Consider the following 72,089-nt stretch of genomic DNA (forward strand, 5'->3'; position numbering starts at 1 on the left):
ATCTGAGACTTTGATATTTTCTTTGTGCTTTGAATGTTATGGGGTTGGTTTAACGTTGACCAGTTTAGGTTGTTACCAGAGGCTCGGGGTTGTGAATGTGATGTCATGATGATTTGGTTTCGATCTTTCTTAACCTGACCATGGTAATGTGATGAAGTGCTCTATGACATGATTGTGTTTACTGTTTGTTATTGCTTTCCAGTTTCCTTGTGTGAAGCTGAGGTGTATGTATTTGAGATACCTAACTTAACCATTTTTGAGTCTCGATCAGTTATATTTGATAACCATTTCTGAGTCTCGATCAGTTATACTTGTAGTACTTTCTGGTTGCTCATTGGAGAACCATTGGATTTTGTGACTTATCATTGATGCCTTCAGTTGCTGATAGAGAACTGTCGTGATCATATGATTACTATTTGATAGTATCTGTTGCTCATGAAGAACTGATGAAATTTTTGTGGATTATCTTTTATGATGTTTTTCAGTTGCTTGTATAGGACTGAGGTGATTTTATTATGATTCTTTGATTTATGATTTCATGAGCCTAGGGTAGGTTATCTATGTGTAGAGTCGGGAAGTGGCTTGCAATGGGGGTCGGAGCCCTAAGAGGTTGCCTTGAGAAACCCATTGTAAGTCATTTTTAATAAGTGAAAACATTTACACTAAATGAGAGAAAATGAACCTAACAAGATAATTGTATGTTCTCTCCCATGCCTTGAGTGCTAGTACAGACTAGGATGGGGTAGAGAGAACGCTTGGTTACGACCTTGCATTCCATAGTAGGCCTCGTCAGTACGAGAGGATACTAGTGGCCGCAGGATCAGTAGGGACCCAGGATTCCTAAGGGATTGCTCGGGTAACTTCTACGTGACTTTTGCGATGACACTTTCCCGCTTGCATATTAGGTTTCCTACGTGTCTTGTGGTACCTCTGGGATTTAGATGTCGATCTTTTTAGGAACCCTTGAGTTAGCATACTTATAGGATTTCCTGGACTTAGAGAGTATTTATGATTATAGGTTTCATTATCCTATTTGGGACTTGAGACTATCTCCTCAGCGCGGTGGGAGTGGACCATTTAGGTTCCACGCAGTCGGGTGGTAGTGCTTTTACTCTTACCATTGAGATCTGTTTCGTGGTCACCGTGGCTAGAGATTTCGTGATTGGCATTTACCTTCACTATGTTCTTGGATTATTATGATGGATGGTTAGATTTTATGATAGATGTTTTATCATTATGGATGTATCATGTATGGTGAATAGTTTCATATATTTTACTTTACTTTGTATCATGGATTTGAGGATGTTGTATCTTGATCTTTACATATGTATATTCTTTTAAGCCTTTCATACCCTGTGACTTGTACAGTGGATGATTGAGCATTCCGAATTAATTTGCCAAGAGGCATTCGGAACAAATGTATAATATGGACATGGGACTTCTGATTATTCTTTCATATTTATGTGATATTTGTTAGACTTAGAATTAATTAAGTTTAAACGTGACTCAACGTCTTGGGATCTTTAAGAAATGTAACTTGTAATGTATGTTTGTCAATGATTACATGTTATTGCTTCCGCTACTATGTGTTTGATGTGTATGTTATACTTTCTTACTTTAAAAAAAAAAAATGTTTAGCAAACTTAGTGAAACTTTAGGTTAATTCTTTTGGATCCCTTGGTGGGGCGTTACATCTGGTATCAGAGCCTAACTTTCTACATTGGGAGCTCTGGGTATATTGGAATGCCACTAGTGTTAACTAGTTGAATAAAAATGCAAACCTTAAACTGAAACTTGAAACTAGTTGAACTGAAACAATATGAAAACTGTGATGTGAATATCAGGATTTAACTGTGTGATTTTTGAATCAAACTCGATGACCCATGTTTCATGAGTAGTGATTCAACATGAATCCATCTCTCATGAGAATAAATGGAACATTTAACACTCATTGGATCTAGGTGATGCTCACAGGGGTGAGAGATATTCACACTACCTAGATCCAATGAGTGTTAAATGTTCCATTTATTCTCATGAGAGATGGATTCATGTTGAATCACTACTCATGAAACATGGGTCATCGAGTTTGACTCAAAAATCACACAGTTAAATCCTGATATTCACATCACAATTTGACTAGCTGTGGAAATCATCTCCTACTTATCAATATGAAAACTATTAGTTACCTATTTTTTTTCATACTTCAACACTTAAGTCTTCAAAAAAACTGAAATTATACTTAAACTGAGATTATAGGTAAACTGAAAATTGAAAATATCTTGTTTGCAAATCATGTGTCTTCTATCTATGTGTTTCAGTAGTATGTTTCATGGTTATTTTAGCATCTTGTGTCTTGGATATTATTGTAGGATGGTATCTGGGATGAGATCTTCCGTTAGGGGTTGTAGCCTTGGTCGTGGCAAAGGTCGTGGACGAGGCAGAAATGTTAGTGTTCATAAGTCTATCCACGAGAGCCCCATTCAGGAAGAGAATAGGGAAGAGCGTGTCAGTGAACATCAGGAAGAGAACCACGAAGAGGGACATGCCGACTCTAAGGAGGTTGATCTGAGGCAAATGATGCGAACCCTTATTGATCACTTACCTCCTGTTCTTGAGCAGGATAGAGCACACCAGGTTGGGCATGAGCATAGACACAGATCTAGGAGTCCTTAGAGGGATCGACATAGAGCCATAGTATCTTCTCAGATGAAGGATCTTCAGAGGTCCAAGATCAAGCCCTTTAATGGGCAAGGTTCTAGGTATGTAGCTGAGCAGTGGCTTATTGCCCTTGATAGGATTTTTGCTATGCAGGACTTTGACAGTAATGTCAAAGCGAGGTTTGCCATTACCAATCTAGAGTTATTCGGGGCCACCTGGTGAACTATTGAGGAGAAGAAGTTGGGCATTAGCATGGGTAGTGTCACTTGGGAGATTTTCTTGGAGAGTTTTCATGAGCAATTCCTACCAGAGGAATGGAAGCAGCATAGAGCAGATGAGTTCCATAACCTGAGACAGTTCACTATGACCGTTGTAGAGTATGAGCGCAAATTCTATGAGCTCATGCCTTTTTCGAGATTCAGTGACAACCCAGCACAGTTGGCACAACATTTCATTCGAGGCTTGAACAACCGTTTTATTGGGGGTGTTAAGGTATTTGAGCCTAAGACCCTCAAGGATGCGGTACATCAAGCTATCCTGGTAGAGCAGAGTGTCAACTTTGGGCAAGGGGGTTTTGTGGGAGCGCCTACTATAGCAGGATCTAAGGGCAACCACAATTTTGGTGGAATCAGGAAGCATCCCTTCCCTAGGAGGAATCAGCATTCTCAGCAACTTTCTCAGCAGCATAAGGGATTTTACCCTCAGGCACAGAGTGGTGGCGGTGGATCCAACTCTAGGATCAATCGCAATGCTCAACGTAATAGATAGAATCAGTAATCTCGGCCTGCACAGAGCAGCCAGTCTTTTGCTAGCAGGGGTAGCCACCAGCGGTCGAATGCACCACCTATAGGGAGAGGATTTGGTAGAGGCATGGGATTTTATTCGTGTGGACAGATTGGTCATATTGCAGCATACTGCCCACAGCGAGCATCTCAGTATTCAGGACCTAGGCCAGCAGCATCTGAGCCTACAGTCAGAAATGCAGGTGGATCTCATAGAGTATTTGCAGCGGTGGATCACCGTCAGGTAGACCATCAGGGGATAGTAGTTGAGACTACAGGAGCTATCCGAGGTACACCTCTCTCTGTATTATTTGATTCAGGTGCTACAGATTCTTTCATTTCTCCATCTCTAGTTGATAAGTGTAAGCTGGAGTCGGTTAAGCAAGATCATGGTTGGCAAGTGGAACTAGCCTCAGGCGCTAAAGTTTCCACAGATTCTGTAGTTCATAAATGTGGACTTAGCATAGGAGGGTTTGAGACTTCAGTCAATTTTTGAGTTATTCCTCTTGGCTCCTACGATGTGGTCTTAGGTATGGATTGGCTTGGCTCTCATAGGGCTAGTATAGACTGCAGAAAGAAGACCATTATGTGTCAGGATGACCAAGGGAAGGATGTTGAGATTGTGGGGATACCGAGGCCTATATCCCTACGGATGATCTCTGCTATGCAACTAAAGCAAAGCTTTTGTAAGGGATGTCAGGTATTTGTCATTATGGTAAACGAGCTAGATGAGGAAGAATCTACGAGGAAGACCCTAGATCACCCTATTTTACAGGAGTATGCTGATGTCTTTCCGAGTGAGATTCCAGGCATGCCTCCAAAGAGAGACATTGATTTTAGCATTGAGCTCACTCCAGGAGCGAAACCTATCTCTAGAGCTCCTTACCGTATGACCACTCAAGAGCTAAGTGAGTTACGTTTGCAGTTAGAGGAACTTTTGGCCAAGGGTAGTATTCGACCTAGTGTATCACCATGGGGAGCTCCAGTGCTCTTTGTGAAGAAGAAGGATGGTTCTTTACGCCTTTGCATTGATTACAGACAGCTGAATAAGGTGACAATAAAGAATAGGTATCCTTTACCAAGGATTGATGATTTATTTGATCAGATCAAGGGGGCTACAGTGTTCTCTAAAATTGATCTTAAGTTAGGATACCATCAACTTCGCATCAAGGAGGCTGATATTCATAAGACTGCCTTCCGAACTCGCTACGGGCATTATGAGTTCACAGTGGTACCCTTTGGGTTGACGAACGCTCCATCAGTTTTCATGTGCTTAATGAATGGGGTGTTCCGTTCCTATCTTGATAGATCTGTTCTTGTGTTCCTCGATGATATTCTAATATATTCTAGGTCCCAAAAGGAACATGAGGAACATTTGAGTTTAGTTTTGCAGTGCTTGAGAGATAATCAACTTTATGCCAATGCAGAAAAGTGTGATTTCTTTCAATCAGAGATACAGTATTTGGGACACGTTATTTGAGGTGAAGGTATCTCTGTAGACCCTGCGAAGATCCAGGCAATAGTAGATTGGCCTGCACCCACTACTGTGTCGGAGATTCGTAGTTTTATGGGTCTAGCTGGGTATTATCGCAGATTTGTTCAAAACTTCTCTAGAATAGCACACCCTATTACCTCCCTTTAGAGGAAAGGAAAGAAGTTTCTTTGGATAGAAAAGTGTGTAGAGGCATTTCAGAAACTCAAAGAGCTTCTGACCAGTGCACCGATCTTAGCAGTACCTGATCCAGAAGGTGATTTCATGGTGTGTATGGATGCTTCCCTTGAGGGTATTGGAGCAGTTCTAATGCAGAATGGTCGAGTGATTGCATATGAATCACGCAAACTCAAGGATCGTGAGTTGAACTATCCTACACATGACCTTGAGTTAGCCGCAGTAGTTCATGCCTTAGTGAGATGGAGACATTTCTTGTTGGGACACAGATTTGAACTACATAGTGATCACCATAGTCTTCAGTACATATTCACGCAGCCTAATCTGAATGCTAGGCAAAGGCGTTGGATGGAGTTTTTGTGTGAGTATGACTTTGAGGTAAATTATATCCAGGGGAAGGAGAATGTTGTAGTTGATGCTTTGAGTCGCAGGAAACATGTGATATCATCTATGACTCTTAGTGTCAATTTGAGGTGTCAGATACTTCAGGCACTCCCCACTGATTCATGGTATCTGGAGGTGTGCAGTGAGATCAACTCAGGGAGACCCTTGGAGGGTAAGTTTTCAGGCTATGTCCTAGAGTCGGATGGCCTTTTGAGACATTCAGGAAGGATCTATGTGCCGCTACTGGATGAGCTTCGCATATTGATCCTATCAGAGGCCCATCGTGCACCTTACTCGGCACATCCTGGTGTCAAGAAGATGCATGCAGATTTGCGACGTTTATTCTATTGGTCCGAGATGAAGTGCGACATTGCTGATTTTGTGGCTAGATGTCTTGAGTGTCAGAGAGTCAAGGCAGAACACCAGCATCCGGCAAGACTTTTACAACCGAATCTCGTTCCTTCATGGAAGTGGGACATCATCTCTATGGATTTCATAGTAGGATTACCTATGACTCTTCGTCGTCATGATGCTATCATGGTCACCGTTGACCGGTTGACCAAGGTGGCACATTTTGCACCAATCAGGTCTTCCTATACTGCAGCTTCAGTAGCTAATGTCTTCATGCGTGACATTGTGAGACTACATGGTATTCCCCGAAAGATCATTTCGGATAGGGATCATGTTTTCACTTCCGCATTTTGGACATTACTATAGCATGATCTTGGAGCGCAGCTGAATTTCAGTTCAGCATATCACCCAGAGACAGATGGGCAGACGGAGAGAGTGAATCAGGTTCTCAAAGATATGTTGAGGATGTACGTGATGGATAGGCAGACTCATTGGGAGGACTATCTCTATCTAGTGGAGTTTGCTTACAACAACGGGTATCACAGTTCTATTGGCATGGCACCTTTCCAAGCCTTATATGGACGCCCTTGTCGTACACCTTTGAGTTGGGATAGTCTTGAGGATTGCATCCTGTTGGTTCCAGAGATGCTTCGTGACATGGAGCAACAGGTGGTGTGTATCCGAGAGCACTTGACAACGACACAGGATAGGTAGAAGAAGTATGCTGATGCACATAGGTCAGATAAGTAGTTTGTTGTGGGAGAGAAGGTTTTCTTGAGAGTGTGTCCGTGGAAGAGTCCGATCCGTTATGGAAAGGGCTCAAAGCTAGCACCTCGCTTTGTGGGACCATTCGATATTCTTGAGAGGATTGGTCCAGTTGCCTATCATCTTGCTTTACCACCCAGCCTTGCTTGCATTCACGATGTTTTCCATGTTTCAGTACTTAGACAGTATATCCCTGATGTTGTACATATTCTTGATTGGAATGCATTGCAGGTAGAGGATGGGCAGCTGGCTTTGGAGCCAATACGTATTCTGGAGCAGCGGGAGTTGACCCTCAGGGGTCGAACCATAGAGCAGGTAAGGGTCCAATGGGACCCTACTGATGAATCTTTAGCTACATGGGAGGATGCATCTAGATTACGAGATTTATATCCCTATTTGTTTATAGGCTTCTAGGAGTAAGCCTAAGTCTAGGGGGGGTGGATGTAGTGCCTGCCCTAGTTTACATTTTCGAACTACATTTCTGATATCATTGCCAAACTCTTTTAGGCCAATTTATGTTTGATGATTAGTATTATTATTTTAGAGATTATCAGATGATGTTTACACTCAGTTTATTATATGATGAGATTACTTGGTACTCTATATTTCATGCATGTATGATGATTAGTTCGATGGTTTATTATTCCATGTGCTTCTTATGGATACTTACCCCATACTGCATGTGTATGGTGTGCGTGTTTTTTTATTTATGTATGGTGTTTCTGATATGGTTAAGGAAGGGAGTCGTAGTCACCTGCTAGTCGGGATCTACACGATGCACCACTTCCTGCCATTGTCTGTTTAGCTTAGAATATTGTGTTTGTACATGCATGGATTTTATGTAGGTTGCAGGTACCGGGTATCGACTTCCCTGAATTGTCAGGATGAGCGTACCCTATCGCACTGTCTCAATGGTAAGAGAGGGGAGATAAACTCTTAAGTCCAAATCCTAAACCCTTTAGCCAATTGTCCTAATTAATAATTAGGACAAGTATCTGAGTTAAGTACCCTCCGAATGCATCAAATGATGTAATTTCGTGATTATAACCCTTTTGTATGATTTGGTATGTATTTTTCTATGATGAGTTTTCGTATGTTGCTTTATGAGTCCTTGGTGTATTTTCTATTAATTAAGTCTAATTAAAAAGATTAATTAATGATTTAATTTAATAGAGAATTATAATGATATCTTTATATTTAATTAATTAATTAATTAATAAAAGAATTAAATTTGGAGATTAAAGTTCAAAGATAAATTTAGAATAGGATAATATTTATTTAATTTAATAATAATATATTTGGAGTTCATTTTTAAATAAATGCTAAATATTATTGTTATTTAAATTAATTAAATATGTTATCAATTAAGTTCTAAAATAAATTAAAAGTTGAAAGATATGAAATTATTAAGAATTCTAGATCGCATGATCTAAACATGAGTTTAAATATGAGAATTAAATTAAAATATTAAATTATAGAAATTAATAATGTTATTTTAATTTCTTAAAAGTGCACATAAGATTAAAGTAATAAATTAATTAAGAATAGAAGTCAAGTGGAATATTAAATAAAGTTATTTAATAATTCAACTTAATGTGCATGAAAGTTGAATGCAAAAAGATAAGAAAAGATAATAAAGGTTAATTTGGAGTTAACTGAGTTGTGCAAAGAGTCTTCTTGGGTAAACGCACAATTAGTGCCTCGAATTGAGGAGAAATTGCTTGTCACAACTTTGGGGGTTCATTTTTGAGATATACGAAGTTGGACGGGAATTTTTGGGAGAGACATCTTTTGGAAGCGATTTTCAGAAGGCGAATACCAAAGAAAGATTTTGGGAAGAAGGTTATTGAGAGGAGCGAATTCTCTTACAGTTCCTGGGGATTTCATAATAGCATCAGGATCAGGTAGGTTCTTGTGTTGTTGATTATCGATTAAATACGCAATTATCCTTTCCTGTCTTCTTCGTGTCTGGGGTTTGTAAATCCGAATTCTCTGTGATGAAAGTTTTAAGCTTTCAATATTGTGAATTTATTAATTGTTCGTCAATAATTTCTGTATCCATGGAGACTGGATGAATTATTAGAACCCTTGTTTTCTTGATTTAGAAATTAAGATTTGATTAGGTAAGGGTTTTGAGTGTAAGATTGAAAGTTCTAAATTTTTTATTTTTTTTAAATATATATATATATATATATATATATATATATATATATTCCTTGGAGGATATTGTCTTAATGAAAATTAAATAAAACTAAATATAAAATAGACATTATTTATTTTATATACATATATATTTATTGTTTTAATAAAATTAAAGAAATCTATATTAAAATAAAATTTATTTTATTTTATACTTTTATTAAAATTGAAATTGGAGATTTGTTTTAAATATATCAAAAAAAAAAAATTTAAAAATATATATATATAATATATTTTGGGTGGGGCGGGGCCACCACTTCCCACGCCCCACACCTTTCCCCACACTGCCGCAGCAGGTGGTACTGTTGCGCTGCAACAGTACGAAGTACTGCTGCCTGCGGCAGCAGTAACACCTGCGGCCACAGGTGGACGGCAGGCCAGCGAGCCTTTAAAAATGCTGTAATTTAATATTACGATTTCTTTTTTTTTTTAATCATTTTTTTTATAATTATTTCATTATATATTATTGTTAGTTAATTTAAAATTTATAAAACTTTAAATTATATTGAAATTATATTATTTATTAATAATTTTATAAATAAATAAATTATTAAATAAACATCATATGATTCTTTATGTATCATTAATTAATCTTATTAAGGTTTGACTTAATTAGGATTAATTAAATTGAAAATTTGTTTAAGCAAATTTAATATTATAACACCGATTTTAATGGAAGCGTAGATTATTATAATCAACAAGGATTATTAATAATTTAATTATTACCTTAGATTGTTTTAGGACATTGACTTAAAATCAATTAAGGGTAATTAGGTGTTTCATTTGGAGTTAGGAACGGGATAAGGTTCTATCTGTTTAAAACTTACGTTCAACTGGAAATGGAAACCTCACATTAACGCAATAGTATATTATCAATCAATTGAACTATAAAAATTTTTACTTGAATATAAACACTGGAAACTGAAACATAAACCTTACCTTAACTCAATAATATACTTTCAAATCCAATATCTGAGACTTTGATGTTTTCTTTGTGCTTTGAATGTTATGGGGTTGGTTTAACGTTGACCAGTTTAGGTTGTTACCAGAGGCTCGGTGTTGTGAATGTGATGTCATGATGATTTGGTTTCGATCTTTCCTAACCTGACCATGGTAATGTGATGAAGTGCTCTATGACATGATTGTGTTTACTGTTTGTTATTGCTTTCCAGTTTCCTTGTGTGAAGCTGAGGTGTATGTATTTGAGATACCTAACTTAACCATTTTTGAGTCTCGATCAGTTATATTTGATAACCATTTCTGAGTCTCGATCAGTTATACTTGTAGTACTTTCTGGTTGCTCATTGGAGAACCATTGAATTTTGTGACTTATCATTGATGCCTTCAGTTGCTGATAGAGAACTGTCGTGATCATATGATTACTATTTGATAGTATCTGTTGCTCATGAAGAACTGATGAAATTTTTGTGGATTATCTTTTATGATGTTTTTCAGTTGCTTGTATAGGACTGAGGTGGTTTTATTATGATTCTTTGATTTATGATTTCATGAGCCTAGGGTAGGTTATCTATGTGTAGAGTTGGGAAGTGGCTTGCAATGGGGGTCAGAGCCCTAAGAGGCTGCCTTGAGAAACCCATTGTAAGTCATTTTTAATAAGTGAAAACATTTACACTAAATGAGAGAAAATGAACCTAACAAGATAATTGTATGTTCTCTCCCATGCCTTGAGTGCTAGTACAGACTAGGATGGGGTAGAGAGAACGCTTGGTTACAACCTTGCATTCCATAGTAGGCCTCGTCATTACGAGAGGATACTAGTGGCCGCAGGATTAGTAGGGACCCGAGATTCCTAAGCGATTGCTCGAGTAACTTCTACGTGACTTTTGCAATGACACTTTCCCGCTTGCATATTAGGTTTCCTACGTGTCTTGTGGTACCTCTGGGATTTAGATGTCAATCTTTTTAGGAACCCTTGAGTTAGCATACTTATAGGATTTCCTGGACTTAGAGAGTATTTATGATTATAGGTTTCATTATCCTATTTGGGACTTGAGACTATCTCCTCAACGCGATGGGAGTGGATCATTTAGGTTCCACGCGGTCGGGTGGTAGTGCTTTTACTCTTACCATTGAGATCCATTCTGTGGTCACCGTGGCTGGAGATTTCGTGATTGGCATTTACCTTCACTATGTTCTTGGATTATTATGATGGATGGTTAGATTTTATGATAGATGTTTTATCATTATGGATATATCATGTATGGTGAATAGTTTCATATATTTTACTTTACTTTGTATCATGGATTTGAGGATGTTGTATCTTGATCTTTACATATGTATATTCTTTTAAGCCTTTCATACCCTGTGACTTGTACAGTGGATGATTGAGCATTCTGAATTAATTTGCCAAGAGGCATTCGGAACAAATGTATAATATGGACATGGGACTTCTAATTATTCTTTCATATTTATGTGATATTTGTTAGACTTAGAATTAATTAAATTTAAACGTGACTCAACGTCTTGGGATCTTTAAGAAATGTAACTTGCAATGTATGTTTGTCGATGATTACATGTTATTGCTTCCGCTACTATGTGTTTGATGTGTATGTTATACTTTCTTACTTTTTTTTTAAAAAAAATGTTTAGCAAACTTAGTGAAACTTTAGGTTAATTCTTTTGGATCCCTTGGCGGGGCGTTACAAGAGTGAACTGAACATACAAGGATTCTTCTTTTAAGTTCTTATACTCTCCATACTTTTTTGAACTAAATCAGCATCAACTCGGCAAGGTCAAGTGACATGTTATATTTTACCACTTTGTATGTGAGATCCATAGCTTCACATGATATGTTGTTGAGTCTACTCAAGCTATATATTTTGTGCATGGTGACATGTATCCTGAACTTCAATTCTATATTCATTAAATAGTTTATCCTCATTCCCCTTCCATCCCACTTGGCAAGGGTTTTATTTTCTAGTTTGATCCAACATAGGGTTTTAATCATTTTTGCCTTTACTGGCATAGGGAGACTAGTTATCCTATGGATCATTTTATTTGTTATAATAATGGGTTTCTCTAACCATAGTTGACCATTATGCACATGGCTAAGGATAAATCTTATCTATCTAATCTAAAAATCTTGTGGCATGTGCAGAATGTGCATCAAACCTTTGGCTTCAAGGTGTTAATGTTCTGGTTTTAGTAGGCCATTCACACTTAGCTTCTCCAGGGTTTCATCCATTTCCATGGTTCCAATATCTTGGATAGCACATCAAAAATGCATACAAATATCATTTATCAATAGCACCTTTTATGGAATTTGAAATTGTACCTTGCTCAGATCTAGGGTTTCTACGATAGTCAGACTTAGCTCGAAGTATGGTGTCTTCCATTCCATGCCTTAAACCAACACATCAGATCCTTTCTTTGATTTGCTTCTAGTAGATACCATTTTTCTTGGTAGGGTTTGAGAGAACACAAAAATATTTAATAGTAATTTGCATAGATCGCTCAGATGCACTAAGAATGCTCTGCACAAATAGCTCTCAAAAATTTACGGTGAGAAATGAATTTCATTTAACCCTTTTTATCAAATTTGGCCTTCTAATCACCATAAATGCTTGGTATGGTCACTTTTCTAATGACAAAATGTCTTACACTCAGCTTGAATTAAATTCTCGATAGAGCCATCCATGATTTAGTGTCCACACAACAATCTTAGTAACTCCTGACTATGCTTGGTAGGGTCTGCAACTCAACCTTGCTCGATAAAGACTAGCATTTTCTTGAACACTCAATGATCCCTTTGCATCTTTAATGCTGATATGGATCTTTTCATTCTAGTGACTAGAACTAATGTAAGATGTCTTCTTCAGAATCTTGGTTCTAGTTCTCCTCGTGGGAGATCAAACCAAAATGTTTGAGTCACCCAATTCTTGAGTGACATGTTCTTCATTGCTCAGACTAGCATTCTCAGAAGATTTTCGAATCCATTGTTGTTTCATCTACTTTCTGATGTTATCAACTATTTCCCTTTTTCATCTTCAATTCTTCTAGTATTCATATAGTTTTTGGCAAGATGACCAAGTTTTGTACAAATGAAACATCTTTTGGTGGTGTCTCTTGTCCTCATATGATGTTTTACACAATTCATTCCAATGTATCCAAATTCTCCATAGTAATGACATCTACACCAAGTGTTATATTCCCAACCAAATATAGCATTTACAATCTGTTCTACTGGGATAAATATCTTAGTTTTGCATTCAAAGTATTTGTGCCCATGTTTCTTACATTTGTGACAACTGTCTTCAAACTTAGGTTTCTCTTTGCATTCATTAGCTCTATGACCATGCTGATTACCATTGCTCGAACATTTTTTTGATGTATGACCTAACTTACCATAGTAATTGCAAGTAGGTATTTGATTCTTTTGATCTCCTTTCTTGGATGATTCTCCTTCTTCTTTATATCCAATTGGTTCTTTCCCTTTTTGTCTGTATTGGATTTACTCATTTAGTTGATTCATGTCTTCTTGAGATTTCGTTATCCTCTCATTGGTTTTCATTTCAATGATCAGGTCATTCTACAATCTTTCATTTTCTCATCTTAGATTCATGATTTCTTCATTTGCTTTGGTGAGTTGATCAATGAAATCTACCTACTGAAGGGATAAGTGTTGAATTTCATTGTTCTTTCCTTCTATCTCTTATTTTATCTTATTTTTCTCTTCCATGACTTCACACAATCTTACTAACTGAATTTCTTGTTCTCTTTTCAACTTTATTACTTCTTTAAGTGTACCATTCTTTTCCAATAGTTCTTTGATTGCTTCATTAGCCTCAACTGAATTGCTTTCTGAATGGATGTCTTCAATTCTTTCTTCAATGTAGAGTGTGTCATTCATCTGGATTGCAAGATATTTTCTTCTTTTCAAGGATTGAGAGAGTTTCTCCTTTTCTTTCTTGAGTTTTCCAATAGCCAATTCCAAATCTAGCTTTTCATTGTCAAAACCCTTCTCAAGTCTAAAATCTCCATGGCCTCTAATCTTCGCTCAAGCTATTAAACTTCTTTCTTGAGAACCAATAAAGCTCTTATACCAATTGTTAAAAATGTATATATATGATAGGCTAAGTTACTAAGAGTGGAGGGGTGAATCAATAACCAATAATTCTTTATCTTTTATCTCATCAATTTATTTCTTCATGTGAATTTTGATCTAATTGTATGCATGAAAAACTAAAAGTATTAAAATATTCATATTACTTTGACATGCAATATGGTGACCTAGAAACCTTCCAAATAGAAAGTAAAACTTGGGTGGGGATGATACCCACAAGCTTTAGTATTATAGTATAAAGTTGGCCTATTAAGGCTTACAATGATCACTTCTAATGATCTTCCCTGTTAGGAGCAATAAGGACTGCTAGGTCCACCTTGCAAGATGATTTACAAACATACAATAAAGTATGCACTCAATAAAGAGATTTATAAAAGATGTTAAGTCTACCTTGTGAAAGGATTTAACTAATTCACCTATTAGGATAAAATAGTGAGTGATCTTTAATCTACAACTTGGTTTGCTAGATGAGATTCCTTTGAGTGTAATGATCACCTTGCTATGATAGATTAATCTTTGTTGCTCCTTATACTATTGTAGCCTTTGTATTTTGCACTTCTACTCTTCTCTACTTGTTATATTCAATATATTCCACTTTTTAGATGTGATACAATACATTACATATATACCAATGCAATTTACAAATTAACAAAGTTGGCTACAATACAAGTTTTACACAAAATACACAAAGTCGGCTCAACTACAGGAACTTGGGTTTTAAAGACTAACTCGGTGAGGTTTTGATACTTGTCATCCACTGTCAGTGCCTAATATCATCATGCATTTGGTAGACATAGAAACTTGGTCCATACTGATCACTTCCAAGTAGTCTAAACTCGGTTTACACTGGTGACTTGGTGAATACTATGAAACTTGGCATATAAACTAAGTTACTTGATTCACACTATATAGCTTGGTTAATGCTATCACAATGAGCTTGGTATAAATTGAATCTCTTGGTTGACACCATGTGGCTTAGTCAACACTAGATTCTCATCATTGTAACTATGAACTCGGCAAGTACTGAGAAAATCGGTAAACACTAAGAGACTTGATTTACACTACTGATCACCATCAAGGTAGAAACTACTTAGTGTAAACTGAATATTATTCTTTGAACTTAGTAGCAACTGTAGATCTCAGTAGAGTCTAAAATGCTTGGTTAATAATGTATAATATGCTCGGTAGATACTTACAATCTAAATAAGTGTGTCACTAATAACAAACTTGACTACAATGTTAACATTTATAACTATCAGAAGTATGGGCATAGAGCATATGAATGTAGATCAGAGACAAAACCTTATTGGAAAAATCAGAGGAAGAATTATATGCCTAACAATGCATGTTCCAAATGTCAAAGGTTTTGACATCTAAGCAAGAAAGTACATTCAAATTATCAAACAAAAGACAAAGGTAAAGACAAAGTAGACATTAAGTAAATAAGGAAGGAAATGAATCAAAAATGGAAAAAGAGAGCAAAAAATGGAAATAGTGGAGCAAATGGAGTTGAAGTCCCCCAATCCAATGGAGAAGGTGATCACGTCATCTAAAACTAAGAAAGAAAGGTCTGTATGGAACTGTATATTTAATTAATATATCATACATCAGTTATGTTGGGTCCTGATTTAACAGTTTTGAAAATGACTAAGAAACCAGACCAATGCATCTAAGGCTAGCAAATTCCTATGATAGATACACTTGACTGTAGTCTTGGGCCAACTATAAGGCATAACTCCTTCTTCACTTTAGGCTCTATAAGACCTAGGCGGGTTAACGTTGAGGTTCTGAGATATGGTACCAGTACAATTAAACATAAATCTAAACCTAATAATAGCAGATGCAACCCCTTTTATCTTATAGTACTTATGCAATGACATAGGAATGAAGTAGCTACATATCATAACCTATGAAACCATAAGCTAAGTGAGGGTTAATTCTTTTCATCCCACTACAAAATGTGAAAATTGAATTGATTTTGATTAAAAGATTTTGTACAAATAACCTTCATATCAGCTTGCATCTGATTTAGCGATCAGTGCCTTGTCCATTGAAATATAGATTCATTACCAACAGGATGACCTAACTTATTTGCCTTACAATTAAGTTTGTCAACTAAAATCCCCAAATCTCATTCTTACAAAATATCCCCTTCATACACCTAGAAACCCTATCAGAACACTGAAGCATTTACTTAACTCCTTGAGTCAAAAGCAACAATAGATCTAACATACAAGTCATCCAAGCTGCCTTAAATTGAATAAACCTTATTCATTCAATCACAAAGTCAATAGCATATAAAAAATCAGGAGACAAAATAAGAAAACTCAGATAATTCATTGTAAATCTCCTTGTATTCATCCTTGGAAAGACTGAATACACAAACTAGTAACACTAAATGAAACTCTAAATAATTCACATGATCTAGCATCAAATTCCATTTATCCCAGAATAACAAGACATGAAAATAAACTGAAAATCTGCACATAACTGGAAGTGTGGCCTTCACTACTAGAGCTCAACTCAATAGACAGGAAGCAAAACCATCAACAACCATGGTTTCACAGTAGAACACTGGAACCTTGTTGGTATCACAGAGAAAACTACCAACCCCTACAATGAAAGAGAGAAAGAATGATATAGGAAAGAAATAATTCCTGAACCTAATCTCAGAGTGACATGTGTCCACTTGAAATTCAATCTCTTGCAACTAAATAACCTCTCTCTACCTTCTACCCATCTAATCTAATATGGCTTTCATCATCATCCTATAACTGATTTGATAATATATCCTGTTGAATGATGAAAACCTTTTGAGTCACCAAAATCTGAAACTGCCTCATGAAATGTTTGTAGAAATTTGGGTTTAAACTGATTGAATGTGACCAAAATTAACCCTACCTACATTTTTGTCATCTTTTACCCACATTTTACTCATTACCATGCCAAAAATCAGTTTTGAACTTCAAAACCATAATACAGTTGCAAGTTAAGAATCCAAGAGAAAACCTTTGATAACTTGAACATACTACTTCCTATCCAAAAACAAACTTCATAAATAGAAAGTTTGTCCTCTCCAAATTCTGGTGATATATAATATCGCTATACTAGCCTTTTGGAAACCCCCTAAAAGTCAATTCGAAAAAATGTTCCCCTAGCAAAAGTTTTGGTCTGCAACTGAATATTTTCAAAAATTTAAAAATCTTAAAGTTTTCAACTATAGGATAATAAACTTTTGAATTTAAAACTTTGCACATGCACCCATTTGAAAAACAATTTTAAAATAAAAATTTTTAAATTATTTTATTTTTCCCTATCCTTCCAATTTGGGGTCAAACTAGGTTTGACCAGGCACCACATGGTGATCTCGGATTAGTTAACCCCTACCATTGTCACTTCATCACCACATGGCATTCACCCGCATGCCAGCATTGCTTAACTGGTGAGCACTTTCGTAGTGTGGGGATGCGCCAACTATTCGATCTTGCCACATGGTGCCATTCGGATGCATCTAGTCTTAACCTGCACATCTCCACCATGTCACCATGTACGAGACCCACTACCATGTGTCATCTTCCCACACACCCACATTATTAGCCACATGGTGCCATTCGGATGCATCTAGTCTTAACCTGCACATCTCCACCATGTCACCATGTACGAGACCCACTACCACGTGTCATCTTCCCACACACCCACATTATTTATCCAGTGAGCACTTTCGTCTTGTGGCCATGCGCCAGCCCTCGATGCGGACACATGTTGCGATCTGAGCGCTTCCCTCCACATTAGCACATGCGTATCTTTGTTCAAAATATTTATTATGGCAACTAGCCAACCATAGGCCCCACCTCGAATCATGCAGCTTCCAAAAGCCGTCATCCTTGGAGACTAATGATGTTGAGATGATTAGTATTTAAAGAGTTTAAAAGGCCCTCCCACAGCCAATGTGGGATAAAACACACCTCGGCCATGTTCTATACAAATGTCTATGTGTTTCAAACGTTGTTACATCTGTACACCTGCACCTCCAGAAACAAGCAGCATAGTTAGAGGATCAAGCGCCAGCTGACCAGCGATATAAAGAATTTCCTTATGTAATGTTGCCTAGCTGTATGGACCAATACATAGAGGTGCCCAGCATGAGATACTCTGAACATGTAGCACCTTTTTTATCTTGTCTTTCACAGCCAAAACTTCAATAAATGCCTTTCATAAGTCACCTTCTACCAAAGGAATTTCTATTGTAGATCACAAAAGAACACCATGAGGGAAATTTTCTTCAGTTATATATTTCACATAAGTATCATTTACCATTGTAAATCGACTCATGTTAGAAAGATAAAAATGAACGTACAGAACATCCTCCCATGCCTACGTGAACACCTTTTGCTATGGGCTAAGGACACGAAATAGAGCATTGTCTACACTAGAGGACAGACAAAAATTGGCATTATGGACTCATCAAAACCCATTTCCAATGAAGGCAATGGAACTGCATTGTAGACATCATCATCGATATTAGTCTCTGATGTTTATGGGGATCTATCTTCCACCATATGCTGACGCAAAATCAGATCTCCTTTTAAATCATTGCCTCTTTAATGTGGGCTTCCTTGTCCCTTTGTTTGCGCAGGGTTCGCTACTTCCACTTGACGTGGATTCTTATCTCTATATGTGGGTTTTTTCTGTTTTAAAGTCAATTGCCCCTTTCTTCTATGTCTCCTGCCACTTCCTTTCTTCTTTTCTTACGGCTTGGGCATCTTCTTCATTGATTTTGCATTTAAAAATTCATAAATCTCAGTCTCTTTGACTGCATGGGCCATTACCTATGGTTTTAGAAGCTTTGACTGAGCCAAACTCTCTCCTCTCAAGTCACCTTGTGCCTTTGTTGCTATGGGCTTGAGTTGTGTTGACTTTGGCATTTCATATGGCGTCCATGTCTTCCCTTAGTTTTTATAGCAGTTGCCTTGTTGAATCCAGCCCTCTTAATCTCTTTGAGAACTTAATCCAAGAAACTTGCTTCCTCCTAATTTGTTTCAACTGCTATAGCAGGACGTTCACATAAAATTTTAAAAGGAATCAACTTATTAAAAACTTCATTTGGGAGATTAATAGAGTCCAACTCCCTATAGACCTTTTAGAACCCCTACTTTCAAATATGTTGCCGTGCATTTCTTCTTTATGTATTCTTTGAATGTAGTTGCTCACGCCTACTTCTAAATACTTCAACGTGAAAGCATCTCGATGCTTCAGAAATGATGTGGCAATTGAAGTGGCTGCAAGGACTCGAGGAAACATTTTTAAAATCCTAGTAGACCAACATTGGCTCGGTCAAAATAGGTAGACAAAGCATAAATATATGAAACCTTATATTCAACGTTAATTTGTTCATTCAAAGAATCCTCACATGCATCGTCAAACCTTTGGTGTGCAATGGATTGACTATAGTTTTCAAAACTTGAACAACACTTTTACCAAAAGGCTCGAAGATAACACCCATGATAGGCTTACTATTGGTCTCTTCTTTCAAATTCAAGGCACGAATGCTAAATAGATCCCCCTCTTGTCTTCAATAATGAAGAATCCACATGAAAAAGTCATCGCTCATCCAAAATGGCTTCACACAATAGTTTCAAATATAGCTGGCTCCAAACCTCATAGTGACTGCATACATGCCATATGGTTTTACAAAATATATTTTTCCTTATCGGATTCATTATTACTTCCACATCAGAAAAGGCACCTTTCTCACTTTTAATGCCTTGACCTTGAAAAATTGGCATTGTTTATGGTACTTAATGATAATTCTTTTGAACTTGTTGTCATCCTTTGAAATATTGTTCTCCATAATTATTTGACATTTCACTTCTTCTCCAGCCTCTTGTCCATTATCAGCATTATGTCTTATCACCTTTATTCCACAAGTATTACTTCGCAATCTAATGTAGATTAGTCGGGCCCCAAAGTGGGTCTACCTTAAAAAAAATTCATTTTCGAGCAACTAATTTTGTAAACTGTTTCATTAAACATATCGAACTAACTAGAATCAAATTTGACTACACGTACACCACTAAAAACTTATCTTAATCATTTCGGCACCACTATGAAATCTGCATCAAGAGGCTTATTGCCTAGCCTTAAAAAATGATCCAGACCCCTGACCGAGCTCTGAAAATTGGCACACTGATTCTCTATTGCGCAAACTTACCCCCTGTCGAACCTTGTCTCATGAAAAATTTAGGGTCAAAAGATATTGACTGTTGAAATTGACCTCTCAGAGCTGCCTGCAAGAAAACATGTCAAAAAATAATAAATTGTGTTCGGATTTGGCTTTGAAAACTAGGTAAATGGACACTTGGGAGAACACAAACTGGGGCATTGGTTCACTGTCATGAGGACAATATAAATCTATGATTTGGGCTCATGAAAAATAATTGGGCACAAATGGTGAGCAGTCAACCTGGTCTACTCAAATTTGATGACTGGAAACAATGGCAGAAAAGCAGGTTTTGCAAATGGAATTGACCTAGAAAAGTGTATAGACAGATTCATCAAGATGTAAAAATTGGCACACTTTAATTATTTTTAGAGTACAACACAGTGGTACAATCCATTTGATCTCATCCATCATAGATTTCAAGTTATAACATCACGAACAGGGGTTCTACAAATGCTAACACCAGTAAAAAGATAGAAATTGCATTTGGAATCGCATTTGAAAACTGATCAAACAGATTCGTCATAAGCTCAAAATTGAAACATAACATGTCTCTGGCCTCTAAAATTCAACGCAAAAATAAATTCAGTATTTCAATCAACTAGGTCAAAATTATAACATGTCAAATAGGGCCTTCCAAAATTCTGAACATTTCTCATTAGCATGACATTAGTAAATGACCAACTTTGAGGGATTCAAAACCTAGTCAAATGGATTCAAAATGACTCAAAATCTAAAACATAGGTTCTCTGGTATGGACACAAAATAGTCTCAAAGCGGCAAGTCATGAAACATTTCTAGGTGCGAGATATTCAATGACAAACATAGCCTCTTGTCGTTGTTTGACATGAGAGAAAATGCAAATTTGATAAATGCTCAAAACATAACTTCACGAAATGGCTCAAAATGGCAATTTAACTTCATGGAAAACATAGATGCACTAAATGAAAAGTGTTAGAAACATTAAACACCTCATGGGGCTCAAAGGTACAGTAGAGTACATATGCGTTTAAAAGCATTTAAAGGGTTTGATTTCTCAATGGTACTCAAAATCAGGGCAACAATTTTGAGCGCCAATAAGTTCTTTACATGAAATGTGCCAAAGTTCATATTTGCATATATAAAGATGTATAAGAACAATTTTGTGAAAAGTTCTAAATTAAGGTAAAAAAGAGTTTTAAGGGACCCAAAACCCTTTACAAAAAACTAAAGCATCAAAGCACCACCAAGTTTTACAAGGACCTAAAACCTAAAGTTTAAAACATTGAAACTAGGTTTTACAAGGACTTGAAGCCAAAAGATTACACCATAAAAAACAACCAAGTTTTATAAGGACCTAGAACCTAGAGTTTAAACAAACTAAAAAGTAAAAAGTAAAAACTAGTAAAGTTGTCCAGACCAGCAACCAGCACACCTACTCTGCAACTAGCACCTACAACAGCTCTTTGATAATGTTCACCACCTCTTTACCTACTTCTATAGTACTCTGGATTATGTCAGCTAGAATAAGAATAAGAGCCTCAAGAGCCTCAACAACCTTTTTTCGCATGCTTTGCCTAGTTCTCTTACTAGATCCTCTTGGACTCCCCATCCCTACATTACCAGAAGACTTTATCTCTTCATTACTCTTCTTACCTAGACTAGCCCCCATAGCACAAAGACTAGAAGTGACATGTTCCATTTTTTGACCACTTTCCTTAATTAAGTAATGAAGATCCTACTCATATTCTTTAAGCTTTTTAGGGATGTTCACAATTTGCACTTCCATCTGAGCTCTCTTGGTGTATTCAATGTTCAACTCTTTTAGCATTACCCCCATTTTCTTCTTGAGAACCATTATTTCATTATACAACCAAGAATCACCCTAAAGAGAAGTCGCCGCTTTAATCTTAGTAGTGTAAAGAAATGAAAGTTTAGCATCCTGAGGATCATCCCTCCCATCTACCATAGCCCTAGGGTCAAAATCAATTGTGGTAGTCTCAGTATTAATCTAGGTATCAGTATTGATATCCAACTTCTCCATCCTCTCCTCCTTTTCTTCTTTACTCTGGCTGTTGTCCTTACTGGCTAGGCTTTTATCAATTTCCTTACCAGTATCCTCCTTCAATTTCTCCTCACTGGCATTACTCTTCAAGTGAGAGGGGTGATCACTCTATTTTTCTTCATCCTCCCCAAGGGCTTCCAACCCAATGTTAGTGTTTCTATCCTTACTCCCCTCTACATTATCTTTACCATTTAACACCCCTTTTCTCCCAGAGTAACTGTCCAGGTTAGAACTATGATCCCCCATTTTTGTTTTCTCATCATTATCAAAATTCTCAGACTATATAATCTCCTCAACATTTTTCTTAGTCCTATCCTATTTGAAAACCTTCTTGTTATCACTAGTCCCTTCTTCAACCTTTATTCTCTTAGAGTGGGGATGATTACCAGACCCTTTCCTCTTCTCCAGCACCGAAGAGAGCTTTATAGCCTTACTTTTACAAAAGTTCTCAATAAGTAATATTAAACCTTCATGAAGCACAGGACAAGACTCTTTCTTCCTATGAGCATAAAGGCTTTGAAGCAAAGAGTATTTAAGAAAAAATGGAAATGAAATCATATCTTTGTACCTAAAATGATTTAGGAAATAAAGTAAAATTTATGGACTCTCTTAGCCCTACCATCAAGAATAAAATACTCATGGATACATGACTGAACATCCCTCCAGATAACCTTTATTTGATTCAGTTCGTAAAAGTCACCATTTTTCTCCAAATTCTTCTCTTCATCTTTTGTCTTTGGAAATTTCCTAAAAGTCACATTGGAGATACTAGTCTCCTTGCTATTTAATCCCTTCCATAGGAAGCCCTATAATCTCAACAATAAATTCTTCAGTCAATTTCACTGTGACCCTATCTTCAAACTAGTTTTTAAAGAAGGAATCAATAATGTGTGGTTTATACCCATGGAGTCTCTCAATGTAGGTCATCACTTCTCCTTTCTGAAAAATTGACCACACAGAGGCCTTTTCCTTCCAAACCCTATAATTTATTGGCTCTTGCTTTCTAGGTTCCCCTCCCATCTTGAAAACTTTTTTTCCCCTACAAATCACTAAAGTAGTGAAAACTAGAAAAATTAATAAAGTTTTGAAGATTATCGAGGAGCTATTAACCCTACTTATGTATCAAAGACAAGTCATAATAGTGTAAAAGTACTTCCTAGGGAATCTCAAACTATCCTTCATAAACCCATCACTTCTCTTCATAAATTTTCCAAGCTTAGGAAATCTTTCCTTCTATAGCATGTGTCTTGTCATTATTAACTATCATCATTAGCTCCACATCCTTGCATAGGTTAGCTTGCCACCTCAACCTTCTTTCCCTATAGACCACTTGGTTGGCAATCCAATCAGTAACTGAATTACCCTCCTAAAAAATATGAGAGAAAATAATATTATCAAATTTATTAATAAGGTTTTTTATTTCCATTATACTTCCCTCAATAGTCCAAGTAACTAGACCCTTGTTATTAAGCATGTTAATAATGTTAAACGAATCTCCTTCCATCTAAAGATTTCGATAGCCAAAATCCATTGACAGCCTCATAGGATATAGGATTGTCATAGCTTCAACTTTATTGCTAGTAGTAATCCCTATAGGGATGGAAATAGCATCAAAAATTCTACTACTATGGTCCCTCAAAACCCCTCCACAACCAACTTTTCAAGGATTTCCTTTAACAGCACCGTCGAAGTTACCTTTAATCCAATCCATAGGAGGAGATCCCCATTTTACATTATGCCTCTAGTCATCAATTTTGATTTTATAGCCTTGAGTCTGCATAGGGTTATTGATTTGGATATCATCACTTAGTTTTCTATGAGAATTGAAGTTTTTCTTGATAGCTCTAACTATATTATGACCAAGAACCCACTCAAGAATTTCTCTGTCTCTAAAAAATCTATTATTTCTTTCTTTCCAGATTCCCCACTAGAGATAGGGTAGAGTAATTTTCCATAGAAAAAACCAATATTAACCTCCTTAGAAGGACATGTCCAACTCTCGAAGCATTGAACAATATTATTCTACTAAACCCAATCTAAATTCTAGTTGATAAAGATATAACTCCACACTTTTTCACTGTAATTATAATTTAAGAGAAGATTATTCCTATCTTTAGAATCTCTTTTACATAAGCACCATTTGTTAACCATATAAACCTCTCTTTTATACAAATTGTCGAAGGTTAAAATTTTATTTTGAAGCAAGATCTAGAAAAAAATATTAATTTTAGGAATGAGACCTTTAATCCAATTTGTACTCCATAAAGGTCTAATTCCCTTTTTGTTAGTTCTAAAAATAGAAGAGACTTTAAAATAGCTTCTTTGTTCATATCCACAAACCATTTTATCTTCAATATGTGGATATAGGCTAAAAGCATTCAAGATGAACTGGATACTATAAAAAGTCATATTACTTTCAGCTAGATTAACCCATTCATTATTAATCTAGTAATTCTCCACAAAAATACCAAAAGTCTATTTACATCTATCAACAAGAGATATATTCTCATAATCCTCAATCAAAGGATGATCCAAAAGCCACACATCATCCCAAAACCTGATCTTTTGCCCATTACTCACTTTCCATATACAACCTTTGATTAAAATATGTCTAGCTCCCTAGCTAGCTTCCCAAATAGCAGAGAAAAGAGCATCAAGGAGGTATTTATGTTTCCAAATAGATCTCCACTCCTTATTGTCATGATAAACTCTCCAACCCTGCTTAGCAAGAATAGCTATATTCATACTCTTGATAGACCTAATCCCCAAACCACCATCCAACTTAGGCTTACAAATTTGATCCCAAGAAATTAAATCCATTATCTTCTTATCCTCAGAATCATATTAGAGGAAGTTCCTTTGGATTTTGTCAATAGTATCAGAAAATTCAGCTAGAATCCTAAAGAGACTCAAAGTATACATAGGAATACTTTGGTGACAAGCCTTTAGAAGAGTAATTTTTCTAGCTTGACTCAAAAAATTACCTTTCCATCCTGCCAATTTCTTATTGAATTTCTTAATAAGATCTTCCCAAAAAGAATCCAAAGGATTTGGCCCCATAGGTTGTCCTAAATAAATACAAGGAAAAGACCCTATAGAGCAATGAAGAATACTTCCAATCTTATTCTATCTCAAAATAGGGGTATTGATAAAATATAAAGAACTCTTATTCCACTTAATCAATTGACCTGAAGCCAAAGAGTAGAGTCGATTAAGGGCCTTTTTGAGGTTCCTCACTTCCCTAACCTTAGCTTTTCCTAATAAACTTGTATCATCCACAAATTTTTCATGGGAAAAAATACAAGGATGTGAAGAGCACCACAAACCTTTGATATCCCATAAAGAAACCAATTTCCCAATATATCTGCCCAAGAAATCAACCATAATAGTGAAGGTGATAGGAGATAAAGGATCTCCCTATCTCAAACCCCTAGATGGTTTAAAGAAATTAGAGGAACACCCATTAACTAGAACAACAACTATAGTAGTAGAGTTCATCTGCATTATTAGCTTAACTACATTGACACTAAAACCAAAAGATAATAAGATCTTATGAAGAAAGGACCATTCAACTCTGTCATAGGCTTTAGCAATATCAACTTTCATTATAAAGCCCTAACTATTAGAAAGAGATAAAGAATGGATATTCTCATGCACAGAAATAATAGAATTAAGGATATGTCTACCAGGAATAAAACCATTCTATTTCTCAAAAATACGAGAAGGAAGAAAAATCAACAACCACAAAGTTAGGACTTTCGAAATAATTTTATCAAATGAATTGTAGAGACTGGTTGGTCTAAATTAATCTGGAGAATCTGCACCAAGCTTCTTTGGAATAAGGCAAAGGAAAGTTGAATTAATTTCCTTCAACATCCTTTTAGCCCCAAAAAATTCTTTAACAACACTACATACATCTTTCCCAACTAGATTCCATTCTTTTTGAAAAAAAATAGGAAAACCATCCTGCCCTGATGATTTATCCCCTCCTAAGGAGCAAATGGCTTTATAAATTTCCTCTTCCTTAGGGATAGCACACAACACTCTATTTTGATTTTTAGTAACCAAAGAAGGAATAAAATCCAACAACTTGGCCTAATGAGTCAAATCAATACTTGGATCTCAGGACATCAAAGAAGAGAAAAAGGAAACCATTTCCTCCAAAATTTCTTTTTCCTTAGTTAACTTCATGCTTCCTTTATTAAGACTTGAAATTCAAGTTTTTTCTCTATGTTTTAAAGTAGATAGATGAAAGAATTTTTTATTTCTATCACCTTCCTCTAGCCAAATAGATATGGATCTCTACCTCTAGTAAATCTCTTCTTTAAAAAATTTATTGACTCTTGGTTGTAAGCATTACAAGCAAGAAGCCCCACTATTTCACCAAGGGTCAAAGTAAGCAACTCTCAATTAAGAAACATAGTAGAGAGTGACCTTATGGAGACTAGAACCTTGGTTGTATGCCCTATTGGAAAGAAACCCCACCATTTTACCAAAGTCACAAGTGCAAATTTGTGAAAAGTTATCAAAGAATAGTAAAAATGTCTATGTTGACCGAGCATTGCAACATTGACTGAGAACTTCAAAAATGAAATGGTAGAGACCAAGGGATATGGGAGAGACTGAACTATAAATAAAAGATCTACTTAAAAGGCATCAATATTGACCAAGATAGTTGACTTCCACCTACCATAGTACACAACATTAATGGAGACCCTAAATCGATCAAAAGAAGGTATATATCAAATTTTGAAGACACTATCTCATACCTTGTATATAGACTTCAAGATCACGTAGGGATTTGGCGATTTGAGTGATAAGTAAAAGATTTCAAGAGTGATTTGGACAAGAATCTTGAACAAGTGAAGATATGAACCATGTTAAGTAATTTAGAATAGAAAGAGGAGTAAACAAGGACTTCAAACCCTAACAAAAATATGGCAGCTTCATCTAGTGATAGATGAGCCAAAAGGTTAGTAGAATCCAAGTAGTTAAGAATGATGCTTGTCCACCAAAGTTTCATGCTATTCCAAAAATTGCGATAAAAGGAGATTTAATGGGTGCATTATTCTCAATACCTCCCAAAGTTATTACAATCCATGATGTTATAAATTGTTACATGTGCAAAATTGGAGAAGTAGGACATTATGAGATCAAAGAAGCATATGAGAAGTTATTCAATAAAGAATCTTAAAGGATGAACTCAAAGTTTTTGAAAGGAAAGGGTTAATTTTTTCCCTAGAGTTCCCAAGAAATTTCAAGATCGAATGGAGTAAAGTCATTTTGAGAAGAATCCATGATATGAAGTATTGGTTATAGAATGGACCCATAGAGATCATGAAGAAAATGATTCATAGGGTTATAGTCTATCCAACCCTAGAAAAGAAGAAAACCATTCAATGCTTGTGTCAAGAGAAAATTGAGGCAAACATAGGAGTCAAGGGGAATGGACATGGTCTGTCCATTAAAAAAAAATCAATCACTAATCTAATTTGCAATAAGAGTTATTGCACACAAATTTTATTAGTTAATAAAATTGAACAGTGTGCCATGTATGGTAGTAGATCAAGCATGGAAGATAGTGATGAAAGATCATGAATATGATCTTACCGAGCTACAAAGACTACAACTAGAAGAGAATCTATCATATATAAGAAGAGAAAAGAATTCAATGTATAAGTTTGGATCCCTCATTGTATGTATTTTCTTTTATATCGAGAAGTATTTTCCTAGTGTTGGTGATGTTGCTTGGGACCAAGACAAACTAGTGACTAGGTAGATTAACGAATACATTAGTCAATTGGAAGAAAATTTTGAGAATGTAATGGATTCTTATTTTGAGGAAATTAAGAAAAGAATGAAAATGAAGATGAGGATACTTGAAGAGTTGGTCACAAGGTACTATAGTGATATATGTTTTCTTGTAGATACAGAAACACATTTGTATAGGTAGTGAAGCCAAGGAAGGCTTGGTTACAAAATTTTGACTATGAAATTGATAGCAGTTTAGTAAGTGAGAATATATTTGTACTATCAAATGAAGAGATAGACACTAAGGCTAAAATTTTGGGGAACATGAGGAAAATAAATAAAGAATAACTATAAATGTCAAGATAGCTTCTAAGGAGAAGAAAAGAAAAAGAATGAATGAAGACCTAGAAGCAAAACTAAGCACCTTAGGCAAGGGAAAGGAACCGCCACAATTAACACAATGTCTTAGAGAGGATAAAGAAAAAGACTATAGTGATGACGAAGAGGAAGAAGAAGAATGTGACAGGGGAAAATCTCTAGTATTTGTCATTGCACTAAGAAAGAAGGCTCAAGGAACAAAGAAGAAGCCAATAGTGATACCCATCTCTCCTCCACCACCAAATAAGCCAAGAAATAGGGTAGCTGCTAGTGTCAAGAAAATCACAAAGAGAGTAGCAAATACTATAGAGCCTAGTGCCTCTAAAACTAAGAGAAGGAGATTGGTTAGAGGACCACTTAAATAGCTATCTAAGTCGATTGAAGAGGTATTGATTAGAATTAAGGTAGCATGTTATATTAAGTAATGACTTTTCAATTTTTAATTTTCCATTCAACTTCTAATGAGGATTTTAATGGCACGACCTTTCAACATCCATGAAGATGTATAAAGAGGCTCAAGTCGAATTCAACAAGGTAGAATATATGGACATACATCTCATTTTCTAAGGTTTCCAATTTGTATTTGATCTTATATATAGATTTCATGGGCAGACATCTCAACCATAGGATTGCCCAACTCCTATAGAGTTCATGGGCACACATCGCATTCACGGGATAGCCCAACTTTTATGAGCTCAGACACACAACTCCTCCATGAGTTTTTCCAAATTTGATTGATGTGTAGGCATACATCTCACAAGATTGTCCACAAATGTATGAAATTCTATTTAATATTATCAGTAAATTGAATTATTGAAATTGTTTATCATGTGTTTACAATACCATTATTTCTTTTTCTTTTTTGGTATTGTCCTTTGAATTGACAAAATGATTCAGATCAGGTATGTGCAGATCTAAGAATTTCACCAAGATTATCCATCTTTAGATTTGTAAAGTATGATACATTGGATAATGTTGATAGAAACAAAATTGAGAAGGTTATGGTGGATATGATTGATAATCATAAGCTAGCCCCTAGAAAAATTAACAAAAATATACCCAAAGATTTATATGATAGAGTAAAGAGAATATGGCAGTAGGTAGAGGAAAAAGAGAAAGAACTAACACATTAGTTAGAGTTATGTTTGATCTATCCCAGGAGAAATAGGACACATTTTTGGTAAAATATAGGTGCAGATTTGTTCCTAAGTACATGATTTTTTATATCTTATGAAACAAACTGGAAGTTGTAGAACAACAGGATGAGTTTCTTTGGAAAAGCATTTTTGGATTATCAACCAAGGGAGCAAGATAGAGAAATAAAATATAAACATCAAAGATGATTACAATAGTGGAGAAATTTCAAGTGTGTCGAGTCTATAAGGAAGCATGTCACTAATACATGTTGATACCCCTAATACTCCAAAGGTCAAGAAATCAAGGCTCATAGGTATAAAGGTAGAAGTTGAAGTGAGAGACCCCAGTACAGACAGTAATATTGTTTCAACACCTAATATTGAAGAAAATAAAGAATCAACTAGAGTTGAATTGAGTACATGTTGGGTGATGCGACACGCTCCCCTACTCACAGGTGGTTAATTATGTGGTGTTCCATGTTCACTAACAATCATGGCTTTTGGTGCAATGGTAAATGGGCCCAACAAATGGTATCAGAGCCTGGTTTTGGCCTAGTCATGGGTTCAAATCTCCCCGGTGCCTTCCCGACCCACGTAAGCACCTGGTATGCGCATCGAGAGGGAGATTTTTGGGTGATGCGACGCGCTCCCCTACCCATAGGTGTTTAATTATGTGGTGTTCCATGTTCACTAACAGTCATGGCTTTTGGTGCAACGGTAAATGGGCCCAACAGTACAACCATTGTTGATTTGAGCACCAATGCACAAGCATGACCGAGTGTTGAAACTCCTTCACAAACTCTTAAAGTAGTGTCAAGTAGAAGAACTCCTTAAGCGATCAAAAGGAGAACAATAAAAGATACTTCACCAGATATTCAAATCGGTCTGGATGAAATAATTGAGATGTCACAATTAGACTCGTCAAATCTCACCTTAGAGTAAAAAATTTCTACAAGAAGTTTTGGCAAAGAAGAAATGACAAGAAGAGCCAAGGGGGGGGGAGAGGGGGAGAGAGAGAGAGAGAGAGAGTAGGTTCTCTATGATGTGAAAAACATTTATGTTGATGCTTTTGCAATACAAAATTTTGATGAAGAAACTCCAATCATAACCCAATTTCTGTCAAATGAGAAATTGATGGATTGGTCTGCAAGAAGATTAGAGAATAAGGTTGTGGAAAAAGTTTCCATAACCATTGCCTAGCAAAAGTATAATTGCAAGAGCAAATACAAGTTATGATAGAACTAATATAGAAGGTACACCATTTGTACAACATTTTGTTAAATGTGCCAAGATTCAAAAATGATATTCATGTACAAATTAACGAGATTCAAGCTGAGATGAAGAGATCCAACAATATTATTTCAGAGTCAGTAGAATCTAGCATTGATCATTACAATAGTTTACTAAATGCTCAAGACACATTGACCAAGCTTCAAACAGTTGACAGTAAAATGAGATCCAATTAATGTTTATTCAGGTAATGATGATACCTCACTTGGAGGTTATGCATAAGGTAATCTTTAGTGGCTAATATTCACCAATTGTAAAATTTTAGAAATTTTCAGCTAATAATCTACTATTTAAGGCAACCTAAATTGCCTTATTTTTATAATATTTAGTTCTAAAATATTTGTAATCGCTCAATAATTTATTTTATTGAAAAAATTAAGCTCAAAGTTTTGTGAGAATATTTGATACATGATTATATTTGATTCACCTACATATTATATGTTTTTGGAGAAATTATAATTAATTCACCAATAATTATCATAATTATTAGTTACGTTAAGGATATATCATCAATATTTAGTTTTCACTATTGATTTAAATATAATGTTATGATCTTCATAATAATCCATGAGGTAAAAATTGTTCAAGTTTGATTTGTAATATTCCATGGTGATTAATAAACTTCCTCTTATTATTGACATTCGCCAATATTTTCTATATAAAAATTATGATTCCAAAATAATCGACAATATAAATATTATTCAAAATAAAAAATGTAGAGATTCACCAATAGAATTATTTCATTTTTTAAAATAATGAAAGATTTGTTAGTAATTTATATCTTTTTTTGGAAGGGGTTTCTTAAAGTTTACCCTAGTTAGGTAGAGGGAAACGAAATAAGCCCAAGATCTTATCAAAGAAGATCATAATCTTTCAGTGGCTGACAACTTAATTGATTTAGATGCAAGATTACAGATGCAAAATCATATTTTGGAGGTAGCAAGAACCACATGGGATCGTGTACTATCCATGACCATCTAAGTTCATAAAACATTCATTGAAAAATATAGTTTACTTCCACCCATTCAACCCCAACAACATTGACATAAGTGTTCAAAAACAAGGGGGAAATAGATTTGGAAGGGGGAATTGGATTTGTTAAAGGGAAATAAAAATAAAGAGGGAAATGAATTTTTTATCATATTCATTCATTATTCATTAACATAAGTCATAAGACCTAAGGGGAGAGCTTGTATCAAATTGTATTTGTAAAGATGTAAATATGATAAAGTGTTTTTTCTACTAATGTCAAAGGGGGATATTGTTGGTATCTCTAACTATTGTTTTCTATTATTGTCAAACACTTAGTCATTTATAAGGAAGAGTCAGACAATCATCACTATGACCGAGCTACTATATATAGGCCAAGTCATGTATATAAGAAAGTATGTATCGAGCTCTATAGGAGTTGAGTAAGTATATGGTCACCAAGTATTTTCTATATGAGCGAACCTTAATATCGATCAAGAATTTTTAAGCATACAAGTGCCAAGTTACATAATATGTGTCAAGCACCATACAAACTGAACAATAGCAATGTCGAGCATCAGGAAACAATCAAGACTGAGAAATGCAGAGTTTACATAAAAGTTAGGAATGGAACATATTTTGAGATTAAAAAAATTAAAGCCGGCTTGGAAATAAAATATAATAAAGGTAGAGGTTGTTACAAATAGTTTTTTTATGTGTCAAGGATGTGGCTCACATATTTCTATGTTTTTTGATAAATAATTCAAATGAAGAGGCAAAATGTGGAAGTATCTAGAATACTCTTTATGGAACTCTTTAAATAGGGAAGATGTTAACCTATATCAAGTGAAGTATGGTATGGATATGGTGTGGAGATGATCAGAGAAGAGTGTGTATGAAAACAAGGAGTAATATGTGAATAAGTGAAGTGAAGGATTGAGATCAAATCAAAAGTTAGTGAAGTGTTATGTTATCTCTCAAAAGAACAAGTGACCTATTCAAGAAATGAAGGGGAAAACAACTATTATCATATTAGGGGAGAGGATCAGTTAGTAAGGAGAAGACTTGAAATCAGCTTGTAGAGCATACCAAGAGTAAAGTATTGAATCAGTTCTAGTCAACTTGAATTAGGGTAAATCTCTTAACATATCTTTGTAAATATCCTAATTGAGTCCTTACTTTATTGTAAGTGTTAAATCCTCTAAGAAGGAGAGACATAGCAGTCTCTTAAGCTTTTAACAGAGCAGACCCCTCATAGGTTAACTTTGTTGCTACATTAGTGAAGATTTGTGCGTGTCATCCCCACCCAGATTTACCTTCATCTTGGAGGGTTTCTAGGTAACAAATATTATTTAATGTGTTTATTTTCATGCATGTGATAGATCATATTTATGTGTTACAACAAGTTTATCATTATAAGTTTTATATACACAAGTTAATTGATAGATGTGAATGAATTGGTGAAAAGTCAAACTATTTAAGATTCTATTTCACCCCCTCCCCCCCTCTTACTATTTTTTTTATCCTTTTTATTACTCCATCAATCAATAATTGGTATTCAAGAATTCATTCTTTAAGAGAAGCTTAGTCACTTGGAGATTAGATCTTGGATATGGAGGCTTTTAAAACAGACAAGGTTATTGACAATCCGGTGATTGACATCCAAATCACACTGCAAAAACTTGAGAAAGAAAGACAAGATCTGAAGGATTTCCTAAAAAGGAGAAAGGAATTGGTCATCCACATAAAACAATTTTACTATGAAGAAGTAAAGACCAAAGGACTATTTAAAATAGTAAATCCAAATGACAAAGCATATGCAGATCTACTTGAAAAGAGAAGACTTTTGAATGAAGAAAGAAGAGGATTGAAAAGAGAACATGAAATCCAATCACTAAGATTATGTGAAGTGAATAAAAAAAAGAAAAAAGATGAAGAAGACAAGACATGGTTGAAGAAGAAAAAAGGGTAATGGCTCCCAAAATGGAAGAAAGGATATCAGATGTGAAAAAGCTCACAAACACTCAACTCAACATGATGAATCAACTAATGCTCGCAAATTAGGAATTGAATCACAAGAATGTGGAAATTACAAATCTCAAATCACAGAAGGACATATTGAAGAATGAACTAAAAATTGAGAAAGAATCTATGAAGAGATTCAACAAACCAAAAGAGGAAATGGAGTATTTTGAAGAACTTATGAAGTCATCTAGAAGTTGTAATGGGTCAAGAAATTCATGCACTATGAAAGGAGAATCATCCATTAATGGAGAGATGAGGAATTCAAAGTCAAAGGACAAACCAACATGATATCATTGTGGGAAACTTGGTCATAGTATAGATAATTGTCAAAGCAAACATGGTATGCAAAATTCTAAGCCTGAGTTTACTAGTTACTATTTTTCTTCCAAGAAACAAGTAAATCAAATAAATGAGTGTAGGTCAAGAGAGATGAATCCATCTACTACACCTAGATTTGAAAAATATTGCTATAATTGTCAGAAGTATGGGCATAGAACATATGAATGAAAATCACAAATGAAACCTTACTAGACAAATCTAAGGAAGAATTATACACCTAACAATGCATGTTCCAAATGGCACAAGTTTGGATATCTAAGCTAGAATTACAAGACAAGTACATTCAGCAAATCAAATAAAAGACAAAGATAAAGGGAAAGTAGACATTAAAAAAATAAGGAAGGAAATAAATCAAAAATGGAAAAAGAGAGAAAAAGATGGAAATAGTGGAGAAAATGGAGTTAAGGTCACCCAATCCAATGGAGAAGGTGATCATGTCATATCAAACTAAGCAAGAAAGGTATGTATGGAACTATATACTTAATTAACATGTCATACATCAATTCCTTACATGAAATGTGCCAAAGTTCATATTTGCATATATAAAGATATATAAGAATACATTTGTGAAAAGTTATCGAAGATTAGTAAAAATGTCTATGCTGACCGAGCATTGCAACATTGACCAAGCACTTCAGAAATGAAATGGTAAAGACCAAGCTATAAAGAAAAGACCTAGTTAGAAGGAATCAATATCGACTAAGATAGCTAGCTTCCACCTACCTAAGTATTAGGATTAAACCACGAACAGAAATAACAATTACATGCAAATATAACCAATAAAAGAAAATAACAGATCACACAAAAAAGAACACAAGATACCAAGATTTAACATGGTTCACCCAATCCCTAGGCTACGTCCACCAAATAGCAAGTTTGATATTATTACGATCCAGTGATTACAACCTTATTACAATTCATAATCCGTTATGGCTCAATACTGCTGCAAGAACCAATTTCACATCACCATAATAAAACAATCCCTAACCTTAAGCACTTTTATAAAATTATTTTTATGCTACTTTAGGGTTACAACATGTCAGCCATATGTCGGCCATACATTGGCCACAATGTCATCCACGGCCCAAAAAAAAATTTGGACCCCAAAGAATTTATGAAGTATGTACAGTACTTCCCTGATCACTCACCACAAACTAATAATCTCTCACTTGGGGACTAATCAAACACCACACTAGACAACAATCTCCCACTTGGAGACTGATCCTATAGCAATACTACTACCACATGGGGCTCGAATTGGATCAAATGTTGTTCTTTTATTCATGTGCAGTCTAGAAGACCAACCGAAGCTGAAGAGGAATTCAACTTCTCCCTTGTCATAGCCTTTGTAAACATATCTACTAGATTGTCATCTATATGTATCTTGTGTAGCTTTAACTGTCCATCCTCCAAAACTGACTGAATGAAATGGTACTACAATTGTATGTGTTTTTTTCTTGGAATGTAGAGCTGAATTCTTTGTAAGATGAATGGCACTTTATTTATCTATGAGAAAATAATTATCCCTCTTAGGGTGTTCCATTCTTCCAAAAAGAACTGAAGCCATATCATCTCCTTTGTTTCCTTTCTAGCAGCATCATACTCTGCCTCTGTAGTGAAAAGAGCATTAACCTTCTGTAATCTAGAAACTTGGCTCGTAGCTACCCCACCAATAGTAAAGACATAACCTGTAGTACTCTACTTGGTATCAATATCCCCTACCAAATTTGAGTCAACATAGCCCTCTAAATTAGTAGTAGAGCCCCCAAAGTGTAAACACTTATTAGATGTACCTCTCTAATATCTAAAAATCCATTTGACTGCATTCCAATGCTCAATTCTTGGATGACTCATATACCTGTTAACAATACCCACTGCATGTGCAATATTTTGCCTAGTACATACCATAGCATACATCAAGCTTCCTATAGAAAAAGCATAGAGTACCTTGGACATCTTATCCTTCTCTTTTGTGTCTTGGAGCACATCTCCTTAGTCAACTTCAAACAACTAGGTAAAGGTGTGTTGACAGCTTTAGCATTCTCCATAGAGAAATGTTGCAACACTTTCTCAACATAATCAGCCTGAGATATCATCAATTTCCTATTCTTCCTATCTCTGCAAATATTCATACAAGGATTTGTTTTGCTACCCCCAAATCCTTCATAGCAAATGCATGTGTTAATTGGCATTTCAGCCCCTTAATGTGATCCATGTTAGACCCAGATACAAGCATATTATCAACATATAAACATAAAATAATGTAGCTATCATCATTCAACCTTTTAAAGTAGACACAATGATCTGAATGACACCTACTATAACCATGCTCATGCATAAAACTATCAAATTTTAGATACCGTTGCTGAGGTGCTTGCTTCAAGCCATATAAACTTTTCTTCAATTTGCAAACTAAGTTCACCTTACCTTTGACCTCAAATCCCTGTGGATGAGCCATATATATCTCTTCATCCAAATCACCATGAAAGTAGGTTGTTTTAACATCAAGCTACTCTAAATGTAAATCTTCAGTAGTCACAATATTTAAAATAGTATGGATAGAAGTCATTTTAACAACAAGAGAAAATATCTCCTCAAAATCGATACCTTATTTCTGTGCAAATCCTTTTACAACTAACCTAGCTTTAAATCTTTTCGTACCTCCTTCTTCTTTCAACCTATAAACCCACTTATTCTGTAAAGCCCTTTTACCTATAGGCAACTTGCATAAATCTCATGTCTTATTCTTCAGCAAAGAGTCCATTCCATCTTTCATTGCAAACTCCCATTGAATCTTAGTATCCACTTGCACAGCTTCATCATAACAGTCAGGTTCACCAACATCTATTAACAAAATAGAATACAAAGAGGGAGAAAATCTTTGTGGAGGTCTAATTTTCCTTGTTGATCGTCTAACATTAACTAGTGTGTGTGGTATTTTTTGTTGCGGTTGTTGCACATCATGAAGCATGGCTAGAACATCATCTTTTGGAATATCATTCAACACTACATAATCATCTTCTTTCTTCTCATGTTGCTACAACAGATCTTTGTACAACGCTTTCTCATTGAATATGACATCCTTGTTTCTTAAAATTTTATGATTTTCAAAATCCTAAAGCCGATAACCAAATTCATTAATTTCATGTCCAACAAATACACATTTCTTTGAATTAGCTTCCAACTTGATTCTATTTTCAAAATCTATGTGAGCAAATGCTTCACAATTGATGGTTTTGAGAAAAGAATAACTCACATTCTTACTAGTCCATGCTTCCTCTAGAATACCACAACCCAAAGGAGTAGAGGGACATCTATTAATTAAATATATAGTAGTATTAAAAACCTCCACCCACATGTGTAAGGGCAACCCAGCATGCAACCTCATGCTCCTTACACGCTCCATTATAGTCCTATTCATGTGTTCAACCACTCCATTCTTCTATAGAGTCCTTGAAAAAGTTTTATGTCTATGAATACCATTAGTGGAGAAATAATCTTCAAATTCATGACTGCAATACTCACTACCATTATCAGATCTGAGACATTCTAATTTCTTACCAGTCTCATTTTCAGCCAAGCATTTCCATTTCTAAAAAGTTCGAAATACATCATATTTTTGTCTAAGGAAATAAATCCATAACTTTCTAGTTGCATCATCAATAAATGTAACATAATGTGAGAGCCTCCAAGGGAAGATACCTAAGTTGGTCCCCATACATCATTATGCACGAGCTCTAATTTCTCCTTTTTGTTTTCCTTCCTAGTCTTCACAAAACTCACTCTCTTTAGTTTTCCATACACACAACTTTCACAGAAATCCATATTAACACATTTTAGACCTGGTAAAATATTCTTTGAATGAATTACTTTCGTACCTTTCTCACTCATGTGCCCAAGTCTATTGTGCCATAGCACTATATCAAAATTTACAACAACTATTTGTTCTCCCTACTCAATCACAACAATTGTTCCTGAACATTCTTTTTTCTCTAAAACAATTAAAGTATAAGGAACAATATGACCTATACAAAGATATAAGGTGCCTACTTTCACACATTTTGATAGTACAAGGAAACCTTTTGAAACCTTCCAATTTTTATCGTTAAAAGTGACTACACAACCCTCATCACCGAGGTGCCCTATTGAAATTAAATTCCTACTCACCATTGGAACATCTCTTACCTAATATATTAGCCAATGATTCCCATTCTACAACTTAATCTTAACTTTTCCCTTTCCAACAATCTGAACGGGTTCATCATCCCCCAAATAAATAAGTCCAAAATCCCCTTGGACATACTCAATGAAATAACCTCTATGAGGTGTAGCATAAAATGAAGCACCAGAATCTAAAACCCATGAATCATCAACACTTTCTAAAAACTGAAGCAAAGCATCCTCTTCGAATTTGTTACTTACCAAATTTGTCTCCTTGTCTCCATCTAGTTTATCTCCTTCATTTTTTTTCAAGTCCAACAATCTTTCTTTTTATGCCCTCGTTTACCATAGTACCAGCATTTTTTCGGTCCTCTCAATTGAGACCTCCTCCGAGGCCTTTGACTTACCACTTAATTTTCCATGATTTCCAAAACTATTTCCTCTCTCAATCATTTTTCCTTGACTTTGTGCAATCAAACCACTTTGTGATGTAGATCCACCTGAGGATTTCCTATGAATTTCCTCACTCAAAATAACACCGATCACATCATCATATTTTAGGGTACTAGATCTAAGAATAGAATTACTCACAACCATTACCAAGTCATTCTAGCTTTTAGGTAAAGAACACAAAATCAAGAGAGCCCTAATTTTTTCATCAAAATTGATACCCATAGAAGATAATTGACTAGTAATAGTATTAAACTCATTTAAATGATCTACAACAAATCCACCTTCTATCATTTTTATATTAAATAAATGCTTCATGAGAAATACCTTGTTTGGAGCAAAGGGCTTTTCATACAATGTCACTAGGGTTTTCATCAACTCTTTTGTTGTCTTCACTTTTGTAATATTAAATGCCACTGATGGTGTCAAGCATAATCGAATGCTTCCGAGTGGCTTTATGTCTAAAATATCCTAGTCATCATTTGACATAGATCCCTAATTTTTGATTTTTCCTTCCAATGGCTTCCATAAATCCTTTTGATAAAGAAAGTCTTCCATTTCCATCTTCCATAACTAAAAGTTCTGCCCATTAAACTTGTCAACCCTTAGCTTTCCCTCATCTACCATTGCTCCCACTCGACTGTGAGACTCCCACTCAACCATGAGACTTTCCTACAGAGGATAACTGGAAAATCCACAACCTCACTCTGATACCACTTGTTAGGATTAAACCACGGATAGAAATAACAATTACATGAAAATATAACCAATAACAAAAAATAATAGATCATGCAGAAAAGAACACAAGGCACCATGATTTAACGTGGTTCACCCAATCCCTAGGCTATGTCCACCAAATAGTAAGTTTGATGTTATTATGATCCAGTGATTACAACTTGATTAAAATCAGTAATCCCTTACAGCTCAATACCGCCGCATGAACCAATTTTGCATCACCACAATAAAACAATCCCTAACCCTAAGCCCTTTTTATACAAGTATTTTTATGCCACTTTAGGGTTACAACATGTTAGCCATATCTCAGCCATAAGTCGGCCACAATGTCAGCCATAGCCCAAAAAAAAAATTTGGACCCAAAAGAATTTATGAAGTATGTATAATACTTCCCTGATCAGTCACCACAAACTAACACTAAATACATAGCATTAATGGAGACCCTATATCAATCAAAAGAAGGTATTTATCAAATTTTGAAAACTGTAAGAATTTTCTTAAGGGAAAAATTCACCCAAGAACCAAGAACTCAAACACAAGCACACAGTAGACCAAAGAAGGATATGATCAATTAATTAGAGTATGTCCGAATACATTGCTCTGTTCAGAATGTGATATTCTATGCATAATGCAGAGTACACTAGGAGTGCCTGATTATAAAGGCTACAGGAGAGCTTCTAGAATGCTTAGAAGTTAGCACCATGAAGTGTCAAACAACCAAGCACATGTCCACCAGATATGGATTATCCTCCATTAAGCACGAAAGTAAGTGCGGTGATGAGAGGATAAGCCTAGAAGGGTGGAACACACAAAACAATGTTGTAGACACCATGTGCTCAAATAAAGGTGTAGACTCCTGTGTTGTCAACATGACAAATCACAAGGTGGCACAAAATCCTAAGTGTCTCATAATAAAAATAATAAAATAATGCAAAGTAATTAACTAATGCATTAACCTAAGTAAACTTAAGTAAGTGTAAATAGTAAAGTACTAATTTACACCAACACCCCCCCTTAAGTGCAAATTAGGGAAATGAGCTTAAGCTTACGAGCTAGGATGAAGATGCATAATGGGTCCTAGCTACTAGGCCATGTTAGGTGCCCATGTACATAATGAAATGCAAATCTCCCATAAAGCAGGGAAAGAGGGAAAACCTCATGGGAAAAACCCTCCCCCAAAAAGAGAGATAAAGATGGATGCAACGATGGATGGAGTAATCAAGACCCCCCCATTACGACATACATCCAAGATACACAAAAAAGAATGGAGAAGGACAAAACCTCCTATGAGGAAAAAGTCCCCCCCAAAAAAGAGAAGAAAGAGACGAGGTAGTCCCCCCCCCTTAAAAATAGTGTGCCAATCAGTAAGAAGTGCTCCGATGAAGAAGCTGATCCACGACCTCTTGATGACGTTCCTCCCCTTTCGAAGAAACAATGGCAAGGGTACAGGTGAGAAGTGTCCCCTGGATGGAGAAGGAATCTCAATGATGACTGGTATCTCTGAAACCTGTGTCAGAACACCAACAGTCTTCTCAAATGTGAGCACCATGAAGTGTCAAACAACCAAGCACATGTCCACCAGATATGGATTATCCTCCATTAAGCACGAAAGTAAGTGCGGTGATGAGAGGATAAGCCTAGAAGGGTGGAACACACAAAACAATGTTGTAGACACCATGTGCTCAAATAAAGGTGTAGACTCCTGTGTTGTCAACATGACAAATCACAAGGTGGCACAAAATCCTAAGTGTCTCATAATAAAAATAATAAAATAATGCAAAGTAATTAACTAATGCATTAACCTAAGTAAACTTAAGTAAGTGTAAATAGTAAAGTACTAATTTACACCAACACCCCCCCTTAAGTGCAAATTAGGGAAATGAGCTTAAGCTTACGAGCTAGGATGAAGATGCATAATGGGTCCTAGCTACTAGGCCATGTTAGGTGCCCATGTACATAATGAAATGCAAATCTCCCATAAAGCAGGGAAAGAGGGAAAACCTCATGGGAAAAACCCTCCCCCAAAAAGAGAGATAAAGATGGATGCAACGATGGATGGAGTAATCAAGACCCCCCCATTACGACATACATCCAAGATACACAAAAAAGAATGGAGAAGGACAAAACCTCCTATGAGGAAAAAGTCCCCCCCAAAAAAGAGAAGAAAGAGACGAGGTAGTCCCCCCCCCTTAAAAATAGTGTGCCAATCAGTAAGAAGTGCTCCGATGAAGAAGCTGATCCACGACCTCTTGATGACGTTCCTCCCCTTTCGAAGAAACAATGGCAAGGGTACAGGTGAGAAGTGTCCCCTGGATGGAGAAGGAATCTCAATGATGACTGGTATCTCTGAAACCTGTGTCAGAACACCAACAGTCTTCTCAAATGTGAGAGAGATCACCTGCAGAGGGTGGACATAAGTATCCACAATCACACCAACCTGAAATGATTGATCATGTAGAGAATGTACAATAACTGTAGAAGAATCATTCTCAGCAAAGAGAAGCAAGAAATCATCATAAAAATCTCCCATATCAACTGTGTGTGACTCCAAGAACAGAGCTGAAATGTCTAGCAAGAAATCAGCACCTGGAAGACCATGTGTACCCTGCAATGCTGAAGTGCATGAATCTATCACTGCGGCAAAAGATGAAGTGTCTGCCTCAAAAAGTAGACGGATGTCATCAAGAATGTCTCCCACATCTTCAATGTGAGACTCCACGAACAAATGTGCAATGTCTGAAAGGAAGTCTTCGCATGAAGGTAGAGTAGGAAGACATAAAGAATCCTGTTGCACTGAATCCGAAGCATCTGTGGCTGGAACAGGATCAGTAGGAGCAATAGGAGCTGGAGGTGTGAGCTCATTTGAAGAAGTGTCAGCTGCAACTGAAGGTAGGAGATCTTGTGGGAATGGAGGAATAGCTGGATCTCCAAAGGTCTCCCAAAGATACATTCAAAACTGATATGGATCAGATGACTTAATTTTGAACATTTGTTTCATAGTTTTATAATCCATATAGCGACAAAGAATAGTTAGAAGGATGTCAACTTGAGCAACAGTATACTCAAGATCAGGCGCATATGGTAGTGCATTATGCTGAGAGAGATATCTGGCCATGAGTTGACTCCATTCCTGATAGTTGTCTGGTTGCAAATCAATCAAATCATCCTCTTCCATGATGGATCAATCAAAAATAACCTCCAAAAAACAAAGAACCCCCCCTAAAAAAAATGTTGTCAGCAAAGAAAGTCCCTTTAGGGTGACTGTGATGTACGGACATGCACGTGGCGATCCGTACAAGTGACGTGGCAAATAGAATGCACCGGATGTCCATGGGAGTACGTGGCAATGTCGGGTGGCTACCCGCTCGTCAGTGTTTGAACGAAACCAAAATGAAACCCTCAGCGGAAGGAGGAACTGCAACGTTCCGGAGGAAGCAGATCCGCCGAGGTAGTCACTACGGGGGCGAAAATAGCAGGTCGTCGCTGGAATCAGCAGATCGAAATTCGGATGGTCTGCGGGAAGCCAGAAGAAAGCAGATCGAGGGCGGAGATCTAGCCGGAGAAACTGTCAGACTCTGCAAAAGGATGTTGCCGAAAAGTCGCAGATGAAAAAACAAAGGATGTCAGAAACTCTCTTCGTAGCTAGGAAACGATGCCGAAGCCGGAGACAAAACAGTTTCACCGACGCTGTTAATCCTTTTTCCTTGCCAGAAGTTCGCCAAAAAATGTCGGGATCCTCTGTCGCGCTGGAACAATCAATACCCAAAATTGTAAATGGCCGGATAACGCGTCGATCACCTAGAAAGGTGTCTTAGTGCCGAAAAGTCTGGATGCCTAATGCATAAAACAGCACCGTCGATGCTAAAAATGTCGGCAGCCGCGTTGGGATTAAGTGTGCGTGCAAGGTTTCAAGGACAGGGTCTGCAGACTCTTTAAGGTAAAAGGGCCGCAGAATTCAATTTGAAATGAAGGCCGCCGGTGTTTGGGATTCTGCCGTGGGGCAATGAAGGCAGAGCTCGTCGAAATTTGTATTGCCGACGGTTGTAATGGGCATGGGATGCCCAAATGTGCAGAATTAAAGGCTGTCGATTGGTTCAGTATAGCCACTACCACTGCCCAATTAAAATTCCTAATATCCCCTGCAATGAATAAATAACCCTCCAAATTGGCAGATCCGGGGTGTCACTGCCCGGGTCCACTAAAAAAAATTTTCTCTGAATTTCCGAAGATAATTGCACAAAAAATAAATAGCAGAGAAAAATAAAATTGCAGATTCGAAAATAAATTCATAAATCTGCGAAAATGACCATACCCATATTGCAAATTGGGGCCTTTGGGTTCCGATTTGCAAAAAAAAATTTTCCTCACGGTCAACTATTGACCAAAGTAGGCGTGCTTATAGTCAATTTTTACCAGTTCAGCGTTTCGAACGCAATGGAGAGGTCAGATCTGGTGTTGGACGCTCCCAATTTCTGCAGCACTCCGGATTCGAGCTGAGGTGATGAAGCAAGAGGTCTCGAATGGCTATGTGAAGAGAAAATCTCCAAGCTCTGATACCATGTAAGAATTTTCTTAAGGGCAAAATTCACCCAAGAACCAAGAACTCAAACACAAGCACACAGTAGACCAAAGAAGGATATGATCAATTAATCAGAGTATGTCCGAATACATTGCTCTGTTCAGAATGTGATATTCTATGCATAATGCAGAGTACACTAGGAGTGCCTGATTATAAAGGCTACAGGAGAGCTTCTAGAATGCCTAGAAGTTAGCACCATGAAGTGTCAAACAACCAAGCACATGTCCACCAAATATGGATTATCCTCCATTAAGCACGGAAGTAAGTGCGGTGATGAGAGGATAAGCCTAGAAGGGTGGAACACGCAAAACAGTGTTGTAGACACCATGTGCTCAAATAAAGGTGCAGACTCCTACGTTGTCAACATGACAAATCACAAGGTGGCACAAAATCCTAAGTGTCTCATAATAAAAATAATAAAATAATGCAAATTAATTAACTAATGCATTAACCTAAGTAAACTTAAGTAAGTGTAAATAGTACAGTACTAATTTACACCAACAAAAACATTATCTCATATCTTGCATACAGATTTCAAGAGCACAAAGCAATTTGGCGATTTGAGCGTCAAGTAAAAGATTTCAAGAGCGATTTTGATGAGAATCCTGAACAAGTGAAGGTATGAATTGTGGTCAAGTAATTTAGAAGAGAAAGAGGAGTAAAAAAGGACTTCAAACACTAACAAAGATATGGTACCACTAGAATAAACCAAGAGGTTAGTAGAAATCAACTGTTGAAGAGTGACACTTGTCCTCCACCAAAGTTTCATGTTATTCCAGAAATTGTGATGAAAGAAGATTCAGTGGGTGTGCTATTCTCGATACTACCTAAAGTTATTATGATCCATGATGAAAGAAATCGTTACATGTGTAAAATTGAAGAAGTGGGAGATTATGAGGTTAAAGAAGAATATGAGAAGTTATGTAATGGAGGAATCTTGAGGGATGAATTCAAAATTTGTTAAAAGGAAAGGGTTAACTCATGCCCTATAATTCCCAAGAAATTTCAAGATCAAAAAAAAAAAATTTATTTTGAGAAGAATCCATGATATGAAGTATTGGTCATAGAATGGGCCCATGGGGATGATGAAGGAAATGATTCATACGATAACAAGATATCTAAACCTAGAAAATAAGAAAACCATGCAATGCCTGAGTTGATAGGAAATTGAGGCAAACAAAGGAGTCGAGTGGAATGGACATGATCTATCTGTTATAAACATTTCAGATACACTAAATAAATTTTTATTAAGAGTTATTGCTCACAAATTTTACCAGTCAAGAAGATTGAAGAGTGTGCCATGTATTGCAGTTTATTAAGCATGGAAGATAGTGATGAAAGATCATGAATATGATCTTTCCAAGCTACAAAGACTACAACTAGCAAAGAATTTCTCATCTATAAGAAAAGAAAAGAATTAAATGTGTAAGTTTAGATCCCTTGTCATATGTATTTTCTTTTATATTGAGAAGTATTTTCCTGGTGTTGGTGGTGTTTTTTAAAAACAAGAGAAACTAGTGACTAGACAAATTAACAAGTATATTAGTTAATTGGGAGAAAATTTTGAGAATGTAATGGATGTTTATTTTGAGGGATTTGAGAAAAGAATAAAAATGAGAATGAGAATACCTGAAGAGTTGGTCACAAGGTACTATAGTGACATATTTTTCTTGTAGATACAAATAACCATTTGTATAGGCAGTGAATCTGAGGAAGGCTTGGTCACAAAGTTTTGACTATGTAATTGATATTTATTTAGTAAGTGAAAATATTGTTGCACCATTGAATGAAGAGATAGACATTGGGGCTAGACCTTTTTGGGAAATACTAAGAAGCTAAAGAAAGAATATTTGTAAATATCAAGATAGATTCTATAGAGAAGAAAAGGAAAATAATGATTGAAGACCTAGAAGCAAAACTGGGCACCCTAGGCAAGGGAAAGGAACCACTACAATTAATAGAAGGTCTTGGAGAGGATGAAGAAAAGGATTGTGGTGATGAGGAAGATTAAGAAGAAGAAGGTGACAAGGGAAAAGCCCTAGTTGTTGTCACTCTCTCAAGAAAGAAGGCTTAAGGAACCAAGAAGAAGCTAGCAGTGACACTTCTCTCTCCTCCATCGCCAAATAAGCCAAGAACCAGGGCAACTACTAATGTTGAGCAAACTACAATGAGAGTAGGAGAGACTATAGAGACCAGTGCCCCTAAAACTAAGAGAAGGAGATTGGTCAAAGGACCACCTAAAGAACCATCTAAGACTGTTGAAGAGGTATGTGTAGATCTAAGATGATCAGCAAGATTTTTTAGCTTTAGATTTGTAAAGTGTGATAGATTTGATAATGTTGATAGAAACTAAATTGAGGAGGCTATGGTGGATATTATTGCTAATCATAATATATCCCCTAGAAAAATTGAGAAAAAGATACCCAAAGATTTATTTAATTGACTGAATAGAAGATGGCAATAGGCCGAGGAAGAAGAGAAAAGAATAAGAACTAAAACATTAGTTAGAGTTATGCCCCATCTGTCCTAGGAGAAACATGACACATTTTTGGTAAAATATAGGAGTAGATTTATTCCTAAATACATAATGTTTTTGATCTTACAAAACAAAGTGGAAGTTGTAGAAGAATAGGATGAGTTTATTTGGAAAGGCATTTTTGGATTATCAACCAAGGGAGCACAGATAGAAAGAAACTGTAAACATTGAGGATGATTACAATAGTTGAGAATTTTTAGGTGTGCCAAGTTTCCAAGGCAGAATTTCACCAATCTATGTCGGCACCCCTGACTCTCTGAGGGCCAAGAAATCAAGGCTCAAAGGTATAGAGACAAAACCCAAAGTGAGGGATCCAAGTGCAGATGATAAGATTGTTTCAGCACCTCATCTTGAGGAAAATAAAGAGTCAAGTAGAGCTAAATTGAGTGCGATCATTTTTGTTTCTCAAACACTAATGAAAAAGGATGACCAAGTGGTGAAACTCCTTCACCAACTCTCAAAGCAATGTCGAGCAATAGCTATCCTTCGCCAAGCAAAAGGAGAACAATAAAATATACTTCACTAGATATTGAAGTCAGTCTAGATGAAATAATTGAGATGCCACAATTAGACTTGGAAAATCTCACCTTTGAGAAAACAATTTTGATACAAGAAGTTTTAGCAAAGAAGAAACAACAAGAGAAGCTAAGGAGAGAGAAAAATAAAAAGTGAATTCTCTATGATGTGAAAAACATTTTTGTTGGTGCTTTTGACATACAAAATTTTGATAAATAAACTCCAATCATAACCTAGGTTGTAAATATAGTTTAAAAGTCAATGATGGTAATATGGAGCTAAATGAGAAATTGATGGATTAGTCTGCAAGAAATTTTGAGAATAAGTTTGTGGATAAAGTTTCCATAACCATCGTCGAGCAAAAAGTGCAATTGCAAGAGAAATTACAGGTTATGATACAACTAATATAGAAGGTACAATATGTGTACAATATTTTTTTAGATGTTCTAGGATTTACAAATGATATTCAAGAAAAAATTGACCAGATTCAAGCAGAGTTGAAGAGATTTGAACAACATTATTTTAGAGTCAGCAAGATCTAGCATTGATCTTTATTCAAGCAATGGTGATACCTCACTTGGAGGTCATGCAGAGGGAAATGAAAGTATCCCAACATCTTATCAAATAATATCATTATCTTTTAGTGGCTAACAACATAATCATTTAGCTGCAAGATTATATTTGAAAAATCATATTTTGGAGGTAGCAAGAACCACATGGGATCATCTACTCTCCATGATCACTCGAGTTCATAAGACATTCATTGAGAAATATGGTTTACTTCCACCCATTCAACTCCAGCAACAACGACATAAGTATTTGAAAACAAGAGGGAAACAAATTTAAAAGGGGAAATTGGATTTATTAAAGTGAAGTAAAAAATAAAGAGGGAAATGAATTTGTTGGCATATTCATTTTACATTGTTTATTCATTATTTATTGACATAAGTCATAAGACTTAGGGAGAGAGTTTGTATAAGATTGTATTTTTATTAAAGATATAAATATGATAAAGTATTTTTACCATTAATGTCAAAGGGAGAGATTGTTGGTATCTCTAACTATTATTGTCTATTAGTGTCAAACACTTACCATTTACAAGGTAGAGTTAGATGGTCATCGTTGCAACTAAGCTACTCTATATAGGCTAAGTCATGTACATATCGAAGTATGTATTGAGCTCTATAGGAGTTGAGTAAGCATATGGTCACCAAATATTTTCTATACGAGCCAAGCTCAACATTGACCAAGTAGTTTGAAGCATACAAGTGTCAAGTTGCATAGTATGTGATGAGCACAATACAAACTGATCAACAACAATGTCGAGCATCAAGAAATAGTAAAGGTTGAGCAATGTAGAGTTTACATAAAAGTCAAAAATCGAACAAATTTTGAGGTGAAATTTTCTTAAGCCAACTTGGAAAGAACATTTAATATATGTAGAGGTTGTTATAGAGATTTTTATGCATTAATGATGTGTATCATAGATTTATATGTTTTGTGATCAACGATTCAGATGAAGCAGCAAAATATGGAATTATCTAGAAAAATCTTTATGAAACTCTTTAAATAGGGAGGATCTTAACCTAGATCCAATGAAGAATGGTATGGATATGGAGTGCATATGAGAAGAGAAGAGTGTGTATGTGGAAAAGGAATAATATACGAATAAGTGAAGTGAAGGATTGAGATTAGTTCAGAAGTTAATGAATTGTTATGTTACCTCTCAATAGAACAAGTGACATTTCCAAAGAAGTGAAGGGGAAGACAAGTATTATCATATTAGAGTAGAGGATCAGTTAGCAAGGAGAAGACTCAAAATCATCTTAAAAAGTATACCAAGAGTCTAGTACTGAATCAATTCTAGTCAACTTGAATTAGGGTAGATCTCTTAATAGAGTGGTCTTAACAAATCTTTGTCAATCTCCTAACAAAGTCCTTTTTTATTGTAAGTGTTAAATCCTTTTACAAGGTGAGACCTAGTAGTCTCTTAATGTTTTAATATGAAAGACCCATCATAGGATAGATCATATTTTATTATCAAACATTATAACCATAATAGATTAACTTTATTATTGTAGTAATGAAGATTTGTGAGTTTCATCCCCACCCCAGTTTTACCTTCAACAATGAGATTTTCTAAGTTACAACAAATATTGTGTTGTGTTTATTTTCATGCATGTGATAGAATAGATTTACATGTTACAACAAGTTTAATATTACAAGTTTTATATGCACAAGGTAATTGATAGATGTGAATGAATTGTTGAAAATTCAAAGTGCTTAAGTTTTGATTCACCCCCCCCCCCCCCCCCTCTCAGTATCTTATTATCCTATTTATAACACCATTAATCAACATACCCTAATAGGAGTCTATTACATGCATATAGTGTCTCAGTCCTTGTTAGAGAACTAGGGCTTATTAGAAGCCTCAACCCTATTCAGAGTTTCTTCAACTCTGTCAGGAGTTGGTATATATAATTATAGAATGTATGAAAGATGAGTCCACTTCCCAAACTTGCAATTATAAAATATAGTTCCTTGATACAAATGAGATAGATACAAAAACCTCTTTACTACTGTTATCTTCAATATCTAATGTTTCCTTTTTTTTTTTCGCATTCCTCTAATCATACATCATAATCTGCATCAATATAGTTTCCATATCACATAAAAATTATATTTTACTTCACATAATACAATCTTACCTTATACCTTTACATTTCACAAAGTATGCCCAATCAGCCTTGAAGCTTTAACACACTTGAAAAAATACAAAATTAGTTCTTCTAACTTAGAGTTAACATTTAGGACGTCATCCCTAAATATTTAAATAGTTACTTCGTACACAAAACTATTCCTTAACCTCTAATTCACCATTTAATGTTATGCTCTGTTCTACTCTATTCACTGTCTTTACTCATGTTTATTCCATAACTCTTTTTTTATTGTTTGTACTAACTTGCATACTTAGGCATGTCATCCTGACATACTATAATATCCTTTTCTTAATCACAAATGTGCCAATTATTACTCTTCCATTTTTACACATCAAAACTATCTCTACTCTACTGGATAAATATTTGACACTTAGACAGTTTTCCATGTCTAATTGTGGAATTTTCAACAATACATAGTTCCTTCTTCACACAAGGTATATATTGCCATAAATGAAAACTCAAACAATATACTAGCTTATCTTATCCATGTTGCCAACACATTCATCCTCTAAATTTAGGGAAGTCATGCCCAAAACTTGAAAACTTGCATAAAATATGAGAATGTACAAATATATATGATGCAGGAGCATTCTTGGTTGGCTACCAATCTTGCATGTTCATGTGGTTTGACCTTGGAGTTGGAGGACTCAATCAATGGAAGATTTGTGGCTCAGTTGATACTAAGTTTTTCATGGCTTTTTTATTAACCAAGTAGCTTGATTATTAAAAGGTCTTAGTTGTCAAAGGAGGACCTTGGCATATATTGTGGCCCAGTTTATACTAGGAACTCAATAGTAATGTTGCTCAAGTTGGCTCGATCAATTAAGGGAGCTTGATTATGCTTAGTAGGTTGTTGATACTTGGTGGAGGTTTCTAGCACTTAGTCATGTCTTAGTGTATGTGTTGCCTGAGTTGTCTATGAGACAACATTTGGCATTTAATTTGGGTTTTGGGTAGTTAATGAGTGTTGCAGTCAACTTGTGGCTTATGCAAATATTTAATGTAAGGGTTTATTTTAATTTGTAATAGGATAGGCTGACTTGTCACTTAGTTGGGTATAAATAGGGGTGTTTTGTGGAGTATTTAGTTATTTCTATCATCCATCTTGGAGAAGAGGATGTGGCAGAAGAGATAATTTTGAGAATAGCTAGTAGCTAAGGTTTGGGGAACAAGGAGATTTCTTGGTGGGCTTGTGAGCACAAGTTGAGATCTTCCTTGGAGGTTTCTAGTGATGTGGATCTAGACTAGATAGTGTTTGGATTGGATCTTGAGGGATCTTGTAGAACTATTTTTTTAATTTCTATTATATTTGGCCAAAACTCGAAAGGTCTTACAGCCAGGCATATTGCATGTAAATAGTTATTTTATGAATAAATGGTTGCATTTGATAATAGATGATGTGTCTTGTGTCATGTTTCTATTGTGTATTTATTTTCAATAATTCAGATCACCTCCGGCTGGGTACCTCTAGATTCTTGCTACCTTAGATGGTATCAGAAATCAGTTGTTCCTGAGTGTGTAGATTGAGCACCGAAGTTGAGGTAGTTTGCACCAAGACTTGGGTGAAGGCTAGAAGTGAAGGTTGATCTTGTAGAGCTAATTGATCTTTTGGATTTGTGGATTTATTTCTTTGGGTTTACAAAGGATCTTAGAAGATACCTCCAAGAAGATTGGACCTTAGGGTGATTGATGATCTTAGTGATGTTGTGGCAGAAAAGATCTTAGAGAAGGTTAAAGTGGATTTTAGATCTGAATTGGAGGAGGTTAAAGCCAATTTTAGATTTGAGATGGCATTGTTGAAGAGTGATATGATCAGTGAGATCATAAGCGCTATAGGTGATGTACCTTAACATGTGGTTACTGAAGATTATGAGGAATTTTCTGGAGACTTTGAAGTTGTTGGACTAAGTGGTGAGGACAGAATTAATCCTATGGAGAGACCTATGTGAAATAAGGTTGGTTAGTTTGTTAGAAGTGTGACTTAGAAGTGTGAAAGAATTGCAGAATCAATTTTCTCTCAACTGCTTCAAGTCTGCCAAAGACATCATTCATTCACATATATTTTCAATCTATCACTATTAACTTGATTGATATAGAAATGTCACTTTCTCTTTCATCTTTATTTTGACTCCTTGCAATCTCATTTGCTCTATGTTTTATTCCATCATTTCACAATCTTTAGGTAGCTACTAAAGTGTCACTTTCTGCATCAATGTATAAGATATTTTGATCATAACATTTGATGCAATGCGATATATCTTCTCAACTTTTTTTAGATAGGGGAGTCACCCCCAAATTACCTCTTAGATATCCATATGCATCCTTAGCTAATGCTTTAGTGAATATATCAACTATTTTCTCCTTTGTGTTCACATAATCCAATCAAACTTCTTGTTTTGTAACAACTCTCTCTAGTAATGATACTGGATAACAATGTGTTTATTCTTTGTGTGTATCACATGATTCTTTGATATATTTATGGTACTTGTGTTATTACATTATATCACAACATGTTCAATAATTTCTTCCTTCATATCTTTTAGAAATTTCTCAATCCACGCAATATTTGAAAATTTGGCTACCACAACAACATACTCAACATCTGTTGTGGATTGAGAAATACAATTTCATTCTTGATTGTCCATAAGATATATCTTCTTCCTAAAAAGAAAGTGCCTCCACTTGATCTCTTTTTGTCATCAATGTTTCCAGTCTAATTAGCATTTGTATAAACTTTTAGTTCAAACTTGTTACTCTTTTTGTACCATAATCCATAGTCTTTTGTTCCTTTCAGATATCGCAGTATCCTTTTCACAGCCATCATGTGATTTTATCTAGGATTAACAGAAAATCTAGCAACAATACCAACTAGTAATGTAATGAATGGTCTTCTATGTACAATATATTATAGTTTTCCAATCATTGACTATTATAATTTTTGATTCACCTTAGTAGAATCATCAGTCTTTGATAGTTCATGACCAGTAACCATAGGTGTTCGAACTAGTCTTGAATCCCCCATTCCAAAAGTCTTCAATATCTCTTTGATATTCTTTGGTTGAGTACAGACTGTTATTGTCATTAGTTCTTGCAAAACCAAATTTCACTAAATATTTGTGTAACCTTTCATACTATTCTTTAGGGGCTTACTTCAAACCATATTAATCTTTGTGTAGTTTTGATAGAAACAATAGTCCACCAAGATAACTGAGAGGGGGGGTGGAGGTGAATCAGTTACCCAATTATGTGATACTTTTAAATCAAATGGATTATCCATTGGTCTAACAAAATTCAATAATGCCATAGGGATTCTAGGATTGTCCTTTAATATGAGGCTTCTCAGTTTGGAGGCAAAATATTGGTCAAATCTAACAGAACTAGCATTTTTAGCATCCCTAGTTATATCAGCAATCCACAACTGGACGTGCATAGCTTCCCCTTCTTTTTCTCTATTTAAAACCATTTCCTTCCCAAAATATTTTGCACCCTTAAACAAGAACATATGCATCAATAATGAGTAGTGACTAAAAGTCTTTTCTACCTTGCTTTTGGCAATTCCAACTAGCCCTTCATGGATTTCTTTCGCTATATAAGATGCAAAATCAAAAATATTATCCACACCAAAAGAAGAAATCTGAGCCATCATATACATAAAATTTATTGGCATAAACTTCTGCTCATCCTCACCAAGAGCCCTACATAAAGTCATGTATATTTCTACAACCTGGGAGGTGAAAAAATCCTTCTTAAAAGGTTCCCTAGTAGACGTTGTGACCACTAACAATTTCCCAATTGAGCCTATGTTTTCCTTCAGTGCACCCTACCTAATCTTATCCCTCTTAGTTAGGTATTCCTTTTCCAATCCTGGCAAGTCAATGGGTATATGATAATCTAAAAATAGTTCTAGTCCAAAAAATTCCCTAATCTCCTTAGCATTAATACTCAATAAACACTCCCCATCCAATCTTCTTACAATTTTGGCCACAGATTCATAATTTTGGGCAATGGCCATGAGTAGATCAACATCCACAAATACACTAGGGACCACTAGTTTCCCTAAATCAAAATTCCAGATGTTTGCATGGGGGGCAAACAAGTTTCTTTTTGAAAACCACTTTTTAAAAAGCGAAAGCCCTAATTCGGTACTGATGAAAATGAAGAATTGAAGGAAGTAAAAGGGGTGAATTGATTAGACAACATTAAAGGTGTCTTAGACGTGTGAAAGAATTGCAAAATTAGTTTTCTGTCAACTACTTCAAGTGTGGAAGATATTGAAGAGCTTAACACCACCATTTAAGCCAGAAGTTCAAATGATACAATTCTTCATATCTTGTACCAAATATTTCACAAAGGAAACATTATTTGGAAGACTTGAAGCCATGTTGCTCACTCTAAAGATGTTTATATCCCTACTCACTATCCATTTGCATTTCCCAAATCTATCCTTGGTCCTTATCCATCTAAGATAAAGCCTTCCAACCTTCCATCTATATTGGGACTTTGTGTTCCTTTATCTCCTACGTTTACTCCTATCTTATCTCCTAGTCCTCCTATTATACCTCAAGATCAACAAAAGCATTAATGCTTGAAAAATATCCATCCACTCAACCACCTAAACTAGTCATATCAGCCTTATTCATCCATAAGTCCCAAGTCTTTTGGAAGCTATTTGGATGATGAACATAAGATATACAAGTATACATTAACAAATAAAAACCATTATGTCTCATATAATTGACATGTGAATATAAAGAAAGAATAATTATTCAAGAGACCACAAAGTTTCACTACCCAAAGAGCTAAACCAAAGCAAATATGGGTTCCTAAACCCATTATTGAAAAATGTGTTCTAAAGTATCCAAAGGAAAATCTAAAACTATATGGATTCCCAAGTCTCTCTTGAAAGACTTGAATATTGAACATAAATCTAAATTGGCATTCAAGCTTCCAATGGCTTCCACTCTATCTTCTTCTAAACATCTTCCTCAAAAGCTTTTGAAGCCTTCAACTCCATCTTCCTCCAAGCTTACTCTACCACCTCATACATCTAAACCTCAAGCTATTTCCTCCATGATTACTCCATCATTTCACAACCCTTCAAACTGTGTGTCAATGTTGATCTTGCCTACTTTCTCACCTACCCTTATGCAATCCTTTCAAGCCTATAGTTACATGCTATCTACACTTCTACAATCCTTTCAAGACATGAATTTTTATCCTCCACATACTTATCCTACTACCATCTCTCTTGCATCTTTGAGCATACTTATCTATGGTATTGGCTTATCAAGACTTATCTTTCCTATAGGAGCACTATCCAATTTTAAATAGCCTGAGCTCTTTCTAAAATTTAAAAATTTAAAAAAGAAAGAAAAAAGATTGTGCCTTGGTGAAAACCATTTCTTGTGGCACCCTAGTAGCAAAAGTAAAGAGAAATGAATCCATCCTATGGTGAAACCCACTTCTTGTGGTACCTTGGATAAGTACCATAATGAAAATCTAGCAAATAGGTGTCATGTGTAATTATTCCATAATTGGAAGAATTTTCCTTAGGCAAAATGACACCAAGATCAAGAAGCTCAAGCACTTAGCACAATATGGACCAATAATGTATGATCATAATAACAATAACAAGAGTGAATATCATATGAATACACACTAGAAGTGTCTATATATAAAGGCATCTAGAATGACTAGGAGTCGGCAAAGTGATAAGCCTCACAACTAAGCACATGTCCACCAAGAGTGGATTATCCTTCATTAAGCACAGGAGTTTGTGCAATGATGAGAGGATAAGCTTACATAGGTGTATCTTGTAAAGAGATGTTGTAGACACCATTGTGCTCAATTTGAGTGTAATCAAATGTGTTTTCAACATGACAACTCAGATGATTATGCAAACTCATGTGTTGTCAATAAGACAACTCATACGATTATGCATACTCCTAGGTGTCTATATGAAAACTAATATAATAATGCATTAACCTAAGTAAACTTAAGTAAATTGTAATAATAATTAATTATTTACACTAAAAATAATCCATCTATCCTATCTTTCCTCCTTGATCTTGACAATATTGAGCTATCCTTGTGTATTGGGTATCTTATCCATGAGATTCTCTATTGTGCTTTCTCATTTATTCATAGCCCTCATATTTAGCTTCATCATTAATTCTGTATCCTATCACTACCCTATCCATTTGACCTCTTGGTATTGATCACAGAAAGAAAAATATGGTTCGTAGGTTGCTTGACATGTCTACTCTTTTGGATTACATGTTTTTATGCTATCTCACTTATTGGCTTCACTGTTTATCTCAAATGTTATCTCACTTATTGGCTTCAACTCCTTATCCTACATTCTACATTGCTCATTTCTTCCATTGCTTATCCAAAACCTGCTTCATATGGCTATCTTTCTCTAGCTTGGGTATTCTTGAGGAGTCAATCCTTGAGGATCACTTTCACTTGCTTCATACTCCTTTCTTATCCATCTCTACTTATCCACCATATTCTTGCTCCATCATGACCTGCACCTTGCTTGACAATGGAACAAAATGATGTGATCTTGCTTGAGAACTAGTGATCTCTAAATCATTCTAAAAAATCCAAAAAATCATATATGATGCTGAAAAAATCCTTAAAATATTAGAAAAAGTCTTGAAAAATTGATCATCTTAGTGAAAAGCTAGAAATAGGTGCTTTGATGCATCACCCAAAAAAAAATTTAAAAATGAAAAATGTCCTGAAAAAATCTACCAAGTGGTGAAAACCTAGAAACGGATGCCACTTGAGACCCCTGTACCTATGTATGTAATGCCCCGCCTGGAGATCTTTGAAACAAGGATTCAATACAAGCCAAGATAAAAAAAAAAATTTACAAGTATGGATGCACATGAAAACATCATATAGGGATCACATAGATCGCAATGGAAGACTTTACCAACAATTCGAACAACCAATGAATCTCCAAACGCCACTACTAACCAAAACGACCAATGACGAAGCATGCATAACTGAATCCAAATTGAACACATTCTAAATTCAAAATGCGACACCAAAGGAATGAAGAAAGCCTAAGAGGGTACCCCAAACAACTCCCAAAAAGTTTGTCTCAAACCGAATAGTGCCCGCTACCCACCCACATAGGTTTTTTGCAAAAATCCAGGCGATACTTTAATATAGCACTGGAAAGCATTGTGTGACATTCCTAAAAAAGGAGGGTGACATTTACAGGGATTGGGTGATACTACTTCCAAAGGCATGCGATACTTTAAGGGTATCGTACAATAGTTCTTACATGGAAGTGTGCTACTAGAAAGTATCGCACGATATTTCTCCAAGAGGCATGCGATAGAATTAGGGGATGCACAACAAATCTCCATTAGGTGTGCGACACAATATTCTATCGCCCCATGCTGACACATGGTTGCCCAGGAAAAGAGAGAAAACTACTCTAAGGGTCAAAACGAGGAATGAAACGAGAAAACAACCTCCACACCGGGGAGTACCAGATCCACATAGATCAAAGAGAAAACACTCGACTGCATAATCAACAATATGCCAAGGAACAAGAAAGAGCAACATCTATCCATCTCTACCAAGCAGTAAAGAACATACTGAAAACAACATTGCAGTGAACATAAGAAACATCATAATGTACAGAAATAACATCAGAATAATTGAACAACCAAATGAAGTACATGGTTCCTCCTAACTGTCAATAGCATCATAAGACCATTGTGGGCCCTAGCCATCCCCCGTGCCTAACATCCAAAGCCACTGATTAGATTTTTGATACTATTGTAATAAGGATGTCACTACTAAACACATGCTACAGTATAAGCATAAGGAAATCTAACATGCTAGTAGTGTTAATCATCATAATAAAAAAATCTAACATGCTAACCTAATAAGCAATAGATAATCCAATATAGAAATTCACATCATAAAGTCATATGCTAAACATCATAACATGGGAATGCATCAAATAAACTAAACATCATCTAAACATGATATCCAAGCATTCCAATGAAAGCATAAATCATAAGAAAGCATATTTCAGAACCTAAAGCATCAAGTGAAAACATCCAACAATGGTTGCACTAAGATAAGAGACCATCTCTGGTCACTGGTCCCTAGCAATGGTGAAGGTAGCTACACCTCCCAACTACGTGGTACCTGTAGGTCCACACCCGCCATGCTGATGGAGATAATGATCCAACCAAAAACACTCAAAGCAAACATCTAAGGCTATCACTCATGCCAAACAATAATGATGATTGTAACCAAGAACCTATGACAATGCAAAAAGTACAGGTCCTGGTCAGACACTCAATAGGCTACTAAGTAGGGGCTAACATCATGGAGAGTCGCTTGGCATCCAAAAGCCCAAGCTCAAATCACATGTGGAAACATTCTCAAGGTACTCCCTTAGAGGCCATCACATGAATGCGGACACTCACTCAAGCTACTCCCTTAAAGGCCAATGCATAGAACTTTTTCATTATCTTAAGTTTTATTACCATTCGCACATTTTCTTTAATTATCAATTGATTAGAACTTCCTCTGCCAACCCTATGGGACTGAGGTCACTAGGCTGCAAGATAGAAGCCCCCTCCATATGCTACTCTACCCTACCCATGCTCATCCTACGACAACTGCCCGTGGGCATGCATACTCCCATCCCAACCCCAATGATCATAACTTTTAGAAGTACCATGAAAGATCAGGACCTACAAGTCCTCTAACAAATGTGTGTGCACGTACTCGTGTGTCACGCACCACCATCACGAAGATCATAACACAAGGACTGGAAGAGAACGCAATGCAAAACAATACTCAACTGAAAACAACTTGGGAGGATGGATTCTACATGAATCCCAATAACCAATAAAACCATACATCATGAAATCACTCAACTGGCCTCAATTTGAGAGTATGGACTCTACACAAATCCCAATGATGTAACAAGACCAAGCATCATGAACTCACTCAACTAGCCTCAATCTGAGAGTACGGATTCTACACAAATCCTAGTGTCCACAAAACAACAACAAAGGTCTAAAAGAAATAATAAAACCAGGTATAAAATCACTCAATCAAACACAACGTCAGGAGTACAGATATGACACGCATCTCAATGCAAACATAAAAGTGCAACAAAGGTCTGACTGATATCCAAATGGATAATCCAGGTCCATGAGCCAACTCGTGCCAAGAAAACCTATGAAAATAGGGTTGCACGCAAAATGAGGTAAAAATCCCAAAATTTGGAAAACTTTGAAATTAAAACCCATTTGGCCTTTGGGTAAAAAAACCCCAAAATCCAAAAATAAACAAGTTCAGACACTGTATACAAAGATGGCCAGTATAACGACGTAAAACCCCAAACCCTCATCTTGAAAAATAGGCGAATGTTCATACCTACCCAACCAAGTAGAACTAGCATACAGAAATGGAGAGGAACTAGGCAAGAAAGTGCAATGAACCAAGAAAGAAAGTGCATGACCACCAGTTTCTCACATGAAATTTCAAATCAACACAAAAATTGTCTTCACTCTAGAGGCCATAACTTTCACGTCCGGACTCAAATTGACTCCATTTGAAAAGCGTCAGAAAGATATTGACAAGGACTACAGCATGATGGAGTTAAGAGAGACTCAAAACCTAAGAGTTTGAGTCTCACTCAAGACAAAACAACAGCCTCAGTTACAAAGACAAGTGACAAACAAAATGTTCAAAACCACTCAAGAACACACATGCCTAAAACAATCATAAGGCATGGAATGAAAGGTAGATCACACACTAAAACCATCATTACTTATCTTTCATAATTTCATTAATTAAACATAACATAAGCACTAATGCACAATGAAACTGAAAGGTTTTCAAAGCAAGGGTTCAAGAGTCACCATAAAACAAGTACATATCTTTCAATTTCTTTCAAGAATAACATTATTTTTACTCATCTTTTAAAATATCCAATTACATTAACAACTTTAAATCTATCAAAGACACACTAGCATGTTCTCCACGATATTATCCTTGAATGTACTACCAAAGGTTCGAGATGAACATGATAGAGTCACAACACACAACTGGGCAGCAGTAAAACACATCTAGAATAGTCATCATGAAACATAATCAAAAAGCCCAAATGGGGGAAATTGTTAATTCCAATAGTAAATCTCAAACAGAGCTCATTTCAACAATAATCCAAGTGACAACAACCACAAAGAGAGAAATAGAGAAAATTTGATGACTACTCCAAGAGAGGAAAATACCAAAAACTAATGCTAGCCCAACAATATGAGGAAAGTACCTCCAGCCAAATAAAACAAGGCATCAATCAAATCACATTACATGCGATGACTAAGAATAGTCACACAAAAGGTATAAATCATCGCACAATGCTAAGGGATACATCATCCTAACAATCTTAGAGAACACACTCACACACATCAAGCAGTATACCATCAGTAATCTCATGCATATGCAGAAAATAGTAATTTCCTTAATTATTTTCCATGCAATGCAACAATTAGATATCCATCAAATTAATACAATTTACATAAGCTTAAGAAGCAATCAGATTGGGGACTTAAGTCATTAACCCAAGGACATAATGCAAACCTACTGCTTTGCAATGATTCATAATAACACTCATTTTTCAATGAAAGGAACCATTTCATTACTATAATGGCAAAACACAGAATCACAAGTAAGATTCATTTATTTACTTACAATTAATAGAAAATAGGGAAAACAATGCACCTTACTCCACAAAGAGAATAAAAGAGGCACTTAAAGCCTACACATGGACACCAATCTGTGGTTCCATCCAAAAAGGCTCACACACAAAACCAACCAAACAAAGGCACATTGATTCCATCTACAAAACAAGGGAAGACTCACTTCCTTCTCCTCACACTGATCTAGTTGCATCTATTGGACAAGCCAGTCCATCCAAAATAGACACTGAAGCAACACAAGATCACAAGATCTTCTCCAAGACACTCTAACTCAACCAATGCAGCAACAACAATATGGGCAACATAGATGCAGAAATCCCAATGTTTGAACATAGGCTCTGATACCAGATGTAATGCTCCGCCCGAAGATCCTTGGAACAAGGATTCAATACAAGCCAAGATTAAAAAAATTACAAGTATGAATGCAGATGACAACATCATACATGGATCATATAGATCGCAACGGAAGACTTTACCAACAATCTAAGCAAGCAACAAATATCCAAATGCCACTACTGACCAAAACAATCGATGACAAAAAATGCATAACTAAATCAAAATCAAACACATTCTAAATTCAAAATACGACACCAAAGGACTAAAGAACACCTAAGAGGGTACCCCAAACAACTCCCAAAAATTTTGGCTCAAACTGAATAGTGTTTTCTGCCCACCCGCATAGGTTTTTTGCAAAAATCCAGGCGATACTTTATTATAGCACTAGAAAGTATCACACAACATTCCTAAAGAAGGAGGGCGACATTTACAGGGATTGGGTGATACTACTCTCGAAGGCGTGTGATACTTTAAGGGTATCATATGACAGTTTTTACATAGAAGTGCGATACTGGCAAGTATCACAAGATATTTCTCCAAGAGGCATGCGATAGAATCAAGGGATGCATGAAATATCTCCATTAGGTGTGCGACACAATATTCTATTGCCCCATGCTGACACATGGTCACCTAGGAAAAGAGAGAAAACTACTCTAAGGGTCAAAATGAGGAATAAAATGGGAAAACAACCTCCACATCGAGGAGTACTAGATCTACATAGATCGAGGAGTGAACACTCGAGTGCATAGTCAACAATTTTTCAAGGAGCAAGAAAGAGGAACATCTACCCATCTCTACCAAGTAGTAAAGAACATACTGAAAACAACATCACAGTGAACATAAGCAACATCGTAATATACAGAAATAACATCACAATAACTGAACAACCAAACTAAGTACATGGTTCCTCCCAACCATCAATAGCATCATAAGATCATCGTGGGCCTTAGCCATCCCCTGCACGTAACATCTCGAGCCACTGATTAGATCGTTGGTACTATCATAATAGATGTCACTACTAAACACATGCTACAATATAAGCATAAGGAAATCTAACATGCTAGTAGATAACATCACCTCTCACATGCTAATCAGCATAATAAAGAAATCTAACATGCTAACCCAATAAGCAATAGATAATCCAATACAAAAATTCACATTATCCAATCGTATGCTAAACATCATAACATGGGAATGCATCAAATAAACTAACATCATCTAAAGATGATATCCAAGCATTCCAATGAAAGCATAAATCACAAGAAAAAGCATACATTGGAACCTGACGCATCAAGTGAAAACATCCAACAATAGTGACACTAGGATAAGTGACCATCTCTGTACACTAGTCCCTAGCAATGGTGAAAGTAGCTACGCCTCCCAACCATGTGGCACCCGTAGGTCCACACCTGTCATGCTGATGGAGATAATGATCCAACCACAAATACTCAAAGCAAAAATCTAAGGCTATCACTCATGCCAAACAGTAATGATGACTGTAACCAAGAACCTCTAAAAATGCAAGAAGTACAAGTCTTGGTCAGACACTCAATAAGCTATTAAGTAGGGGCTGACATCATGGAGAGTCGCTTGGCATCCAAAAGCCCAAGCTTGAATCACATGTGGAAACACTCTCAAGGTACTCCCTTAGAGGCCATCACACAAATGCAGACACTCACTCAAGGTACTCCCTTCAAGGCCAATGCATGGAAATTTTTCATTATCTTAAGTTTTATTACCATTCACACATTTTCTTTAATTAACACTTGATTAGAACTTCCTTTGCCAACCTTATGGGATTGAGGTCACTAGGCTACAAGATAAAAACCCCCTCCATATGCTACCCTACCCTACCCATGCTCATCCTACAACAAGTGCTTGTGTACATGCATACTCCCATCCCAACCCCAATGATGATAACTTCTAGAAATACCATGGAAGATTGGGACCCACAAGTCCTCTAAAAAATGTACGAGCATGTACTCGTGTGTGGCACACCACCATCACGAATATCATAACACAAGGACTTGAAGATAACACAATGCAAAACAACACTCAACCAAAAATAACTCAAGAGGATGGATTCTACATGAATCCCAAGAACCAATAAAACCATACATCATGAAATCACTCAACCAAATTCAATCTAAGAGTATGGACTCTACACAAATCCCAATGATGCAACAAGACCAAACATCATGAACTTACTCAACCGGCCTCAATCCAGGAGTATGGATTCTACACGAATCCTAGTGTCTAGGAAACAACAACAAAGGTCTAAAAGAAATAATAAAATCAGGTATAAAATCACTCAATCAAACACAATGTTTGGAGTACAAATATGGCACGCATCCCAATGCAAACATAAAAGTGCAAAAAAAGTCTGACTAATATCCAAACAAATAATCCAGGTCCACGACCCAATTCATGCCAAGAAAATAGGGTGGCATGCAAAACGAGGTAAAAACTGCAAAAGTTTGGAAAACTTCAAAATTAAAACCCATTTGGCCTTTGGGTGCAAAAACCCCAACAATTCAAAAATAAATAAGTTTGAACACCATATGCAAAAATGGCCAACATAATGGTGCAAAACCCCAAACCCTCATCTCAAAAAATAGAGAAATGTTCATACTTGCCCAACCGGGTAGAACTAGCATATAGAAATGGAGGGGAACACTAGTTCTCATCCTCCAAACAAACGACTACAAAAAATAGAAGTTGAAATGGAGCAGAAACAATAAAATGGGAAAGCCCTACCTCATAGCCAAAAGGAGAAAAAAGGGAATCTAAACTATAAAATAAATAGCTCGTAGAAGTAGTTGAAAATCACAACAATCCAAGGTTTCTCCGAGCTAGATCCAACAAGCTCACCCTCGCGACAATCCCATACCAGTAGCTCCCAGAACTAACAAAACAATATTTCCTCATGAAGAGGATTTTTTTGGTTTTACTCTCCAACTTTCTAATTCAAAAGTGAGAAGTCGGGAATTAAATTCCTTTTTTGATATTTATTCACTTTTCAAGTGAATAATCGATTAGGGCAAATAACTAGCCAACCTAGTCAAACCCCAAATCGACCCAAACGAAAAAAAGCTATTTCTAGAAATAGGAATTCATCTATGGAAACGCTACCAAAAATTAAAATAAATCAATTAAAAAGCTCAAAAATCCAAAAACACATAAATTGCCTTAACAACCTTCACGACAATGTGAACCTCTAAATGAACAGACATGCTCGCTGGTCTAATCACATAATGCAAATGAGTTCGGATTTAATAATCACTAAAAGGTTTAATTAAACAATTAAAATAAGGATATGTCGACCAAACAGGGACAACATTGGTAAAATATGAATAGTTGAATCATTAACTCCATGTGCCATTGCCAGGGATATAAATCCTGCACACTAAATAACACGATCAAGTGCAATTGCATATAATAACATAGTCAAAGAAATAAATGCATTAAATCACCTAATTTAACCATTTATTTAATTATATTAAAATGATCTATTTACATCACTCATGTTTACATAAAGCACAACAACATAGGAATGAAGTAAATGACCCTAGCATTAAATCCATCACATAACATAATCAGTGATATGTCCAAATACTGGATAACCATATATCATCATAAAACACACTGTCATCTCAAAATGGCATCATCATGGAAAATGATTAACTGAACAACATAGTAGTCTAACATCTATGATACTGAAATCAAGGTATAACATCTGACCCTCAGGTCCTCTCAAATGTAAAACATAACATAAGTAACAAATATCTCTCATATCAAAATATAACAAGGTAAATGTCCATAGCACATAACCAATATAATTCAACATGGACAATCCATTTTTTAATCATTTAAGCATTTAAATAAAGGTTGATTAAAGAACAACAAACGGGCACTTAAAACACATAAGTGAACACGGTCATAAACATAACTAACCACTGCTATAGGAACCTAGTCCAGTGTAGCGTGGTAAAAAGTACACAGTGCAATCTCTACACACATCTCAGGGTAATCATGGAACAACCTCATGATACCACATTGACCTTGGTAACCATTGGCACAAACCTTAGTGAACCATAAATCACATCATAATCTCATAACTCAGCCATAAGAATAAACAAAGCAACTACTAAAGAAACATACATCAAAACACCTCAATAGTGTAGACCACTCATGGTCACAATCATGATCCATCACAGCAAAAGATCAGCAAGGTTGCATCCATCAGGACGACTTACAAAAGTCAAATGGGAGAGGCACTACAATGTCTATTAGTCTCATTCATTTCACAACACATTTCCTAGCTTGGAATTGTCTATTGTTTTCATCTTAGGGGCACACCTTCTTAGCTTATAAGGGTCTCCTTTTTCATTAGGGTTTATTTGGAAACTCATGCAAAACAATGTTCCTCAACACTTTCCCCTTAGCATAAAGTGTTTCTCAACACTTTTTGGATGCTTTACCTATAGTCTAGGATGTTGCAATACTTCTCATTGGTAGACTCAAGTCCTAGAAGAGATGGTCATGTGACTTACATAGACACACACTTAAACATTGAACTTACAAAGACATTATGAACTTTATCTTCTTTTATGTGTGTTGTCTATGACAATTTATTTGTTGACTGTTCCCTCCCTAATAGTCTTTTGAGGATGTCATGGACTAGAAAATTGGGGGAATCAGGCATGTTTTACTTGCTTTCTTCTTGTGGGTATACTTTATTAGTTTAAGGTGTTTAGAGAATTCATCCTTTTCCTACTTGACACTTTGGGCCTACAATGTATCATCCTTGTCTAGTTTTGCAAGACTGCACTCAGGGGTTATTGTGGCACTTATATCTTGATACAGGTGTAATTTTTCTATACTAAACTTAGGGAGTCTAACTGCATTAGACATCTTGACTTACATGTCTTTGATGCTTAGGTTGGATTTCCTTCTTTTTTTTATCACATATAGATCATATTCATATCCTCGTAGTTTATGCTAGTGATGATTGTATGATCTTTTGATGTCCCTAATAAGGCTTGATGATAAAAATTGGGACCTACTTATGTAACCCTTGCAATTGTACCTTTTCATACTACCTTTCATTCTAGGGTTCATTGTATCTTAGAATTGCATTTTGCATGTTGAGAGCTCTCTTCTTTATCTTTCATGGACTTGTTAGCTAACTATGTTCATCCTTCTCTTGCCTCTTCTCGGTCTTATCTCATCTCTCCTTTCCTATTTTTCTCTTCTTTTCTATCTGACCATCTCATCTATGTGTTTAACCTATATTTTTTAATCTCAACATCCTGAATCCATTTTCAGGATCAAAATCCAAATTCGGGTTCATTTTGTTAGTCAAAATTTCTTCTTTCTGCTATGTATTTGGTTGACCTTTTGAGGCTTAATCTTTCAATCTTGTTGGGGCAATCATTATTTCTTCATTTCTTCATCATTTCTACTCTCTTCCACTCTTTGCTTTCATTTCTATTTCATCTCATTTAATGTTTCTTCTTTCCTTGACCTAATTCTTATGTTTTATATCTCTTGGTTAAACTTAGTCAACTGGGCATATCTTCATTGCTTGGTGTTCACTCTTTGGTCTTAATCTCTTATCCAGCATCATAAATTTTTCTTTGTTCTAATTTGATCAAATCTATCTTATTTTTGAATCTCCTCTATCTCATTTCAATTTCGATCCCCAAGGGGCAAGAACATTCTATCATTGTTGCAAATTTCTTTTTTCTACAACTATCTATTTTCTCTTGATCTATCTACTTTATTTTATCTACATATCAGTGCTTATCTTGGGTACTAATACTGATGCAAGAACATCCAGTGGTGTAAGAGCAATCCTGTATCACCCAAAAATATGCTTATTGTTAGTTTCTATTTAAAGTGTTTTCATTTGTGGATACCCATTTGGGTCAAACAAGGATTCCAACTCTCATGGTTCTACTATTGGTTTTTGGGTTAGAGTTTTTGAGCACCTTGGGATATGTGCCAATGCAAAAAATAGGTTATTTTGTGATTGATTCATAGTTATAATTAGTTAGAGGGATGATTATACTTATAATTTAAAGCACTCTAGAAAAAGAATCAAGTCAAAAGGCTTTACGGTTTGAAAGTTATTGTAGTTTTAAGTTGCCTAGAGACCTCCTAAGAGCACTTCAAAATCATATTTGAGGCACTAAATGGCCTCATATGGGCCCAAAAAATTGGGGATGAGAAAAGATTTTCCATAGGGATATAGAGAACTTGGAGATCTTTCTGGAAATGTAAACGGTTTGTCAATCGAAGTCCGAGATCAAAAGTTTTGCCTCCCAAATGTTGGACTACCATTTCTGAATTCTTGTAATTTTACACCGACTTTTGACTTGTTTTCTAGAACCTTCTATTTTCGTGTTGGATTCCAAATGGAATAGTTTAAAATGTATTCCTAACCCTAATTTTGTTTACTTAAGGATATTTCTAGCATTGTAAAGGCATTTTTTGGTGGAGTTTGGGAGAAGGTACTATGAGAAGGGTTTTCTCCAGAATTTGATAACATTGTAAGCCCATAAGGCATGTTGTGGAGTCTATTTTCATTGTACTAGATGTAACAACATATTGCTTATGATAATAATATTCCCTTTTCCTATTGCATTCATTTTTCTCTTGGATTGTGTCCCCATCAAGTGCTATTGGAGGTCATTTTCTTGAGTGTATAGATAGAGTGCCAACTATGAGGCAATTCACACCAGGACTATCTAATTGTGGCTTTTGATACAGGAAGATATGTCCATGAAGGAAGCATGGTGGAAGGGTTGGAGTTGTCACTCCTGAGGTTAGAGCCCTCTAGAGACAAGTCTAGGCATTGTAGGAGGAGATCCGTAGAGGGATGAATGTTGTTGTAGGTATGAAAGTGAGGAAGAAAGTGAAGAAGAAGGAAATATTGGGTAGGAAGGGGAAGGAGATGGATAAATCCTAAACTAGGTAGAGGAGAGGCTTTTTAGGGCCATTGTCAAGCTTGAAAAAAGACCTAAAATTGACGTCAGCATGTTTTCAAGAAATCTAAACCCAGATGAGTTGATCGACTAGATCAATGAGCTGGAGTAATATTTTGAGTATGAGGATATCAGGGACACTGATAGGGCTAAGTATGCAAAGCAAAAGATGAAAGGTCATGCCAAAATTTGGTACTAAGAGATTTAGTTGGAAATAAATAGAAGAGGAAAGGAGAAAATCAAAAGATGGGATCACATGGTGGACAAACTAAAGAAGCAATTTATTCTTGTTGATTATGAGTTTGATTTGTTCAAAAAGATGCAAGAGTTAAAGCAGCAAAAAAATCTATCCAGGAATACACAAAGGAATTTTACCAAGTCCTTATTAGGGCAGGGCATTCAGAAGCAAACAAGGAGAAGGTTGCCCATTACCTTAGTGGGTTAAGACCTAGCATTCATGAGGAGTTAAGTCTAGTTAGAATGACTAGCATTGAAGAGGCATACCAGTTTGCCTTGCGAGTTGAGGAGAAGCTAAAAAAAAAGTCCGATGGAGGGCAAAGAGGGCATAGTCAAGGAGAAAGGGGCAATGGCAGCTCATTTGGAGGCTAAAATGAGAAACAAAAGAAAACTAAAGATGTGGGTACTAGCTAAAATCAGAAGAACGAGGGTTTTAACCAGTGTTGTGATCAAAACTTTGAAGATTAGAGAGGAAGAGATAGAGAATGTGGACAAGGTTTGGGAAGAGGAGGATTCTATGGTACATATTTTCATTGTAATGAAGAAGGACATTGAGCCTTCGAATGCCCTCAATACAAGGAAAGATAGATAGGAGAACTAATGGTCAAGAAAGGGTTGCTCACGTTGATGATGATGCACAATCACCACATTCAAAGGATGCAGAAAGAAGAGAGGTTCTAGTTAATGAAAGGGTCTTACTAAGCAGTGAGACTAAACTTGGACAAAGTAGGAGTTTGTTTTGTACCAAGTGCAAGTGTGAAGATAAATTTTGTGATGTGATTGTAGATGGTGGAAGTACTGACAACTTGGTGTCAAAGGAGATGGTCTCAAAGCTAAAGCTCAAGAGGGAGAAACACCCCAACCCTATTAGATTTCTTGGGTACAGGATGATCATAAGGTCCTGGTTAGTGAGAAATGTTTGGTAAAGTTAAAGATTTGGAGTTACCACGACGAGGCTCTCTGTGACATCATTCCAATGGATGTCTACCATTTATTGTTGGGAAGGTTGTGGCAATTTGATAGGCATAATATACATGATGGCCATGCAAATACATAATCTCTAACAAAGGATGGAGTTCACCACAAATTGAAGCACTTGATAAAGGAGGGTGAAAAGGTATGCAGTAGTGCTAGCGTATACCTTGTTGATGGAAGAAATTTTTTGGATGGCATGAAACATCAACATATGTGTTATGCTTTAATTTCTAGTAAAGATAAGGAAGGTAGTAGTGAAATTTTTCTTGAAGTTTCAGGCCTATTGAGTGAGTACAAAGATGTCATCTCTGATAATGCTCAAGAAGGGTTGCCACCAGTAAAGCAAATTAGTCATCAAATAGATTTAGTCCCTGGAGCTAGTTTTCCTAACAAGGCTGCTCATAGGATGACTCCTAATGAGACTGAGGAACTAAACAGACAAGTTTAGTAGCTGTTGAGGAAACATTTGATTCAAGAGAGCCTAAGTCCATGTGTAGTACCTACAATGCTGGCACCAAAGAAGGATGGAGAGTGGAGAATGTGTACAAACTCTCAGACTATAAATAGAATAACCATCAAGTATTGGTTTCCTTTGCCAAGAATGGATGATCTTATGGACTATTTGAGTGGAGCTCAATACTTTACAAAGATAGATCTTAAGAGTGGTTATCACTAAATATAGATACGAGAGGAAGATGAGTGGAAGATTGTATTCAAGACCAAGGAGGGTCTATATGAGTGGTTAGTCATGCCCTTTGCACTAACCAATGTGCCAAGAACCTTCATATAGCTTATGGAAGAGGTACTTGAAAAAAATTTGAAAAAATTTGTTATTGTCTATTTGGATGATATTTTGATTTTCAGTAAGTCTTTGGATGAACATTTATTGCACATTCATAGTGTTCTTGAAAGATTGAGCAAAGAGAAATTGTTGATTAATTTGAAGAAGTGTAGCTTTGTCAAAAGGGAGTTAGTCTATTTGGGATTTTTTGTATCAGTTGAGGGTCTCAAAATGGACCCAAAGAAGGTGAAGGTCATCTTGGAATGGCCTACTCCACGGTCTTCCACTGAGGTGAGGTCATTCCATGGTCTGGCTAGTTTTTATAGGAAATTCATTAGGAATTTCATTAGTATATGTACACCCCTAAATGAAACAACGAGGGGAGATGGAAAAGAGTTCAAGTAGACTATAGGAGCTGCCAGGAGTTTTGAATTGCTAGAAGAAGGTGACATAGCAACCTGTATTGGAAATTTCTAATTTTAACAAAGTGTTCTAAGTGAATTGCGATGCTAGTGGTAGTGCTATTGGGGTTGTATTGAACCAAGAAGGTAAAGCTATTTCCTATTTTAGTAAAAAAATGAATGATGCAAAGAAGAAGTACTCTATTTATGATCAAGAATTCTATGCAATAGTTTAGGCCTCAAAGAAATGGACATATTATTTGTTGCCAAAAAAAATTATTTTGTATACTGATCACCAGGCATTGAAGTACCTATATATCCAAGGTAAATTGAATCAAAGACATTTGAAATGGGTAGAGTTCATGCAAAGCTATACATTTGTATTGAAACATAGAAGCGGATGGTCTAATAGAGTTGCAAATGCATTAAGTAGGAGACAGTTGTTGTTGACAGTAATGCAGGTTGAAGTGGTTGGCTTTGATGAACTCAAGAATTTGTACCCTAAGGATCCTAACTTTGCAGAGGCTTGGAAGGCTTGTAAAGAACCCATTACTCTAGACAGGACCAAGTGGCTAGATTACATGATTCAAGATGGTATGTTGTTCAAAGGAAGTCAATTGTGTATTCCAAGGAGTTCCATGAAGGAGACCTTGATCAAGGAGAAGCACAGTGGATGGATGGCAGGACACTTTGGTTGAGATAAGACCATTGATATTATTAGAGAATATTACTTTTGGCCTCAATTGCCATAGCATGTGAAGAAGTTTGTGCAGAGTTGTCAAGTATGTCAAATAGCCAAAGGATTTAGTCAAAATATTAGACTCTATCAGTCATTGCCAATTCGATTGAAGCCTTGGGAGGACATAAGTATGGATTTTGTTCTTGGATTGCCAAGGACACAAAAGGGTAATGACTCAATATTTGCGGTGGTTGATAAGTTCTCCAAGATGGCACATTTCATTACATGTCACGAGACTCATGATGTAGTGCATATTGCATAATTGTTTTTCAGAGAGGTGGTAAGGCTACATGGTCTCCCAAAAATTATTGTTTCTGACAGAATACTATATTTGTTGGGTATTTATGGAGGACTTTTTGGAAGAAGTCAAAGACCAAATTGAAGTTTAGTTCTGCACATCATCTATAGATTGATGGACAAACAGAAGTAATGAATAGAAGTTTGGGCAATTTGCTGAGGTGTTTAGTAGGAGATAGACCCAAGGGATGGGATTTGATTCTACCACAAGTAGAGTTTTCTTACAATAATTCTATAAGTAGGAGTACTAGTAGATCACCATTCCAAATTTTGTATGGGAGTAGTCCAAGGACTGCACCAGAGCTGAGGAAGATGGAGCAATGGGAGAGGACAACTGATGAGACAGAAGACTTTTTTGAACATGTCAAGAACCTACATGAGGAGTTGCGAGCACATATTACCAATAGTATAAGGCTAGGGCCGTTCAAAAGAGGAGACAAAAGGAGTTCCAAGTTGGAGATTAGGTTATGGTATATTTGAGGAAGGAACAATTTCTAGTAGGTAGCTACAATAAGCTAAAGATGAAGAAATTTGACCCCTGCAAAATTTTGAAGAAACATGATTCAAGGAATGCATATGAGGTGGAGTTGCCAGATGGGATTCAAATTTCTCCTATGAGGTGGTGCAAATGAGGAGTTGATTCTAGAGCCATGTCCAATTCCTACTTCTACGAAGGAAGAGATTGAAGAAATTCTGGATAGTCATGTGGGTCGGAGTACCAAAAACAAGCACTATGAAGAATACCTGGTGAAGTGGAAAGGATGACCAATAGAAGACTCAACTTGGATATCCTCAATAGAGGTTGCCTATTTTGGTTTTCCTCTACCAGCTATAAAGTGA

The sequence above is a fragment of the Cupressus sempervirens genome, chromosome 5 (assembly GCF_028749045.1).
Source record: "Cupressus sempervirens isolate cs-2001-9-10 chromosome 5, ASM2874904v1, whole genome shotgun sequence".
In the NCBI taxonomy this organism is placed as follows: Eukaryota; Viridiplantae; Streptophyta; class Pinopsida; order Cupressales; family Cupressaceae; genus Cupressus; species Cupressus sempervirens.